At 36.5% G+C, this 72,089-nt stretch overlaps 2 protein-coding genes across 2 annotated transcripts in view; one reads left to right on the top strand and one right to left on the bottom strand.

Moving 5' to 3' along the window:
* Nucleotides 1-36,469: 36,469 nt before the first annotated feature.
* LOC128203106 (protein phosphatase 1 regulatory subunit 7-like) lies at nucleotides 36,470-58,561 on the top strand. Its single transcript, XM_052904378.1, has 9 exons — nucleotides 36,470-36,552; nucleotides 41,461-41,605; nucleotides 42,037-42,102; nucleotides 42,821-42,951; nucleotides 48,406-48,568; nucleotides 50,408-50,524; nucleotides 50,769-50,873; nucleotides 51,169-51,255; nucleotides 55,352-58,561. The coding sequence occupies exons 2-9, from the start codon at nucleotides 41,474-41,476 to the stop codon at nucleotides 55,547-55,549; spliced, it is 999 nt and encodes a 332-aa protein (XP_052760338.1). The 5' UTR covers nucleotides 36,470-36,552; nucleotides 41,461-41,473; the 3' UTR covers nucleotides 55,550-58,561.
* Nucleotides 58,562-69,987: 11,426 nt separating this feature from the next.
* LOC128246446 (glycine-rich protein 3-like) overlaps nucleotides 69,988-72,089 on the bottom strand; it is a 3,375-nt gene continuing 1,273 nt past the window's right edge. The window contains exons 2-4 of the mRNA XM_052964659.1: nucleotides 71,933-72,089; nucleotides 71,260-71,303; nucleotides 69,988-70,091 (exon numbers count right to left, since the gene is read on the bottom strand). The exon at nucleotides 71,933-72,089 is cut by the window's right edge and continues 92 nt beyond it. Coding sequence (XP_052820619.1) covers nucleotides 71,296-71,303; nucleotides 71,933-72,089 — 165 coding nt within the window. The 3' untranslated portion in view covers nucleotides 69,988-70,091; nucleotides 71,260-71,295. The remainder of the gene's footprint in view (nucleotides 70,092-71,259; nucleotides 71,304-71,932) is intronic.

The raw sequence follows: 72,089 nt of genomic DNA, 5'->3' as shown, positions 1-72,089 counted from the left end.
CTATTTGACATCAAAAACCCAGCTCAAACATACGAGGGTAACCTTACCCAAAACGAGCTATCCGACGTCAAAGACCAAACTGTTGATTCCGAAAGGAACGCTGTTTATATAGAGAACCAAATATGCCCACGTGATCAAATCTGACCAATGGCGGCCGGACCGGTCAAACATCCAACCAATCACCGGAGGACCGGAGGAACGCTGACCAATCACCAAAGGACCGGAGGACCGCCCTGACAGAACAGAAGGACCGGTAGGGCGGTACTCACAGTGCCCACCGGGCGGTCCGGCAGCCATGACAGTTTGTTTACAATATTAAAAATACAAATTCAAGACATAAAATCAAGCAGTAGCGAAGTGGCTCAAAATATAAATGATTATTATAGGACAACTACTAATAAATAATGTTTATCTAATTACGAAGATGATGAAACAGTTATACTTATCAGTTCAAATTCATTCAACACGTATATGTAAGGTGGGTGGAGAACCCCCCTTGTATGTACATAGCAACAGGAATTATATGATTGGATGGAATTTAAACAGACATTACCTAAGGTAAGTGCAACTTTATAAAACATATCATAGTCTTTAAATATCTCTCAGTATTGTATATTAGTTCCACAGAAAGATGGCAAGTACATGTCCAGGTGAGTAACCTGCATAATGACAGGGTCATTACAATATACAACCTGTAATTACTCAGAGCTATCAGAAAACTTGATTATTTGTGGTTTAGATTTTTTCAATGCATCTGTTTCTGAAATTGCGGTTCTCGAAAGCTTAAAACAAAACCTAAACTTACAGTTAGAGCAATTCCATTCGTCGTCTCCCATCGGGCACTGTGATACCCCATCACATAAATTCTCTTTTGGCAGAAAACATGGCTTCAGTTTTTCCTGGCCTTGTCCAGTGCACCTGTAATGGCCGTCTATGCAACATTGCTCTGCAAAACAACAAGGTGCAATTAACTAAGACAATGCGCATACTGTTAAGAAATTTGTTAAAGTAATCCACGTGATTGACGACATTAATGTCAGCTTTTAAACATGAAATATTTGATAATCTTTTTTGAATTACAATAGATCACAAGTGTATTTATTAAATATCAGCAGTAAGGCATTGAAAGCTATTTACAATGTCGTTTAAAACGTAGCTAACTTTTTTCCCCAATATTCTCACATAATCTATAAAGATAGTAATAACTTATGTAAAAACAATAAATACTTACTAAAGAAATTATAACTTCTAGCACTGCTAATTTCCGAAGCATAATTCCTGTTATGTGCGAGTACGTGGACAAGCGAGAGGGCAACATGAGCAGGATAATTCCCGTCATAGCTTTCTAATAACCGTCTGCTCACTGTTGATCGATGTCGCGTATTGCTATTATATTTGCCGTGAACAGATATTTTAAACGAGGAACTTCCTTTCAAAAACATTAAGTGTGGTTTCGTGAAGACGTAAATTGCCATTGGTAATTAGATTGATATGTGAACATAAATAAAGTTAAATTAAGAAACATTCATTTTATTGTCATTTGATGAAAATTTGGAAATATCTATTCAGAAAACTTGTTTTTGTAGATATGTTCGAGATTAAAATATCTACTTCCGAAATACCCACAACAGTTTGTAGCCGTTCGTAGCGAGCTTCGGAATTGAATTGTGCATGCATTAAGATGGCGTCACAAGACAACCCCACACCATATTTGCAACAACCGCATTTCGAATTGTATAAATTACACTGCTTTTACTTTGTGGTTCATAGTTCCATATTCATGATACTTCCCTATTTCTCTGGTACCTAGTTTCATGTGAAATATACTTCCCTATCTACGTGGTCATTTGGTCCATATCATTGGTATTTATTTTTTACCCTGGTAATAAGTTCCACGGAATTATATTGCACTATCTACGTGGACCCTAGTTCCCCATTTATGGCACTTCCATATTCTCCTGGTACCTAGTCCCGTGTGAATTATACTGCTTTACATACATGGTCAACAGTTTAACAATTATGATACTAGCCTATCCTCCTGGTATCTAATTCCATGTGAATTATACCGCTCTTCCTACGTGGTTCCTAGTTCCACATTAATGATTCCTCCCTTTCTCAAAGGTTTCTAGTTTCATGTCAATTATACTGCTCTACATACGAGGTCACTAGTTTAACAATAATGGTACTTCCCTATCCTCCTGGTATCTTATGCCATGTGAATTATACCGCTCTACCTACGTGGTTCCTAGTTCCACATTAATGATTCTTCCCTTTCTAAAAGGTTCCTAGTTTCATGTCAATTATACCGCTCTACCTACGTGGTTCTTAGTTCCACAATAATGATACTTATATATTTCCCTGGTACCTAGTTCCATGTGAATTATACTGCTCTATTAAAGTGATCCCTAGTACAATACCAATGACACTTCCCTATCCCCCTTGTACCTAATTCCCTGTGAATTATACCGCTCTAACTTCGTGGTCTCTTCTTTCACATTAATATTAATTCCCTGTCTCTCTGGTTCCTAGTTTCATTATAGTAGAATTATATCGATTTACTTTCGTGGTCCCTATAGTTCGACATTAATAAATCTTAACTATTGCACTGGTACCTAGTTCCATGTGAATTTTACCGCTCTACCTACATGGTCCCGTTTTCCACGTAAATAATACTTCACTATCTACCTCGTACCGTGTTATAAAAAAGAGTGAGGTTTGTGTACTGGTTTAAACCCCCAGTAAATTTACATTTTACTGACCGTTCCAAGGCGGTACCTAACAATCCTTGATAAACATACCTAGTTTTTTTATATAAATTATGTATGCACTGTGCTGTTTGTGGAGTTTTGTGCTGTTCTTCCATGTTTCTTGTCTGTGATTTTTTGTTTATATGTTCTATGTCTTTGGCGTTTATCCAGTGCCATTAAACCGGGTTTATGTTTAAACGTTTTGCTACTGAGCTTGTTTCTGTAGTTTTTCGCATAAAAATTCATGTCAATTATAGTGCCCTTTGTATGTGGTTCTTAGTACAAATCAATGATACTTCCCTATCCCCCTGGTACATATGTCAATGTGTGTTTTATCTCTCTAACAACTAACAACGTTGTCACTAGTTCCATATTAATGATACTTAACTATTCAACTGAAACCATGTTCCATGTGAATTCTACCTAAGTACCCGTGTTCCCAATTATTGATACTTCCCTATCTACCTGGTACCTATTTCAATTTAAATTATACTGCTTTATCTACGTGGGCCCAGGAACAATACTACTGAAACTTCCCTATACCCCTGGTACTTAGTTCCATGTGAATTATACCGCTCTATCTCCCAGGTATCTAGTTCCATGTGCATTAATCTGACATATTAATACACTATATACGTGATCCATAGTTCCACATCAATGATACCTCCCTGTTTCCCTGGTACCCAGTTCCATGTGTATTATACTACTCTATCTACGTGGTCCCTTGTTCTACATAAATGATACTTCAAATTTCCTCTGGCAACTAGTTACATGTGAATTATACAGACATATCAATGTTCCACATTAAGAATCCTTCTCTATTTCCCTGGTGCCCAGTTCCATGCGAATAATACTGCCCTATTTTCGTGGTGCCTAGTTTCAAATTATTGATACATCCCTTTCTCCCGGGTACCCAGTTCCATGTGAATTATATTGCTCTATCTGCGTTGTCCATAGTTCCACATTAATGATACTTCCAAATCTCCCTGGCACATAGTTCCATGTAAATTATGATGTTCTATCTAGGTGGTCACTTGTTCCACATTACTGATACTTAACTATTTTCCTGATACCTAGTTCGATGTGAATTATTCTGTTCTACTAGGTCGCTTGTTCCACATTTATGCTTCTTTCCTTTCTCCCTGGTATCTATTTCCATGTGCATTAATCTGACATAATAATAATAAAATGTCTAGATCCCTAGTTCCACATTAAGAATACTTCCCTATTTCCCTGGCTCCTAGTTCCATGTGAATTGTACTGCTCTATCTACGTCGTCCATAGTTTCACATTAATGGTACTTCCCTGTCACCATGACACTTTGTTTCACGTGAAATATACTGTTCTATCTAAGTGGTAACTTAGTTCCATATTATTGATAATGGTACCTAGTTTAACGTGATCAAATACTGTCATGTCTATGTCCCTAGTTCCAAATTAATTATACTTCCCTATCTCTCTGGTACTTATTGCCATGTGAATAACACTGCTCCATCTACGAGATTCCTAAATCCACATTCACTATACTGTCCCATCTCCCTGGTATCTAATTGCATGTGCCTTATAGTGCCCTATCTTCGCGGTCCCTAGTTCAATGTCGATTATAATTCCCTATCTGCTTGGTACCAAGATTCATGTTAATTAAACTGCCATATCTATGTGGCGCAACAGTGATCAGTGCAACATTAAAGAACCTTCCCTTTCTCCATGGCACCTAGTTTCACGTGAATTATAATGTTCTATCTGTGTGGTCTCTTGTTTCACAATAATGATACTTCCCTATCTCCCTGGTACCTTGTTTCATGTGAACTATAGCGTCCTTTCTACGTTGTCCTTAATACAATATCAATGATACTTCACTGTCCCCCTGGTACATAGGTCCTCTCTAACCCACATACCTCTCTAACAACGTGGTTCCATAATAATGATACTTCCCTATCTACCTGGTACCTAGTTCAATGTGAATAATACAGCTCTATATACCCGATATCTAGTTCCATTTGCATTAATCTGACTTAATGATAAACTATCCACTTGGTCCATAGATCCATAGATCCATATTAATGATACTTCCCTGATTCCCTCGTACCCAGTTCCATGGGAATTATTCTGCTCTATCTAAGTGGTCCCTTGTTCTACATAAATGATACAATTTTCACTGGAACATATATATATAGTAACATGTGAATTATATTGAAATATATGTGGTCCCTAGTTCAACATAAAGTAAACTTCCCTATCTTCCTGGTACCAAAATTCATGTGAATTAAACTACTTTATATACGTTGTCCATAGGTCCACATTAATGATTCTATCCTATCTCCCTAGTTCATAGTTTAATGTGAATTATACTGTTCTATCTAGGTGGTCACTAGTTCCATATTAATGATTATTTTCCCTGATACCTAGTAACATGTGAATTATACTGTTCTACTAGGTCCCTAGTTCCATATTTATGATACATCCCTTTCTCCATGGTACCTGGTTCCATGTGAATTATACTACGTAGTCTCTTGTTCCCCATTAATGATACTTGCCTATCTCCATGGTTCCTTGTTTCATTTGAATTATAGTGGCTTTTCTACGTGGTCCTTAGTACAATATCAATGATACTTCCCTATCCCCCTAGTACATATGTCCATGTGAATTATACCTCTGTGACAACGTGGTCACTAGTTCCACATTAAAAATACTTCCCAATTTCTCTTGTGCCCACATCCAGGTGATTATACTGCTATATCTACGTGGTCACTATTTCAACATTAATGATACTTTACTATTTCCTTTGTACTTAGTTCCATGTGAATTGAACGTGGTCCCTAGTTCCATATTAATGATACTTTCTATCTGCCATGTACCTAGTTTAATCTTAATTATACCGCTTTACCTATGTGGTCCCTAGTTCCATATCAATGATACATCCAATTCTGCCTGGTTTCTACTTTAATGTTAATTATAATGCACTATCTACGTGGTCCCTAGTTCCATATTAAGTATACATTCATATCACACTGGTACCTAGTTTAATGTGAATTATGGTGCCATATCTATGTGGTTACTAGTTTCACATAAATGATACTTTCCTTTCTCCCTGGTACCTAATTCCATGTGAATTATACTGCGATATCTACGTGGTCCCTAGTTCCAAATTAATGATACTTCTTTATATACCTAGTGAATAGTTTCATGTTAATTAATCTGACATAATAATATATAATCTATATCTCCCTAGTACGTAGTTCCATGTGAATTTTACTACTCCATCTTCGAGATCCATTTTTCCTCAATAATAAAACATTCCTATCTACCTGGTACCAAGTTCCATGTTAAATAGTGCCCTATGTATGTTGTCCATTTTCTCACATTAATTACACATTCCTATCTCCCTGGTTCCTAATTTCGTGTACATTATGCTGCTCTTTCTATTTGGTCACTATTTCAGAATTAATGGTACTTCTCTATCTCCCTGGTACCTAGTTGCATCTGATATATACTGCTCTATCTATGCGGTCACTATTTCATCATTAATGGTACCTAATTTCATGTGAATTATACTACGTGGTCCATAGCGCAACGTTAATTAGTTATACTTCCTTTTCTCCCTGGTACGAGGTTCCATGTCATATCTATGTCTTCCTTAGTTCAACATCAATTTTACTGCCCTACATTGGTTGACTGCGGGCCACCACAAGAGTGAGTGAGACATTTACTAATTGTAACTGAACAGATGGATTGGTTGACTGCGAGCAACCACAAGAGTGAGTGAGACATTTACTCATTGCAACTGAAACAGATGGACTGGTTGACTGCGGGCCACCACAAGAGTAAAAGTGAAACATTTACTCATTGTAACTGAACAGATGGACTGGTTGACTGTGGGCCACCACAAGAGTGAGTGAGACATTTACTCATTGTAACTAAACAGATGGATTGGTTGACTGCGGGCAACCACAACAGTGATAGTGAGACATTTATTCATTGTAACTGAACAGATGGAATGGTTGACTGCGGGCCACCACTAGAGTGATAGTGATACATTTACTCATTGCGACTGAACAGATGGACTGGTTCACTGCGGGCCACCATTAGAGTGATAGTGATACATTTACTCATTGCGACTGAACAGATGGACTGGTTCACTGCGGGCCACCATAAAAGTAAGTGAGACATTTACTCATTGTGACTGAAAAGATGGACTGGTTGACTGCGGGTCACCACAAGAGTGATTGAAATATTTACTCATTATAACTGAACAGATGGACTTGTTGAATGCGGGCCACCACAAGAGTGATATTGAGACATTTATTCATTGTAACTGAACAGATGGACTTGTTGAGTGCGGGCCACCACAAGAGTGATATTGAGACATTTATTCATTGTGACTGAACAGATGGACTGGTTGACTGCGGGCCACCACAAGAGTTGTTGAGACATTTGCTCATTGTAAATGTAAAGATGGACGGGTTCATTGCGGGCCAACACAAAAGTGAAAGTGAGACATTTACTCATTGTAACTGAACAGATAGACTGGTTGACTGCGGGCCACTACAAAAGTGACAGTGAGACATTTACTTATTGTAACTGAACTGATGGATTGGTTGACCGTGGGCCCCCACAAGAGTGAGTGAGACATTTACTCATTGTAACTGAACAGATGGACTGGTTGACTGCGGGCAACCACAATACTGAAAGATAAACATTTACTCATTGTAACTGAACAGATGGACTGGTTGACTGCGGGCCATCACAAGAGTGGTTAAGACAATTACTCATTGTGACTGAATAGATGATCTGGTTGACTGCGGGTCACCACAAGAGTAAAAGTGAGACATTTACTTATTGTAACTTAACAGATGGATTGGTTGACTGTGGGCCACCACAAGAGTGATTGAGACATTTACTCATTGTAACTGAAACAGATGGACTTGATGACTGCGGGCCACCACAAGAGTGAAAGTTAAAGATTTACTCATTGTAACTGAACAGTTGGAATGGTTGACTGCGGACCATCACAAGAGTGGTTGGGACATTTACTCATTGTAACTGAACAGATGGACTGGTTGACTGTGGCCACCATAAGAGTGAGTGAGACATTTACTCATTGTAACAGAACAGATGGACTGGTTGACTGCGAGCCACCACAAGAATGAGTGAGACATTAACTCATTAAAACTGAACAGATGGACTGGTTGACTGCGGACCACCACAAGAGTGAAAGTGAGACATTCACTCATTGTAACTGAACAGATGGACTGGTTGACTGCGGGCCACCACAAGAGTGAGTGAGACATTTACTCATTGTAACTAAACAGATGGATTGGTTGACTGCGGGCAACCACAACAGTGATAGTGAGACATTTATTCATTGTAACTGAACAGATGGACTTGTTGACTGCGGGCCACCACAAGAATGATAATGAGACATTTACTCATTGTAACTCAACAGATTGACTGGTTGATTGCCAGCCACCACAAGAGTGATTGTAAGATATTTACTCATTGTGACTGAACAGATGTACTTGTGGACTGCGGGCCACCACAAGATTAAAAGTGAGACATTTACTCATTGTAACTGAACAGATGGACTGGTTGACTGCGGGCCATCACAAGAGAGGTTAAGACATTTACTCATTGTGACTGAATAGATGGTCTGGTTGACTGCGTGTCACCACAGGAGTGATAGCGAGACATTTACTTATTGTAACTTAACAGATGGATTGGTTGACTGCGGGCAACCACAACAGTGATAGTGAGACATTTATTCATTGTAACTGAACAGATGGAATGGTTGACTGCGGGCCACCACTAGAGTGATAGTGATACATTTACTCATTGCGACTGAACAGATGGACTGGTTCACTGCGGGCCACCATTAGAGTGATAGTGATACATTTACTCATTGCGACTGAACAGATGGACTGGTTCACTGCGGGCCACCATAAAAGTAAGTGAGACATTTACTCATTGTGACTGAAAAGATGGACTGGTTGACTGCTGGCCACCACAAGAGTGATTGAAACATTTACTCATTGTAACTGAACAGATGGACTGGTTGACTGCGGGCCATCACAAGAGTGAAAGTGAGATATTTACTCATTGTAACTGAACAGATGGACTTGTTGAGTGCGGGCAACCACAAGAGTGATATTGAGACATTTATTCATTGTAACTGAACAGATGGACTTGTTGAGTGCGGGCCATCACAAGAGTGAAAGTGAGATATTTACTCATTGTAACTGAACAGATGGACTTGTTGAGTGCGGGCCACCACAAGAGTGATATTGAGACATTTATTCATTGTAACTGAACAGATAGACTTGTTGAGTGCGGGCCACCACAAGAGTGATATTGAGACATTTATTTATTGTGACTGAACAGATGGACTGGTTGACTGCGGGCCACCACAAGAGTTGTTGAGACATTTACTCATTGTAAATGTAAAGATGGACGGGTTGACTGCGGGCCAACACAAAAGTGATAGTGAGACATTTACTCATTGTAACTGAACAGATAGTCTGGTTGACTGCGGGCCACTACAAGAGTGACAGTGAGACATTTACTTATTGTAACTGAACTGATGGATTGGTTGACCGTGGGCCCCCACAAGAGTGAGTGAGACATTTACTCATTGTAACTGAACAGATGGACTGGTTGACTGCGGGCCACCACAAGACTGAAAGTTAAACATTTACTCATTGTAACTGAACAGATGGACTGGTTGACTGCGGGCCATCACAAGAGTGGTTAAGACAATTACTCATTGTGACTGAATAGATGATCTTGTTGACTGCGGGTCACCACAAGAGTAAAAGTGAGACATTTACTTATTGTAACTTAACAGATGGATTGGTTGACTGTGGGCCACCACAAGAGTGATTGAGACATTTACTCATTGTAACTGAAACAGATGGACTTGATGACTGCGGGCCACCACAAGAGTGAAAGTTAAAGATTTACTCATTGTAACTGAACTGATGGGCTGGTTGACTGCGGACCATCACAAGAGTGGTTGGGACATTTACTCATTGTAACTGAACAGATGGACTGGTTGACTGTGGGCCACCACAAGAGTGAGTGAGACATTTACTCATTGTAACAGAACAGATGGACTGGTTGACTGCGGGCCACCACAAGAATGAGTGAGACATTAACTCATTAAAACTGAACAGATGGACTGGTTGACTGCGGACCACCACAAGAGTGAAAGTGAGACATTCACTCATTGTAACTGAACAGATGGACTGGTTGACTGCGGGCCACCACAAGAATGAGTGAGACATTTACTCATTGTAACTGAACAGATGGACTGGTTGACTGCGGGCAACCACAATACTGAAAGATAAACATTTACTCATTGTAACTGAACAGATGGACTGGTTGACTGCGGGCCATCACAAGAGTGGTTAAGACAATTACTCATTGTGACTGAATAGATGATCTGGTTGACTGCGGGTCACCACAAGAGTAAAAGTGAGACATTTACTTATTGTAATTTAACAGATGGATTGGTTGACTGTGGGCCACCACAAGAGTGATTGAGACATTTACTCATTGTAACTGAAACAGATGGACTTGATGACTGCGGGCCACCACAAGAGTGAAAGTTAAAGATTTACTCATTGTAACTGAACAGTTGGAATGGTTGACTGCGGACCATCACAAGAGTGGTTGGGACATTTACTCATTGTAACTGAACAGATGGACTGGTTGACTGTGGCCACCATAAGAGTGAGTGAGACATTTACTCATTGTAACAGAACAGATGGACTGGTTGACTGCGAGCCACCACAAGAATGAGTGAGACATTAACTCATTAAAACTGAACAGATGGACTGGTTGACTGCGGACCACCACAAGAGTGAAAGTGAGACATTCACTCATTGTAACTGAACAGATGGACTGGTTGACTGCGGGCCACCACAAGAATGAGTGAGACATTTACTCATTGTAACTGAACAGATGGACTGGTTGACTGCGGGCCACCACAAGAGTGATAGTGAGACATTTATTCATTGTAACTGAACAGATGGACTTGTTGACTGCGGGCCACCACAAGAATGATAATGAGACATTTACTCATTGTAACTCAACAGATTGACTGGTTGATTGCCAGCCACCACAAGAGTGATTGTAAGATATTTACTCATTGTGACTGAACAGATGTACTTGTGGACTGCGGGCCACCACAAGATTAAAAGTGAGACATTTACTCATTGTAACTGAACAGATGGACTGGTTGACTGCGGGCCATCACAAGAGAGGTTAAGACATTTACTCATTGTGACTGAATAGATGGTCTGGTTGACTGCGTGTCACCACAGGAGTGATAGCGAGACATTTACTTATTGTAACTTAACAGATGGATTGGTTGACTGCGGGCAACCACAACAGTGATAGTGAGACATTTATTCATTGTAACTGAACAGATGGAATGGTTGACTGCGGGCCACCACTAGAGTGATAGTGATACATTTACTCATTGCGACTGAACAGATGGACTGGTTCACTGCGGGCCACCATTAGAGTGATAGTGATACATTTACTCATTGCGACTGAACAGATGGACTGGTTCACTGCGGGCCACCATAAAAGTAAGTGAGACATTTACTCATTGTGACTGAAAAGATGGACTGGTTGACTGCTGGCCACCACAAGAGTGATTGAAACATTTACTCATTGTAACTGAACAGATGGACTGGTTGACTGCGGGCCATCACAAGAGTGAAAGTGAGATATTTACTCATTGTAACTGAACAGATGGACTTGTTGAGTGCGGGCAACCACAAGAGTGATATTGAGACATTTATTCATTGTAACTGAACAGATGGACTTGTTGAGTGCGGGCCATCACAAGAGTGAAAGTGAGATATTTACTCATTGTAACTGAACAGATGGACTTGTTGAGTGCGGGCCACCACAAGAGTGATATTGAGACATTTATTCATTGTTCAGCCACCACAAGAGTGATTGTAAGATATTTACTCATTGTGACTGAACAGATGTACTTGTGGACTGCGGGCCACCACAAGATTAAAAGTGAGACATTTACTCATTGTAACTGAACAGATGGACTGGTTGACTGCGGGCCATCACAATAGTGGTTAAGACATTTACTCATTGTGACTGAATAGATGGTCTGGTTGACTGCGTGTCACCACAGGAGTGATAGCGAGACATTTACTTATTGTAACTTAACAGATGGATTGGTTGACTGTGGGCCACCACAAGAGTGATTGAGATATTTACTCATTGTAACTGAAACAGATGGACTTGATGACTGCGGGCCACCACGAGAGTGAAAGTTAAACATTTACTCATTGCAACTGAACAGATGGGCTGGTTGACTGCGGGCCATCACAAGAGTGGTTGGGACATTTACTCATTGTTACTGAACAGGTGGACTGGTTGACTGCGGGCCACCACAAGAGTGAGTGAGACATTTACTCATTGTAACAGAACAGATGGACTGGTTGACTGCGGGCCACCACAACAATGATTGAGACATTTACTCATTGTAACTGAACAGATGGACTGGTTGACTGCGTGCTACCACAAGAGTGGTTGAGACATTTACTCATTGTAACTGAACAGATGGACTTGTTGACTGTGGGCCACCACAAGAATGATAGTGAGACATTTACTCATTGTAACTCAACAGATTGACTAGTTGCTTGCCAGCCACCACAAGAGTGATTGTGAGATATTTACTCATTGTGACTGAACAGATGGACTTGTTGACTGCGGGCCACCAGGAGAGTAAAAGTGAGACATTTACTCATTGAAACTGACCAGATGGACTGGTTGACTGAGGGCCACCACAAGAGTGAGTGATACATTTACTCATTGTGACTGAACAGATGGACTGGTTGACTGCGGGCCACCACAACAGTGATAGTAAGATATTTACTCATTGTAACTGAACAGATGGATTGGTTGACTGCAGGCAATCACAAGAGTAAAAGCGAGACATTTACTCATTGTAACTGAACAAATGGACTGATTGACTGCGGGCCACCACAAGAGTGATAGTGAGACATTTACTCATTGTAACTGAACAGATGGATTCGTTGACTGTGGGTCACCGCAATAATGAAAGTGAGACATTTACTCATTGCAACTGAACAGATGGACTGGTTGATTGCGTCCACCACAAGAGTGATAGTGAGACATTTACTCATTGTAACTGAACAGATGGATTGGTTGACTGCGGGCCACCACAAGAGTGAGTGAGACATTTACTCATTGTAACTGAACAGATGGATTGGTTGACTGCGGGCCACCACAAGAGTGACAGTGAGGCATTTACTCATTGTAACTGAAAAATGGACTGGTTGACTCCGGGCCACCACAAAAGTGATAGTGAGACATTTACTCATTGTGACAGAACAGGTTGACTGGCTGACAGCGGGCCACCACAAGAGTGATAGTGAAACATTTTCTCATTGTGACAGAACAGATGGCCTGGTTCACTGCGGGCCACCATAAGAGTAAGTCAGACATTTACTCATTAAGACTGAAAAGATGGACTGGTTGACTGCTGGCCACCACAATAGTGATAGTGAGACATTTACTCATTGTGACTGAACAGATGGACTGGTTGAGTGCGGGCCTCCACAAGAATGAGTGAGACATTTACTCATTGTAACTGAACTGATGGACTGGTTGACTGTGGGCCACCACAAGAGTGAGTGAGACATTTACTCATAATAACTGAACAGATGGATTGGGTGACTGCGGGCCATCACAAGAGTGACAGTGAGACATTTACTCATTGTAGCTGAACAGATGGACTGGTTGATTGCGGGCCACCACAAGAGTAAGTGAGACATTTACTCATTGTAACTGAACAGATGGCTGGTTGACTGCTGGCCACCACAAGAGTGATAGTGAGACATTTACTCATTGTGACAGAACAGATGGATTGGTTGACTGTGGGCCACCACAAGAGTGATAATGTGACATTTACACATTATGACTGAACAGATGGACTGGTTGACTGCGGGCCACCACAAGATTGCTTCAGACATTTACTCATTGCGACTTAACAGATGGACTGGTTGACTGCGGGCCACCACTAGAGTGATAGTGAGACATTTACTCATTGCGACTGAACAGATCGACTGGTTGACTGCGGGTCACCACAAGCGTGGTTGAGACATTTACTCATTGTAACTGAACAGATGGACTGGTTGACTGCGGGCCACCACAAGACTGATAGTTAAACATTTACTCATTGCGACTGAATAGATGGATTGGTTGACTGCGGGCCACCACAAGAGTGATAGTGATACATTTACTCATTGCGACTGAACAGATCGACTGGTTGACTGCGGGCCACCACAAGCGTGGTTGAGACATTTACTCATTGTAACTGAACAGATGGACTTGTTGACTGCGGGCCACCACAAGAATGATAGTGAGACATTTACTCATTGTAACTCAACAGATGGACTGGTTGACTGCGGGCCATCACAAGAGTTAGTGAGACATTTACTTATTTTACTTATTGTGACTGAACAGATGGACTGGTTGACTGCGGGCCACCACAAGAATAAGTGAGACATTTACTCATTGTAACTGAACAGATGGACTGGTTGACTGCGGGCCACCACAAGAGTGATTGAGACATTTACTCATTGTAGCTGAACAGATGGACTGGTTGACTGCGGGCCACCACAAGAGTGAATGAGACATTTACTCATTGTAACAGAACAGATGGACTGGTTGACTGATTGACACCACAAGAGTGATAGTGATACATTTACTCATTGTGGCTGACCAGATGGACTGGTTGACTGCGGGTCACCGCAATAATGATAGCGAGACATTTACTCATTGTAACTGAACAGATGGACTGGTTGATTGGCGGCCACCACAAGAGTGATTGTGAGAAATTTACTTATCGTGACTGAACAGATGGACTGGTTGACTGCGGGTCACCGCAATAATGATAGTGAGACATTTACTCATTGTGACTGAACAGATGGATTGGTTGACTGAGGGTCACCACAAGATTGATAGTGAAGCATTCACTCATTGTCACTGAACAGATGGACTGGTTGACTGCGGGCCACCACAAGAGTGAGTGAGAGATTATGATTTAAAAAGTCTAATAACCGTTTCAAACACCTGATAACCACAACTCGAGAATGCACAATGAGTGAGGCCATCACTTAAGATGGTGATGATGATGAACAATCAGCTTGGCTAATTGATGGATTGAAACTTAAAGTATGTACATGAATGGTCCATATGGATGGCGGGGTTCACTTCCTGCACAGAAACACGGTGTCTTGTATGAGAAATCAGTGTTACTTAAATGATGATCGGTTTAGTGTAAGTGTGGGTAAGGACTGGTCCCCGGATACTTAGTTGGTAATGGCAACGTACGTGCTGGTGATCTGGCGGTAACGGGTTCGAGTCCCATACTGGGCTCACTTGTCCTCCCCGGTTAGCTTAAAATGGGGGCGTGTGTCCCCTCTTGTCATAAAAATTCCGTGTTTTTTGTGTGACACAATGTAACTACAAAGTTTGATGGGGATTATGCTGGGGGGGGGGGGGGTCCCCTCAAGCCAAGTAACACTGTGTCTTGTATGAGAGATTGTTACTAAAATGATGGACGGTGTAGTGAAAGTGCAGATAAGAACTGACCCAAGGTGCTTAGTAAATTGATCCTAACGTCAAAACCGCTTAAAGCTAAATTACTTTGATGGTTTGATTGCTGATCATTTCAAAATACACATGCAACACTCTTATCTTAGTCCATATTGCTTGTTATGCTATACTACACATGTATATATATGTTTAAAAAGAAAATGTCGATTTTATATGATGAAAGTATTTGCTCAGCAACGTCAACACCGCTTAAGGCAACACTACATGTGCGGAAATCGTTTGGTAGCTTGATTGACATTTTGCTTTGAACATATCAAATACAAAAAATTAAATAAAAATGGCGTCGTAGTGTCGCCTATTTTTACATTTCTTATGTATCCCTGTCACGAGTCTGCCATATTAAACAAATCGTGAAAAGACTCGTTGACGGCCATTAAGGTGGACTACCCACTTTTGATACTAAACAATTTGTACGTGAAGGATTTGCCATATCAAAAATCTAAAAAAATCCGTCAACGTACAATTATTTGGACTAGTGACCCGTATGAGGCAAGCTTTGCATGGGCTAAGAATGTTGACATTTTTCCGTCGGTGACTTAACCAGATATCGTTAATTACCCTTTGTTCACTCCAAGTGCGTACAGTGCAGATGATTTAAAATCATACAAGTAAGAGGAGATTTCCTGTGGAAAAAACGAATGTCAACAATCAGTTTGGAACTGGGATATTCGTATCAAAGGGCATGTAAGTATCCTTGAGTAGTTGTGTACGTTTATGTGTTTAAAAATGTTTGTTTTTAATTTATATTTGGAATTCTTAAATCATTTTTATTTGTTAATGTTAAGACAGCGTGTTAATATTTTTACATGTGCAAATATACATGTTACATACTTTACATTAGCTTAAGGACTTCAGCGAACACGTTATATATTACCTTTTTGGATGTGTTAATGTGTTGTAAACATAAAAAAAAAATCAACATTAAAGTTATGAAAGCGAGAAATAACTTTACATCTACTTATATAATACACCAGTCAATTGAAACCACATTTGTGCCTACCAACCCTTACTCTTGGCTAAAACGGATATTAGTGCAAATTGTATAATTAATACATGTGCATTTGTATTTTATGGTTATTGTTTCTGTTGTTTGATAATCAGGAGTCTAATTTCTTTCAGGCAGGAAAATGACTGAATATTACTAAGTCAACAAATCGGGGTTATATGAAGAATTCCAGCCTGCATTAAATACTTTGTTGGATCATTGAGACAGATTTGACATCCATGTCAACCACAAGGCAGTCACATCTGATAGAGATGATGTGAGTATATATTTCATATAAAACATATTTAAGTTGGTGTTTGTTGTTTTATAAACTCACTGTATTCAATAATCCAGTGGTGATGGTGGTGGTGGTGGTGGTGGTGGTGATGGTGATGATGATGAATTTTATTGATAAATTTAGTAATTTTCTTAATATTATATACATGTATGTATCATTTTTTTTGTTTGTTTTTTTAAATAATGTCGAGAAATATTAAACTGTTTATATTTTATTATGATAGTATTATTATCTATACTAATTAGTTATAAAGTACTTTTTTTTCTTTTACAGCACTAAACATTCTAGATGGGTAAAGAACCTGAAGGGGCATGAAAACCAAATCAGCATTGACTCAGCATTGAGTAATTATCATCTGTGCACACACTACAAGTACAAATGCATGGGAACAAACCAAACTTCAAATGTTGAAGAGTGAAGAATAATTGTGAAAAATTCTAAATGTAAGAATACCATTGACTAAATAAAACAAATAGACATCGATTACCCACAGAGACTGTTTACATGTTATAATATCAAAAAGACATTAGTTGAGAACTTTCACTCTGACATTTTTGGAGGGGCATTACCGCCTACTTAGTGTTCTTGTTTCTTTACATATTTTAATTTAAAAGTACATTCATTGTTTTTAAATCTGAATTCTGAGTTAGTATCATAAGTAAAATTCATTTAGTTGAATGATTACATTTTATGAATAAGTCCAATTAAGCTTTATCAATTTTTACAAGAAAAAGGTTGATTTTTAAGCATTATATCAGCTATAAAAATGTATACTTACATGACATAATGTATATTTTCTTCAAAACTGAATGGTAAACTATCATAAATTGCCTTTTAAATTGTTCATTAGACATCATAGAAAATATTTAAAATGATTTCAGCAGGTTGTCTTATTATTAACTATTTTTTATGAATTGATAAAGCTGCTATATATTTTCAAACATTGAAATACTGCTCTGTTCTGAAGACTCACAAGATCAATCAAAACGATTTTTTTCCATGTGTATCAATAATATGTTCGGTTGAACTTAAGTTTTCTTTTTTTAACTGAAGTTTATTTTACCAGAAACTGTTGTGTTTATTTCATAATCTCTGATAATGTGAAAAAAAATCAAATATAGACAAACTATTTTTAATTCACAGTAAAAAATCTTCAAAATTTGGATAAAAGTCCCATAGTGTACCATGATAATAACTATGTTGTCGGTAAAAGCTTTATAAAAGTGTTTATTACTTATAAATACCTTAATTCAGTTTAAATAATTATGGCCTTTAAGGATTTTTGTTTTCATATAGATTTCCTGTTATATTGAGCTTTGTCAATTTTTTGTTGTTGTTTTGTATTATGTACAATTACTACTTCTATTTCCTATTTTTTGTCTCATTCGTCAAATTGAATTGTTACATATTTAAATGGAAAAAAACCCACACACACTATTTTTAAAGATGCACTCTTACTCCCAAATAAGACTTATCACAATTAATATTATTGTTTTGATTGTTTTTAAATGGGTTGATAGATGTCAACAACAATGTTTCTAATGAATTAATGTTCTTGAGTTCAATTTGCTAATAAGAATGAACATAAAACATGGTATTTCTGCCTCACTATAGTAGACCACAGTAAATCTTTAAGCAATCACCAATCATTTAATATTTGTCATGCTTTCTGCTAATATAAACAGGGTCACAAGCTTGTTATCAGTAAACGATATTTCAGTAAATGCATTATTTTGTAAGTAGTTGTTGTTTTATCAGTCAATTTGATGTGTGTTATAAATACAATTATATGTATTGATTCCAAATAAGAGTTTCACTTTAAAGATGCTCATTTAAAGATAATGAACAGACACATAAAAACTAGACACATTTGATACTTATTATATGAATGATTATTGTTTAGGTGACCTCTGATTTGTTTTGGAGATATTCATAAATGGGTGTTATTCTTTGCTGTCTTCAGTTGTTGTTTTTTATACATTTAAGGATTTTTATAATTGCTTTTTTGGTATGTATTACAATGTAATTTAATGCAAATGAAAACACACTTTAAACTAGATACATTTGATACTAATGATATAAATGATTATTGTTATTCCCCCCTTCGAAGAAGAGGGGTATATTGCTTTGCACAGGCATGTCGGTCGGTTGGTCCGTCGGTAGACCAAAGCCTGTCCGAGTGATAACTCAACAATTCCTGGACATATGGTCATCAAACTTTACATGAAGGTTGGGTCTGACAAGTAGATGACCCCTATGGTTTTAAGGGCTCATCGGGTCAAAGGTCAAGGTCACAGTGACCTTTAATGGTAAACTAATTTTAAAGTTTGTCAGAGTGATAACTCAACAATGCCTAGATCTATGGTCATCAAACTTAATATGGAAGTTGGGACTGACCACTAGATGACCCCTATTGTTTTATGGGGTGATCGGGCCGAAGGTCAAGGTCACAGTGACCTTGAATGGGAAAAGGTTGTCCGAGTGATAACTCGACAATGCCTGCACCCACGGCCCTCAAACTTGACTTGGAGGTTGGACCTGACCAGTAGCTGACCCCTATTGTTTTTGGGGCTCATCGGGTCAAAAGTCAAGGTCACAGTGACCTTGAATGGTAAAAGGTTGTCCGAGTGATAACTCAACAATGCCTGCACCCATGGCCCTCATTATTTAATTGGAGGTTGGACCTGACCAGTAGATGACCCCTATTGTATTTGGGGGTCATTGGGCCAAAGGTCAAGGTCACAATGACCTTGAATGGTAAAAGGTTGTCCATGTGATAACTCGACAATGCCTGCACCCATGGCCCTCAAACTTGACTTGGAGGTTGGGATTGACCAGTAGCTGACCCCTATTGTTTTTGGGGCACATGGGATCAAAGATCAAGATCACAGTGACCTTGAATGGTAAAAGGTTGTCCTGAGTGATAACTCGCCAATGCCTGCGCCCATGGCCCTCACAATTGAATTGGAGGTTGGACCTGACCAGAAGATGACTTCTGTTGTATTTGGGGGTCATCACACCAAAGGTCAAGGTCACAGTGACCTTGAATGGTAAAAAAGTTGTCCATGTAATAACTCGACAATGCCTGCACCCATGGCCCTCAAACTAGACTTGGAGGTTTGGCTTGACCAATAGATGACCCCTATTGATTTAAGGGGTCAAGGTCACAGTGAGCTTGAAAGCAAACTTGACAATTCCTGGACCTATTGTCATCAAACTTGACATGAAGGTTGGGCCTGACCAGTAGATGAACTCTCTTGACTTTTGGGGTCATCGGGCCATGGTCAAGGTCACAGTAACCTTTAACACAAAAAAGTTAACAAATCTTCTCCCAGTGATATCTCAACAATGCCTGAACCTATGATTATCAAACTTGACACGGAAGTTGGGCCTGACAAGGAGATGACACTTATTGATTTTATGAGTCATTGGGTCAAAGGTCAAGTTCACAGTGACTTTGAATGCGAAAATGTTTCAAGTGATAATTCAACAATGCCTGCACCCATGGCCCTCAAACTTGACTTGGTGTTGTGTCTGACCTGTAGATGACCCCTTACGATTTTAGGGGTCAAAGGTCAAGGTTACAGTGACCTTGAACGAAAAAAGCTTGTCTGTGTGATAACTTGTCAATGCCTGCACCCATGGCCCTCAAACTTGACATTTAGATTTTTGGTGACCAGCTAATGACTCCTGATTTTGAGGTCATAGAGTCAAAGTTCATGGTCATAACACACTCTATCCTCAAACTTTGAATGGTCATAATCTTAAAACTGCTTCAACGGCATCCAATGTCAGTGACAAATCAGCTGTCATTTCGGTCCATGCATCTTTCATTCAATTGTCCATATAATCCTGACAACATGGCGCTCAGAGGGGGGGGGGGGCATAATGTTTGACAAACATCTCTTGTTTACATGTACTCTGATTTGTTATGAATATCTTCATAAACGGGTGTTATTCATGTTATTATACATTTTGGACTTGATTTAGTATTGCTTTTCTGGTATATATTCATTTAATGCACAAAGAAATTATTTTAAGTGTTCAGTATCACTTTCACACATTGTTTACTATTATTTGTTTTTTTGCATATTTGAAAAAATTGCCATTGTCCAATAAGACACATGCTGTTTTTGTGTTAATATCATTATCAACTAAAACATCCATTTTAAACTCTTCTTTACCATGTAAATGAAGAAGTTAACAACTCCATTGACCAGATTTTTATGCAATTTTACATTAAATTTTAGTATTATTAAACAGCTTAAAACAAGGCATGTTATGTTATAAATGCATTTCATCTAGTAAACAATGTTCACTTTTTATATAACAGTTCAACAATTATGCTCCATTTATGTTTGCAACATTCAGACGAAATGATAATGTTTATTAAAGTACTACAAAAATTGTTAAATTGTTTTTTATATCACTTCTGTATGATGAATGAGGAAACTTATTCTTCCTTACAAGTTGTCATTCCAGCATGGTGACGTTGCGCCCTCCCCCTATATGAGCAGTGTACATGAACAATAACTCTATTTCAGTGTATTGCAAGAGTTATTCCCTTTGTACCATTTCCTGTCCGGAGCATAACTAGAAAACTACTTTTTTGGAATTTCATTAAACATCATTCAATGGTATTTAGCACAACGAGAGGAAGTGCAGTGCACAATGACTATAGCTGTATTTCAGCTAATTACATAATTATTGCCCTTTGCCTTGAGCATTACTTTAAAACTACTTATGATATTGAAATAAAACTTGGTATATGAATGATAGGTGGCAATGACAAAAAGTACTGTGCACAAGTACCCTAATTCTGTCGTGTTCATTAATGTACCACACCCCTAATAAAATGTTCAACTTAAAACTCTTCAATTTCAATGCTTTTGCCTATGTTGTCAAGCAGAATACTACAAATATTTTGAATTTCATGGATGCTGTTCGTTGCACCATAATATGCTTGTTGGCCTTGACATTCCTTGTTTTTCAACATATAACAAATGCATAAACTATTAAACGGCGCCCTTTGATGCTTTGCATCAATGGTCTTTCTTGTTTTGTATTTAAAATGATAAAATTATTGCCGATGTAAATTTGGAAGGCAGACGAATCTGATGTCAGCATGGGAAGTGCGTCAGGCAACGTCATTCGACTAATTAGAGTAAAAGCTCCATTACAAGTGCCTCATCTGCCCGATGGCTACAGTAAACAACGCCTTACTAACATGTGTTTGGAATCTGCTGAATAATGATGCCTCTTTATTGTATGTTTCAAGAACCTAAAGTCAGAGGATATAAGCCATTGACGGGTGCGTTATACTGATCTGACATACCTTGTGAGCAGGAAGTATCCATACCAGTATTCGAAGTAGCTTTTAAAATGGGACATCGAACTTTACCACTCCGTGCCGAATGCTACGCATCTAATGCAGCCAGCTGCCTAACGATTAAGGCGTGTTTGGGCTTTGAAACAATGGTGACACCAGGTTGTGAGGTAACATACTAGAATCACCCCTGGTGTACCAATCGGCAAAGAGGTATTTCTTCAGTGTAACAGGTCGGTGCACAGTCAGAAATGCCTTTCAGTGATCCGCAATATATCCAGTTGATAGTACTGTGATCACAAAAGAGCATCTTAAACCAGCTATCACATTCAGTAGTGCAGAGTTGAAATCACCAGATGAATCAACAACAAAATCGAGTATCCAAATACCAACAGCAACTTCAACAGCCATGTGGATCATCGCTGGCTCTTCAAGCATTGGAAATTCAGCTTACAACAACAACAAAAGCCAAGAACACTAAACATCTACAAGATGGAAACGATGTTGAAGGACAATGTTTTGTTGTCTACAAGCAACTTCTGTCTCAAAACTGTCACAAACAAAACATATCATATCTGTTATATGAGTATGTGAACCATCTGAAAATGCACAAAGCAAGCCGGCAGCTGAAGAAAGTGAAGCAAATGTTAAATATGAGCATGTGTGTTGCCTTAATGTGGAAGGAACAGTTACATCTACATGTAGCTCAGAAAACACCCAAGCGCAATCTTCAATCATTATCAGCCGCGCAGAAGAAATAGAAGCGAAAGACAAAAAATGCTGACTGACCTCACATCACCTGATTCATCACGAACCATGTCTCTGAAAAGCTAAAGTAAAATCAGAGCATTTAGAGAATGGGAATAAAATCAGAGCATTTAGAGAATGGGAATAAAATCAGAGCATTTTGAAAATGAAAATAATCCGAATTTAAAAAAGAAAAGAAGAACATGTCACAGACACTGAAAAAAAAATGAAAATCGAAATTAAAAAGTGTAAAATCTAGCAGAAAATATGTAGGCAACAATTCTAGGTGACGTTGTAAGTTTTAATAGTTGCTCCTTGATACGTTTTATAAACCGGTTTATGGTATTATAAGTGTAATTATTTGTTAATTCCAATCATTTATAATTGTGATCTGAATCGATGTTTACAAGAAAACTAAACTATTGTGTTAGTTTGTTTATTAATGCTAGCATTCATGTTTAAAATATAATCTTGTTCAATCAGCATTCTCTTAGATGTCCCCTTTATTAAATAAGCCTATGCCGATTAGCTCATTTTTTATATATGATTATTGAATTATCCCCAATTAATCCTATTTAAGCTAAGAATTATATCAATTCCTTTACTAAAGTGACACTTATTCAAAATCAATACATACACATGTATGACAAACATAATTTTTGAGTGATAATCCTTAAACTACTAACTAAATGATGCATCTACGGAAAATATCAGTTACTGGTATTAATATTGTAACCGTGTATTTAATAGCTGAAAACGCAAAAATATTAAATTATTGGTGAGTGCTAAAATATTTACTGTGATCTACTATCGTCTTATAACACGGCCTCTAAACGAAAGCTCCACTACTTTACGGTGGTGCAAACGAAAAGAGCTGTCGACACTTCCGTGGTGGAGCTGTGCCCTATGTTTACATGAACAAACGTGAGTATGATTTATATTTTATTTGATTTTTTCATTTAACGGAGATATTTCGAAAATCGGAGAATGTGGTACCGTGTAAGAACACTTCTACTGTAGGCTGTACTATTTCGTTTCAATATTGTGCAAACTGTGGTGCCAGGAGCTTTTCTCCCGAATCGGACTTGTGCATATTTTGAGATCTGATTGTATAGCAAGTACATTTCGGTGCTTACACACCCCGCAAGAACATTCTCATGCATGCAAACATATGCCCACTTATCTGAGGTGGGAGAAAAGCACTTCGCCTACCTCATTTAAGTAGATCCAATAATCTAACCATGCTAGATATTCTTATCTTGCCCACGGGCGAAGATAAAATGCCCGTATGGAACTCCTTTTTAATAGTCACCACATTGTAATTACCTCCCTTGTTGAAGTCTGTCGCCTGTAGCATCATGGAAATCTTGTCTTGTGGCAATATTTAGAACGCTAATTAATTATTTCTCGCTTCAAATGTTACCATAGAACAGTTTTCACGCACCTTTCAAGACACAATGCTTCACTCTCCTTAGAGCTATTTAAAGACCGATTTGACCACAAACATAAGCTGAATCACTGCGCGCATATCCATGACAACCACGAATTATCGCATATCCATACGCAATTATTTTCACTAATCACAAAAGAGTTCCAGCAAAACAATACATTTTTACTTAATTTTGTTTAACTGAGGTGGGAGAAAAAGCATCTACTCGGTAAACCTCGTTTCCGAAAAAAAACCTACGCTCGGATCGGAATGAACCTATCTTACACTCTCGGCTATAGAAGATACATATATTCTTAAAAGGGAAAAATGCACATATTTATAAAGGTGGTGGCGCTGTTGCCCTAGTGGTGTCGCTGTCGAGTAGTGTTGGCGCTATCGAGTATGCTTTGCGCTTGAAGTAATTTAAAAAGATAACGCTTTTGGAATGAATACAAAAGTTGCTATGTTTATCATTCATTGAACATTTTGCTGGTTATGCATACTACTTGCGGAAACAAAACTCTTCGCGAACTACCTTAACCTTACTGAAAACTATTTCGAAAACAAACGGCTGGGTGCTGTTAAGTTTACCATATAACTATAAGTATCTATCATGCGTGTCCGGTTATGAGAGAGGTATTCTTGCATACCGGACGTGTGTTTCTGGTCATTTGACCAGAGCTGGAAAAACGCATCTTACACCACCATGTAAGATGAGGTACGCGCAACAACGCGCTACTTCTTATTTCTTTTATTGTATGGTTTATGAAAAGTACATTGTTTCATTTCAATAAAGCGCAATCAAATATATAAGTATGCAATTAATTAAAATAAGATAGTTTTCTACGTCGACTCTTCCACAAATTAATAATTTTAGATATGCAAGAAAAAATATCAATCATGTTTTTCCGGTCCAGATCGAAAAATCCGTCCTTCGGTCAAGCTGCGTGGCCGGTAACTCGGCAAGCCTCGTTACCGGCTTACGCGCGTGCACTCGGGTCGGATTTTTCTATCCGTACCGGACACACATGATAGATACTTATAGTTCTCTGGTAAAATAAACAGCGCCTAGATAAGAGTCTTGTAAGAGTCCATAGCTCAACTTAAAAAAATAAGTTAGAATTAAGTTATTTTCATGTATAACGAATCAATAGTTGAACAAACTTGTTGTGGCATTATGGCAATTTGTTGATGTAAACCTATTGATAAGGTTGTGACACCTTAATGAATGGGGACTTTATGCAAAAAACAAACAAACCGATTTACTTCTTTTTTCCTAAAATATATAAACCAATCAAAGCGTTTAATGTTCTGTGTGATTCAACACCGCGTTCACCTTTCAATGTTTCATTGACTGAAAATATAGGTTAGAATTTATGTTATACGTCTACACTGAAAAACGCTTCATTTTAAAATGTTTTGTCAATCTTAACCTGAATGATAATTTACCTGTTTTGGTGGTAAACATAATATTCTGTCCAATGATATTTCTCAAGTTTTCCAATACATTGATTTCAGTACAGGGGCAGGTTGCGTAGTTTTGACACACCTCTTTGACCACGCCCCCCATATTTAAAAAAAATAATTCCAGACATAATAATAATGATTGGGGAATTGTTATTAATGATAACTTCCAAAGATTTTGTACAAAGATTATAAATAAAATTTCAAAAAATAATATTTTTTGTAAGTTATCATAAGTAACAATTCCCCCATCATTATTAATAAGTCTGGGATTGAAAAAAAAATGGGGGGGGGGGGGGCGTGGTCAAAGTGGTGTGTCAAAACAACGCACCCTGCCCCTGTGGATTTCAGTAGATCAGCATTAAGCTGATTTTGATTTTAATCAGATGCAGCGGTAGATATACACAGTGGCTGACCCAGTTAGTTGGTAGTTTAAACAATGTAATGTTGACAACTACAAAACTTAAATATTGTTTGTATGTACTAGCATTACATAAATGGCCATGCGATTGTCGTATCAATCCATTTAGTTTTTGTTTTGCACCAATCAATAGTAACCACGCCCCCCCCCCAGGTCCGGGGAATAGCGGGGACTTTATCTTTCGGTCAAGCCAACCCCGGGTAAAATCCCCGCCCTGACGGGGACGAACTGATGGTAAAATCCCCGCCAAATTACCCCGCACCCCAGGGACCCTAGGTAAGGCGCATTCCCCGCTATATTTTGCGCGAAGACAAAACCACCCCATTCATCCGGCACTGCGGGGCCACCTGAAAGGTAAAAGCACGTCCAATTTCCCCGGCTATCCCCGGTACACCCCTGGACCTGGGGGAGCGGTGGTTACAATTGACTGGTGCATTAATATAACATATTAAAAACCTTTAACCATTACATAACATCACAATCATAAAATCTTGATAAGAATTGTGGATAACATAAGTAGCAGTTGACGCTTACTTACAGTTGTTATTAAATCTAATTTAAACAGTTGATTAATTAGATTTAATGACAACTGTAGGCGTATATACTCAACATCAAATATGTGGTAGTTTCTGAGTTTCACAGTGTATTGACACATCGGCATACTACTTTTAGCCAATAACTGTTTAAACAAGTTAAAGTGACACTCTTTTTCAAAATCAAAACATACACATGTATAACAAACATAAATTTTGACTGATAAAACTTAACTAACTAATACATTTATGGAAATTATAAATTACTAATAACAAGTTTGTAACCGTGTATTTAATAGCTGAAAACGCAAAAAAAATTTTAAACGATTGGTGAATGCTAAAAGATATACTGTGATCTACCATAGTCTCATCAGGTAGAAATACTGTGTATTATGCACTTTTCTTTCAAATTAAACTCGGTATCCTTCATAAGAACCATTGTTTTCGACATTTATTCATCCTTTTGGGGATATTAAAACAATAGTATTACTTGTAGTAAATCGTATTTGGGAGTAAGAGTGCATCTTTAAATTGACGGTAGACATTAATTCTCTTTATCAAAATTAATCGATGTCGAGTAGCTAAACATACATATATTCGTCTCCTTCTCTAAACATGAATATATTCGACTCCTTTATATGATTTAATTTCAGTAAACTATTGAGTGCGTTCACGTTATGCCAGATCTTAGTGTACCTATAGGTTTATATCGTCAATGAGATCACCAGACAGTTTCACATTTAATTCATTAACATCGATTCAGGTCATCTAACTGTCTTATACTACCTCATTGGTTGATTCATTGCCAACGCAAAATCTGACGCAGGGCGTGTGTATTGGATGAGAAGCAGTAGGCGGACCATTAAACACCAGCAATTATTAATGTTTAAGCCTGCTTATGGCCATTCAACCTAGTTTATTTAGTTTACCCCTGCCCCCACCCCATGAATAGAATAGTGTTCGAGTGTTTCACAAACCATTCCAAAGCGGTAATCTCATCATACCTTGATGCGTGTGTTGTCTGTGTGTGTGGTTTATAGTATTGTATGTGCTGTGTATACGTTTGTGTCTCTACTTCATCTAAATGTGGGTTTTTTTAATGTTCGTCTACTGGGCGTGTCCCTGTAGTTTGCATTGTGTTATTGTAAACCTTCACAGGATATGTCATATAAGTAATAATACATATTGATAAACGATCATCTTTATAGTACGAAAGGTTCTGATCTTGTGGTTTCTATTCCAAATAAGGCCTAAAAAATGTCTGTTTCGGGTAACCCGACCCTACCTATAAAAATGCGCCGACCCTAAATATTTTTTTCCGTTTCTGAGCAAAAAAAATATTCATTAGCGAATAGAGAGTTACGAAGGGCGGATAAATGCAGATTTTAATCAGAATTATTGTGTATATGATAAAACAAAGTCAGGCAATGACAGTAATGTAGGAAAGACTGCCATGTGCAAGAAAACACTCTGAACTTACGCCAGATTTTGAAAAAAAAAACAACAAAAAAAACAAACAAAAAACATCCTTACCTACCCTACCTAGAAATTTTGGGAAGGTTACCCTAAACAAACAATTTTTTTTGGCCTAACCGATTAACGATGTAAGGGCAACTACTGCTTTAAAATTACAATTATATTAACAGTTCTCTCTCCCATTGCATAAAAAGCAAACCAAACAAGGACCAATGTAGCAGACATGTAATTATTATTATTATTATTATTATTATTATTATTATTATTATTATTATTAGTTTAATAATATTTTTTATTATTATTATTATTATTATTATTATTATTATTATTATTATCATCATTATTATTATTATTATTATTATTATTATTATTAGTAGTAGTATTATTATTATTATTATTATTATTATTATTATTTGTTCTACAAAATATTTTATACACATTTGGTTTTACAATAATAAGGAATAAGTCCATTCACTCATGGATGACTCAAAATCTGACTGACAATTCAGTGTTTAACAAAATAAACAAAACTGTGCCGATTGTTTAAATTTAACAATGTAATTAACACGATCGTTGTTAACTTTTAAACGTTATTCTTTTAATGACAGCTCATATATATATAAATTTCAAAGATTCAGCTGAAACTGTTTTCTCAAATCTTGTTAGAAATGCAGCAGATCACAGGTACATCCATTAAAGCTCCAGAGCAGTAAAATTTCGAAGTTGTCATGGGTGACGTAAGCAACATAGTAAACTTTAAAAGTAAAAAAGTCTGTTATGAGATACCTGGGAGTAAGATTACAAGTCCCTGTATTATTGTATTATTGGTCCCAGGAGATACATAGAAATAAAAATAAAATGATGAATGTAGAAAGCATACACGGCCCATGTTGAAACTTTTTTTTTTATTTTTATTTTTTTTATTCTAGTGTTCAGTTTACCGTACAATATTCATTGATATAAACGGACATATTAAAAAAGTACATCAAGTTTTAAATACTTTATACTTTAAAAGTGTGAAATTTCAGTGGAGATAAAGATGAGGTAAGAGGGAGATTCTTCATTATATTTTTATCCAATGATTGTTGTTTGTTTTTCAGTTTATTTCTTTCTGTCTTTATTCATTTTACATGGAAAATGCTTGTTAGCCTGTTTTATTAACAACAAAATCGAGTATCCAAATACCAACAGAAACTTCAACAGCCATGTGGATCATCGCTGGCTCTTCAAGCATTGGAAATTCCGCTTACAACAACAACAAAAGCCAAGAACACTAAACATCTACAAGATGGAAACGATGTTGAAGGACAATGTTTTGTTGTCTACAAGCAACTTCTGTCTCAAAACTGTCACAAACAAAACATATCATATCTGTTATATGAGTATGTGAACCATCTGAAAATGCACAAAGCAAGCCGGCAGCTGAAGAAAGTGAAGCAAATGTTAAATATGAGCATGTGTGTTGCCTTAATGTGGAAGGAACAGTTACATCTACATGTAGCTCAGGAAACACCCAAGCGCAATCTTCAATCATTATCAGCCGCGCAGAAGAAATAGAAGCGAAAGACAAAAAATGCTGACTGACCTCACATCACCTGATTCATCACGAACCATGTCTCTAAAAAGCTTAAGTAAAATCAGAGCATTTAGAGAATGGGAATAAAATCAGAGCATTTAGGGAATGGGAATAAAATCAGAGCATTTTGAAAATGAGAATAATCCGAATTTAAAAAAGAAAAGAAGAACATGTCACAAACACTGAAAAAAAATGAAAATCGAAATTAAAAAGTGTAAAATCAAGCAGAAAATATGTAGGCAACAATTCTAGGTGACGTTATAAGTTTTAATAGTTGCTCCTTGATACGTTTTATAAACCGGTTTATGGTATTATAAGTGTAATTATTTGTTAATTCCAATCATTTATAATTGTGATCTGAATCGATGTTTACAAGAAAACTAAACTATTGTGTAAGTTTGTTTATTAATGCTAGCATGTATGTTTAAAATATAATCTTGTTCAATCAGCATTCTCTTAGATGTCCCCTTTATTAAATAAGCCTATGCCGATTAGCTCATTTTATATATATGATTATTGAATCAATTATCCCCAATTAATCCTATTTAAGCTGAGAATTATATCAATTCCTTTACTAAAGTGACACTTATTCAAAATCAATACATACACATGTATGACAAACATAATTTTTGAGTGATAATCCTTAAACTACTAACTAAATGATGCATCTACGGAAAATATCAGTTACTGGTATTAATATTGTAACCGTATTAAATTATTGGTGAGTGCTAAAATATTTACTGTGATCTACTATCGTCTTATAACACGGCCTCTAAACGAAAGCTCCACTACTTTACGGTGGTGCAAAGGAAAAGAGCTGTCGACACTTCCGTGGTGGAGCTGTGCCCTATGTTTACATGAACAAATGTGAGTATGATTTATATTTTATTTGATTATTTCATTTAACGGACATATTTCGAAAATCGGAGAATGTGGTACCGTGTAAGAACACTTCTACTGTAGGCTGTACTATTTCGTTTCAATATTGTGCAAACTGTGGTGCCAGGAGCTTTTCTCCCGAATCGGACTTGTGCATATTTTGAGATCTGATTGTATAGCAAGTACATTTCGGTGCTTACACCCCCCGCAAGAACATTCTCATGCATGCAAACATATGCCCACTTATCTGAGGTGTGAGAAAAGCACTTCTCCTACCTCATTTAAGTAGATCCAATAATCTAACCATGCTAGATATTCTTATCTTGCCCACGGGCGAAAATAAAATGCCGTATGGAACTCCTTTTTAATAGTCACCACATTGTAATTACCTCCCTTGTTGAAGTCTGTCGCCTGTAGCATCATGGAAATCTTGTCTTGTGGCAATATTTAGAACGCTAATTAATTATTTCTCGCTTCAAATGTTACCATAGAACAGTTTTCACGCACCTTTCAAGACACAATGCTTCACTCTCCTTAGAGCTATTTAAAGACCGATTTGACCACAAACATAAGCTGAATCACTGCGCGCATATCCATGACAACCACGAATTATCGCATATCCATACGCAATTATTTTCACTAATCACAAAAGAGTTCCAGCAAAAAAATACATTTTTACTTAATTTTGTTTAACTGAGGTGGGAGAAAAAGCATCTACTCGGTAAACCTCGTTTCCGAAAAAAAACCTACGCTCGGATCGGAATGAACCTATCTTACACTCTCGGCTATAGAAGATACATATATTCTTAAAAGGGAAAAATGCACATATTTATAAAGGTGGTGGCGCTGTTGCCCTAGTGGTGTCGCTGTCGAGTAGTGTTGGCGCTATCGAGTATGCTTTGCGCTTGAAGTAATTTAAAAAGATAACGCTTTTGGAATTAATACAAAAGTTGCTATGTTTATCATTCATTGAACATTTTGCTGGTTATGCATACTACTTGCGGAAACAAAACTCTTCGCGAACTACCTTAACCTTACTGAAAACTATTTCGAAAACAAACGGCTGGGTGCTGTTAAGTTTACCATATAACTATAAGTATCTATCATGCGTGTCCGGTTATGAGAGAGGTATTCTTGCATACCGGACGTGTGTTTCTGGTCATTTGACCAGAGCTGGAAAAACGCATCTTACACCACCATGTAAGATGAGGTACGCGCAACAACGCGCTACTTCTTATTTCTTTTATTGTATGGTTTATGAAAAGTACATTGTTTCATTTCAATAAAGCGCAATCAAATATATAAGTATGCAATTAATTAAAATAAAATAGTTTTCTACGTCGATTCTTCCACAAATTAATAATTTTAGATATGCAAGAAAAAATATCAATCATGTTTTTCCGGTCCAGATCGAAAAATCCGTCCTTCGGTCAAGCTGCGTGGCCGGTAACTCGGCAAGCCTCGTTACCGGCTTACGCGCGTGCACTCGGGTCGGATTTTTCTATCCGTACCGGACACACATGATCGATACTTATAGTTCTCTGGTAAAATAAACAGCGCCTAGATAAGAGTCTTGTAAGAGTCCATAGCTCAACTTAAAAAAATAAGTTAGAATTAAATTATTTTCATGTATAACGAATCAATAGTTGAACAAACTTGTTGGGGCATTATGGCAATTTGTTGATGTAAACCTATTGATAAGGTTGTGACACCTTAATGAATGGGGACTCTATGCAAAAAACAAACAAACCGATTTACTTCCTTTTTCCTAAAATATACAAACCAATCAAAGCGTTTAATGTTCTGTGTGATTCAACACCGCGTTCACCTTTCAATGTTTCATTGACTGAAAATATAGGTTAGAATCTATGTTATACGTCTACACTGAAAAACGCTTCATTTTAAAATGTTTTGTCAATCTTAACCTGAATGATAATTTACCTGTTTTGGTGGTAAACATAATATTCTGTCCAATGATATTTCTCAAGTTTTCCAATACATTGATTTCAGTACAGGGGCAGGTTGCGTAGTTTTGACACACCTCTTTGACCACGCCCCCCATATTTAAAAAAAATAATCCCAGACATAATAATAATGATTGGGGAATTGTTATTAATGATAACTTCCAAAGATTTTGTACAAAGATTATATATAAAATTTCAAAAAATAATATTTTTTGTAAGTTATCATAAGTAACAATTCCCCCATCATTATTAATAAGTCTTGGATTGAAAAAAAATGGGGGGGGGGCGTGGTCAAAGTGGTGTGTCAAAACAACGCACCCTGCCCCTGTGGATTTCAGTAGATCAGCATTAAGCTGTTTTTGATTTTAATCAGATGCAGCGGTAGATATACACAGTGGCTGACCCAGTTAGTTGGTAGTTTAAACAATGTAATGTTGACAACTACAAAACTTAAATATTGTTTGTATGTACTAGCATTACATAAATGGCCATGCGATTGTCGTATCAATCCATTTAGTTTTTGTTATGCACCAATCAATAGTAACCACGGCCCCCCCCCCCAGGTCCGGGGAATAGCGGGGACTTTGACTTTCGGTCAAGCCAACCCCGGGTAAAATCCCCGCCCTGACGGGGACGAACTGATGGTAAAATCCCCGCCAAATTACCCCGCACCCCAGGGACCCTAGGTTAGGCGCATTCCCCGCTATATTTTGCGCGAAGACAAAACCAACCCATTCATCCGGCACTGCGGGGCCACCTGAAAGGTAAAAGCACGTCCAATTTCCCCGGCTATCCCCGGTACACCCCTGGACCTGGGGGAGCGGTGGTTACAATTGACTGGTGCATTAATATAACATATTAAAAACCTTTAACCATTACATAACATCACAATCATAAAATCTTGATAAGAATTGTGGATAACATAAGTAGCAGTTGACGCTTACAGTTGTTATTAAATCTAATTTAAACAGTTGATTAATTAGATTTAATGACAACTGTAGGCGTATATACTCAACATCAAATATGTGGTAGTTTCTGAGTTTCACAGTGTATTGACACATCGGCATACTACTTTTAGCCAATAACTGTTTAAACAAGTTAAAGTGACACTCTTTTTCAAAATTAAAACATACACATGTATAACAAACATAAATTTTGACTGATAAAACTTAACTAACTAATACATTTATGGAAATTATAAATTACTAATAACAAGTTTGTAACCGTGTATTTAATAGCTGAAAACGCAAAAAAAATATTAAACGATTGGTGAATGCTAAAAGATTTACTGTGATCTACCATAGTCTCATCAGGTAGAAATACTGTGTATTATGCACTTTTCTTTCAAATTAAACTCGGTATCTTTCATAAGAACCATTGTTTTCGACATTTATTCATCCTTTTGGGGATATTAAAACAATAGTATTACTTGTAGTAAATCGTATTTGGGAGTAAGAGTGCATCTTTAAATTGACGGTCTAGACATTAATTGTCTTTATCAAAATTAATCGATGTCGAGTAGCTAAACATGAATATATTCGTCTCCTTCTCTAAACATGAATATATTCGTCTCCTTTATATGATTTAATTTCAGTAAACTATTGAGTGCGTTCACGTTATGCCAGATCTTAGTGTACCTATAGGCTTATATCGTCAATGAGATCACCAGACAGTTCCACATTTAATTCATTAACATCGATTCAGGTCATCTAACTGTCTTATACTACCTCATTGGTTGATTCATTGTCAACGCAAAATCTGACGCAGGGCGTGTGTATTGGATGAGAAGCAGTAGGCGGACAATTAAACACCAGCAAAAGTTGCAATTATTAATGTTTAAGCCTGATTATGGCCATTCAACCTAGTTTATCTAGTTTACCCCTGCCCCCACCCCATGAATAGAATAGTGTTCGAGTGTTTCACAAACCATTCCAAAGCGGTAATCTCATCATACCTTGATGCGTGTGTTGTCTGTGTGTGTGGTTTATAGTATTGTATGTGCTGTGTATACGTTTGTGTCTCTACTTCATCTAAATGTGTGGGTTTTTTTAATGTTCGTCTACTGGGCGTGTCCCTGTAGTTTGCATTGTGTTATTGTAAACCTTCACAGGATATGTCATATAAGTAATAATACATATTGATAAACGATCATCTTTATAGTACGAAAGGTTCTGATCTTGTGGTTTCTATTCCAAATAAGGCCTAAAAAAATGTCTGTTTCGGGTAACCCGACCCTACCTATAAAAATGCGCCGGCCCTAACTATTTTTTTTTTCCGTTTCTGAGCAAAAAAAATAAATTCGTTAGCGAGTAGAGAGTTACGAAGGGCGGATAAATGCAGATTTTAATCAGAATTATTGTGTATATGATAAAACAAAGTCAGGCAATGACAGTAATGTAGGAAAGACTGCCATGTGCAAGAAAACACTCTGAACTTACGCCAGATTTTGAAAAAAACCCAAAAAACCCATCCCTACCTACCCTACCTAGAAATTTTGGGAAGGTTACCCTAAACAAACAATTTATTTTTGGCCTAACCGATTAACGATGTAAGGGCAACTACTGCTTTAAAATTACAATTATATTAACAGTTCTCTCTCCCATTGCATAAAAAACAAACCGAACAAGGACCAATGTAGCAGACATGTTATTATTATTATTATTATTATTATTATTATTATTATTATTATTATTTTTAGTTTAATAATATTTATTATTATTATTATTATTATTATTATTATTATTATTATCATTATCATTATCATTATTATTATTATTATTATTATTATTATTTGTTCTACAAAATATTTTATACAAATTTGGTTTTACAATAATAAGGAATAAGTCCATTCACTCATGGATGACTCGAAATCTGACTGACAATTCAGTGTTTAACAAAATAAACAAAACTGTGCCGATTGTTTAAAGTTAACAATGTAATTAACACGATCGTTGTCAACTTTTAAATGTTATTCTTTTAATGACAGCTCATATATATATAAATTTCAAAGATTCAGCTGAAACTGTTTTCTCAAATCTTGTTAGAAATGCAGAAGATCACAGGTACATCCATTAAAGCTCCAGAGCAGTAAAATTTCAAAGTTGGGTGACGTAAGCAACATAGTAAACTTTAAAAGTAAAAAAGTCTGGTATGAGATACCTGGGGGTAAGATTACAAGTCCCTGTATTATTGTATTATTGGTCCCAGGAGATACATAGAAATACAAATAAAATGATGAATGTAGAAAGCATACACGGCCCATGTTGAAACTTTTTTTTTTATTTTTATTTTTTTTATTCTAGTGTTCAGTTTACCGTACAATATTCATTGATATAAACGGACATATTAAAAAAGTACATCAAGTTTTAAATACTTTATACTTTAAAAGTGTGAAATTTCAGTGGAGATAAAGACGAGGTAAGAGGGAGATTCTTCATTATATTTTTATCCAATGATTGTTGTTTGTTTTTCAGTTTATTTCTTTATGTCTTTATTCATTTTACATGGAAAATGCTTGTTAGTCTGTTTTATTATCATTTCAATATCGCGAATATATATATATGCTTTCAATATAAAGTATTTAGAGTAAATAATAAATTTAAGTTAATTGAAATCTTTAAGTCTCATCAATATAATAACTTATCAAGTAACTACCAGATGTATTGTCGTCTGCAATAAAACAGATTCTCATATGATCAATATGATTTCCTACAGGATATAATATATAATAATTATAGTTATCAAGTCCTACATATACCGTACTGATATATGTGCATCCTAGAAGGCAAGTTTTATACGAGCTTTATTGAAGATGCCCAAGACTTCGTTGTAGGGACCTGGGACCTATAGGCTATACAGCGTTGACAGTGAAGAACGGCAATTCCGACAGTTCTGGTAGAACGCAACCTCTGGTATGAATTACGCTGTTTTCATAAGGCAATCTTTTTGGGGACCAAAGCGTTGGGCAAATGTTTACATTGGCACCGCTTTAAGATTCTTATTTTGTAAATATATTCAAAAGACAACAATCGAGTGAGTATTTATCTTTATAAATTGAGTATTTGAGAAATGTATCGACTAAACATTCAACCTGCAGCTATTGATATTGTCAGATTAATTGAAGTTAAAAGTAATCGGTCCTCTTGTTGACCACAACCGGTAAACAACATATTTTGTCACGTAACCGGCGTGGTGAGTTCGTTCACAGTCCTTGACATAAGATTCACCTTCCCAAGCGTCAGAAACAAGGTTCAAATGCATTGCTCCAATTTGCAATACAGAGTTTGATAGCCCTTGGTGTGGGTTGGATTTGGTTCAATAGCCTGTTTTATTCACTTTGGAGTTTTTGGCCTTCACTTCGAGGGGTGAATGCGTTAAGGTTCTAAGTGACATTAGATAAAGAAGAAGATACTTTTACCCCTCAACTTTTTAACCGGTGTCTCTACATTATATGTATGAACTTCATAATGTTCTATACTGATTAAAATAGTGATGTTTCAATGATCAATTATAATTGAAAATTGATTGGTTGAGCCTGAAATCAGTGCTAATTAATTTCATTTGATCTTCACAATAACTAGTTATTTTTCTTCTTTGTGTTCGGTTAATTTCTGCCAATTTTCTCCTTTGAATTAATTTATACATTCTGAAATGTTCAGTTGTTGCCGTTAACAATAAAGCCGAAAGCAACAACAACATTAATAACTTCAAACATACACATAACATAAACATAGTTGAGGATTATGTGTTATTGTATATGAATAAAACTACAAGTACACTACCAACCATACGTTTTTTACAGATTTTGCTATGTGTCTCAATTTTTTCCTTATCATGGTCGTTATCTGTTTTATCTATTTTTCGCGATGACCCTGTGATATAAGCATTTCACACACTATGTTCATCACTATAATTTGGCGGCATGGCCCGTGTGCTAATTAAGGTACATGTAGCATTTAATCGGTTATGATGACTACAGTTAATTGCTGTCACTGTTTTCAGATACACTTCATGGAATATATTTGATAACTGTAAAACAATTTTTGCATGATGTAAGCTTACTAAAAATAATGCAGTTGTATAAATTTGCTTAAGATTATCAGATTGTGACTTTTGCTGTTGTTGACAATGTTTGATTATACTGGTTGAGAAGCAGTTTCCGACGGAAAGCAGTTTCCGACAAATCGCTTTTTCGCGTACCTTCCATAGATCTTCATAAAGAAGGTACTGCAATTCAACTATATGGTAACTAGGCAATCAAAAGTTGAAATTCTTACCGAGACACGTAAGAAACGTTTATTATTATTTAATGTTTAATGTTTATTTTTCATTTTGTACACAAACTTGCACGTGGGGGATCTGCACGCGCAGCGTATTGCGCATGCGTGTGAACCTAATTTGCATATCTATTAATAGCTACAAGGTTTTCCTTAATTGACTTATACAAACGATGATCATTGTGTACATATTTGTGAACACTGGTGTCATGCTTGTTTCGCATCCATAGTCACTTCAATGTATACAAACACAAGTTTCCATCAGAAATGAATAAAAAAAATCATTGATATTCAGTCTCTGCCTGATTTCGAGTATGAATTGAATGTCGTAAATTTTAAGGTTTAAATTTTTCGTAAATGCTGGAAAATTAAATAAAATTTCTCTTATTACAGTCTTATATTTAGTTTATTAAATAAACGGAAAATAAAAACACACAACAGGCACCTTAAATATGCCCCGCATTCAAATTGTCGGAAACTGCTTCTCATCACAAGCTAATCAGAACAATGTAAGTACCCTCTTTGCGCCCCTATTAGATACACTATATGTGACGTCACACATGTAAGAAATATATCGACAATAGCAGCTTGAGCTGTAGTTATATAAAATGTGAACAATTTTAGTATATATTTAAACACGTATAAATAATTCAATAAAAACGTTTAAAAACTGTCGGAAACTGCTTCTCAACCAGTACAGTAAAACTGCGATCGCTCAAGGATGTCAGGGTCCAAGCTGAAACCTCGAGGGAGCCAATGTTACGAACGGCCAAAGTTCAATTTCCAAGTCTGTTATGAAATATCTTTCAGTGTATTTTTAATAAGTTTGAAGTCGTCAAACCGACTGTTTACTACGACACCGATTATGTGTTGCGTTGTGGAAATCACTCATATGTTCATATGCAGCACTAAAGGATATTCTGTTGTATACTAAATTTTAAAATAAAACACAATTATAAATGAATAAAAAGTTATGTTTATTAACTTTTTATTTTTACAAAAAGCACATTTACTAAACAAGAAACATTTGAATATGACAGTTAATATTATGCCATAAGTCAGATTTGAAATTCTCTAGAACAAGGTGCATCTTGTCTGTCTCGCGAAACTGTTCAAACACAATCTTCTCAAATGCCCTTATTAACTAATAGCCGTTGTGCGTAAACAGTGATAAACTGTTTTTCACACCTTATAGATTTCCTTTCAACTGTCATTGCAATTTTAACAACTTGTGAAAACACCTAACAATTGTTTGTTTATTTTGAAACACGTGTTCTGGAAAAAGTGTGAAATTATGACCTCGATGGAGCCATAAGGTTTTGTGCATGATTTGCGTATTTGGGACCGGCTATTGTGCTCGACTCCTCGACTTATTTTGGTTTCAATGCAGCGTCAGTATATTTTATATGAAAATAGAAGGAAAAATGTTCGGGACCAAGCTCCGACCTCGAGGGACTGCTGGTTCTCGAACGACCGCCTGTTCGAACGACTGCAGTTTTACTGTATCATGACTCAATAATGGCATTTCATTTTGATGATAAAGACATTACAAGTGCGACAACCTTTTACTATTTAAAGATTTTCGGAAAATCACTATTGAAAGTGACTGGGCTTAAACACACGTTCAAAGTTTACAAGTCAGCACATGGTTGAACGCCCTCATGGCCATGGATTGCTTTCTATGGAAAAATCCCCCAATTGTCACTAGCTATTTTTAACATCAATAATATAAAATATAGTTATACCCTACATGGTATTGATCAGGCGCATGACGCATGGTTCACAATTGTGTAAAATGTTGGCTGTTTTACGATGAGATTCAAACAGAGCAGTATACCAATGATTCAATATGTTTATTATTAACAAGTCAGGACAATATTTATTTGGTGTTTACACACACATAAACAAATAAACACCAAATAGAATGTTCCCTTTCAATATTCTTTACCCTACAATTGGGTGAAAGCCATTCTTCGAGCACGGTGCTATTTAAAATATTCTTTTTGTACCAGCGGCATCTGTTTAAATATCTGCATGTCATGGTAAGATGCATCACAGTGATATGCTGCATGCAAAAATTTTAAGCAGATGTTTGTGGTGGTATGTGTACCATTGTGTTTGCTGCCACAGAACATATCCCAGCGATTTACTGCTATGACACAATCTCTGGCTCAACCACAACACATGTTTCGCATGGTTGGTAGTGGAAGGTATTGACAAAAAACAATTGATAGTACAATAATTGGTTACCTAAGTGGATTCTATAATTGATACACTGGAACCTTTTCCCAACACTTATACTGATACATGCTGCTCTAGGAACTTGAGTCCTTCTCAAATTTAATAGTTGTTTAAGCATTTTCAAGATAAAAAAAAATGCTTAAAACTCAAAGCAGGAGACCTTTTCAATTTGTTGAATACTCGTTCAATGAATATATTTAAATTAAATAGAACAGCTTGTCCGATAACTCGACAATTCCTTGAAGGATGGTCACCAAACTTGACCTGAAAATAGGGTATGACCAGTAGATGACCCCTATTGATTATAGGGGTCATCGGGTCAAAGGTCAAGGTCACAGTGACCTTAAATGGTAAAAGGATTTTAAAGCTTGTCCAAGTGATTATTCAATGGATAGACCTATGGTCATCAAACTTGTCATTGAGGCTGGGCCTGACCAGAAGATAACCCCTGTTGATTTTAAGGGTCAAAGGTCACGGTCACAGTGACCTTGAATGATAAAAGGTTGTCTGTTGGTAATTTGACAATGCCTGCACCCATGGCCCCCAATCTTGACTTTGAGGCTAGGTCTGACAAGTAGATGACCCATATTGATTTTGGGGTTCATCGGGCCAAAGGTCAAGGTCACATTGACCTTGAATGATAAAAAGTTGTCTGAGTGATTACTCGAAAATGCCTTTACCCATGGCCCTCAAACTTGACTTGGAGGTTCGGCCTGACAAGTAGATGACCCCTATTGATTTTAGGGGATCGGGCCAAAGGTCAAGGTCACATTGACATTGAATGAGAAAAGGTTGTCCGAGTGATAACTCAACAATTCCTGCACCCATTGCCCTTAAACTTGACTTGTAGGTTGGGTCTGACCAGTAGATGACCCCTATTGATTTTGGGGTCATCAGGTCAAAGTCACAGTGAAATTGAAGGCAAACTTGACATTTCCTGGACCTATGGTCATCATACTTGACAGGAAGGTAGGGCCTGACCAGTAGATGACCCCTGTTGATGTTGGGTTTCATCAGGTCAAAGGTCACAGTGACTTTCAACACAAAAAAGATACTGGGGTAACAAAGCTTTTCCCAGTGATATCTCAACAAAGCCTAGACCTATGATCATCAAACATGACTAAGGGTTGGGTCTGACCTGTAGATGACCCCTTTTAATTTAAGGGTTCATAGGGTCAAGGTCACAGTGACCTTGAATGCAAAAAGCTTGTCTGTGTGATAACTTGACCCTGCCTGCACCCATGGCCCTGAAACTTAACTTGGAGGTCCATGCATATTTCATTCAATTGTCCAAATAATCCTGACAACATGGCGCTCGGGGGGGGGGGGGGGGGGGGGCAAATGTCAAAAACATCACTTGTTTAATTTTGCTTTGCAAAGGTATATCCTTTATAAATACCTTCCCTGCTTCCTGTTGTTCAAGGTCCAGTTCAGGGATGGAAGTTGATGGTCAAGCTGAAGCTGTGCGTCAGGATGGGTTTGTGTCCAGTGGCGATGAACTAGAACATGAGGAGCCACACGACATCAGTGATGCGGTGGAGCTTGTTGTGGTGGATGTTGACGCTTTGGTATGTAACTGACAAGAGAGGTCCTATGGACAAAATGTTAATCCATTATGAAAATTTTACCATACATGGAGAAGTGATCCCATAAACAAAAAAGTAACATGTAAAGACTTATTATATGTTACACTGCACAAGATTAATAAAATTAAGAATAACATCTTTGGCTCAGTTTTATTTTTATCATTTAGTTCAAGCAGTGTACGATTGCTCCAAATATGGAATGACATGTTAATAGGAATATGTGTTGGCACGGATTCTTGAGTACCATCTCAACTGACTTCATTAAAGTGAATGAAGGCTGTCTACCCAAAATACACTGACAGTAATTGTACACAAACTGATATATAATTCTGCATGAAATAAACCTGTCAAGAAATAATTCTGCATGAAATAAACCTGTCAAGAAACTGTTTCCATATTATTACTTTTTTCAGGATGTCGACTTTAATCATGGAAGAATTGCAAAGATAGAAAATCTTGAGAGCCTAACACAAGTAGAGGTGAGTGTTAGCTTGCAGAGCTCCAGTTAATTGTTGTGGGTAAAGGCCACTGTATCCCCTGAAAATTTAGTCTAAGGGGTATTGTACCCCCCCCCCCCCCCCCCCTGAGTTTGAGTCTGAGTCAAAATGGTTTGTTCCCCCTAATTTTGATCAAAGGGTATTGTATCCCCTGATTTTGATCAAAGGGTAGTGTACTCCCTGATTTTGATCAAAGGTTATTGTATCCCCTGATTTAGGTCAAAGTGGTTTGTTTCCCCTGATTTTATTGAAAGGGTATTGTATCCCTGATTTTGTTTAATGGGTATTGCATACCCTGATTTTGGTCAAAGGGTATTGTACCCCCTGATAACGGTCTAAGGGTATTGTACTCCCTGGTATGCAGCACTAAAGGATTTTCTGAAATTTTAAGGGGTACTTTCCCTGTGATTGAAACATACATGTACAATTGTATTTAAACTATTTATGTTTTCCTTTCATATGTTTTTTTGAGCTTTAAATTTTAACTTAGCATATATATATATTAATTCAGAACTGTAAAAACCAGTGATTTGATTTCTATTGATTTCCTTAGTTTTGAACACTGCCTGTGACTGTAATATATGCCACTTCTTGTGTCTGATTAGTAACTCCTGGTGTGGACTCAGCTGTAAGTTCTTTAAAGGAACTTGTTACTTTTTTCACCAACAGTTAATACTAAAGTAATTATTAAAATTTGTAGAACCTGTGTCTGCGGCAAAACCTGATCACCAAGATTGATGGATTATCTACCCTGACAACCCTTGTGGAACTTGATCTCTATGACAACCAGCTCACCAAGATTGAAAACCTTGAAGCGCTTGTTAATTTACAGTAAGTATTTTAATTCACACACATGCCCAATCTGCTAAGCAGTTATCTCCTTAGACAAAGCAGAGATAAGTGCATGTTTTACTCCTGGTTTTAAGTCATGTTTCATTTTAGTATCGAAGACCATGTTTTTTTACATATATTAAGAGGTTAAGGCCATGTTTTTATTCCAGGATTTCAATCCAGGCTTTAAGGGCATGTTATAATACAAGGGCTTAAGACCCCGTTATATTCTAGCATTTAAGTCCAATTCCATGTTTTATTCTAGGATTTAAGTCCAAGTCCATGTTTTATTCTAGGGTTGAAGTCCATGTTTTATTCAAGTGATTAAATTCATGTTTTATTCAAGGGTTTAAGTCCACGTTTTATTTAAGTGTTAAAATCCATGTTTTATTCAAGGGTTTAAGTCCATGTTTTATCCTAGGGTTTAAGTCCATGTTTTATTCAAAGGATTAAGTCCATGTTTTATTCAAGGGTTTAAGTCCATGTTTTATTCAAGGGTTTAAGTCCATGTTTTATTCAAGGGTGCAGTCAATGTTTATTCAAGGGTTTAAGTCCATGTTTTATTCAAGGGTGTAAGTCCATGTTTATTTAAGGGTTTAAGTCCATGTTTTATTCAAGGGTGCAAGTCCATGTTTTATTCAAGGGTGTAAGTCCATGTTTATTTAAGGGTTTAAGTCCATGTTTTATTTAAGGGTGTAAGTCCATGTTTTGTTTTATTCAAGGGTTTAAGTCCATGTTTTATTCAAGGGTGCAAGTCAATGTTTATTCAAGTGTTTAAGTCCATGTTTTATTCAAGGGTGTAAGTCCATGTTTATTTAAGGGTTTAAGTCCATGTTTTATTCAAGGGTGCAAGTCCATGTTTATTTAAGGGTTTAAGTCCATGTTTTATACAAGGGTGTAAGTCCATGTTTATTTAAGGGTGTAAGTCCATGTTTTATTCAAGGGTGTAAGTCCATGTTTTATTTAAGGGTTTAAGTTCATGTTTTATTCAAGGGTGTAAGTCCATGTTTTATTCAAGGGTGTAAGTCCATGTTTATTTAAGGGTGTAAGTCCATGTTTTATTCAAGGGTGTAAGTCCATGTTTTATTCAAGGGTGTAAGTCCATGTTTATTTAAGGGTGTAAGTCCATGTTTTATTTAAGGGTTTAAGTCCATGTTTTATTTAAGGGTGTAAGTCCATGTTTATTCAAGGGTGTAAGTCCATGTTTTATTTAAGGGTTTAAGTCCATGTTTATTCAAGGGTGTAAGTCCATGTTTTATTTAAGGGTTTAAGTCCATGTTTTATTTAAGGGTTTAAGTCCATGTTTTATTTAAGAGTGTAAGTCCATGTTTATTCAAGGGTGTAAGTCCATGTTTTATTCAAGGGTGTAAGTCCATGTTTTATTCAAGGGTGTAAGTCCATGTTTTATTCAAGGGTGTAAGTCCATGTTTTATTCAAGGGTGTAAGTCCATGTTTATTCAAGGGTTTAAGTCCATGTTTTATTCAAGGGTGTAAGTCCATGTTTTATTTAAGGGTTTAAGTCCATGTTTATTCAAGGGTGTAAGTCCATGTTTTATTTAAGGGTTTAAGTCCATGTTTATTCAAGGGTGTAAGTCCATGTTTATTCAAGGGTGTAAGTCCATGTTTATTTAAGGGTTTAAGTCCATGTTTATTCAAGGGTGTAAGTCCATGTTTATTCAAGGGTGTAAGTCCATGTTTTATTTAAGGGTGTAAGTCCATGTTTTATTTAAGGGTTTAAGTCCATGTTTATTTAAGGGTTTAAGTCCATGTTTATTTAAGGGTGTAAGTCCATGTTTATTTAAGGGTTTAAGTCCATGTTTATTTAAGGGTTTAAGTCCATGTTTATTTAAGGGTGTAAGTCCATGTTTATTTAAGGGTGTAAGTCCATGTTTATTTAAGGGTTTAAGTCCATGTTTATTTAAGGGTGTAAGTCCATGTTTATTTAAGGGTGTAAGTCCATGTTTTATTTAAGGGTTTAAGTCCATGTTTATTTAAGGGTTTAAGTCCATGTTTATTCAAGGGTGTAAGTCCATGTTTTATTCAAGGGTGTAAGTCCATGTTTTATTTAAGGGTTTAAGTCCATGTTTATTCAAGGGTGTAAGTCCATGTTTATTCAAGGGTGTAAGTCCATGTTTATTTAAGGGTTTAAGTCCATGTTTATTCAAGGGTTTAAGTCCATGTTTATTCAAGGGTGTAAGTCCATGTTTTATTTAAGGGTGTAAGTCCATGTTTTATTTAAGGGTTTAAGTCCATGTTTTATTCAAGGGTGTAAGTCCATGTTTTATTTAAGGGTGTAAGTCCATGTTTTATTTAAGGGTTTAAGTCCATGTTTTATTCAAGGGTGTAAGTCCATGTTTTATTTAAGGGTGTAAGTCCATGTTTATTTAAGGGTTTAAGTCCATGCTTTATTCAAGGGTGTAAGTCCATGTTTTATTTAAGGGTGTAAGTCCATGTTTATTTAAGGGTTTAAGTCCATGTTTTATATAAGGGTGTAAGTACATGTTTTATTCAAGGGTTTAAGTCCATGTTTTATTTAAGGGTTTAAGTCCATGTTTTATTGAAGGGTGTAAGTCCATGTTTATTTAAGAGTGTAAGTCCATGTTTATTTAAGGGTTTAAGTCCATGTTTTATTCAAGGGTGTAAGTCCATGTTTATTTAAGGGTGTAAGTCCATGTTTTATTTAAGGGTTTAAGTCCATGTTTTATTTAAGGGTGTAAGTCCATGTTTATTCAAGGGTGTAAGTCCATGTTTTATTTAAGGGTTTAAGTCCATGTTTATTCAAGGGTGTAAGTCCATGTTTTATTTAAGGGTTTAAGTCCATGTTTTATTTAAGGGTTTAAGTCCATGTTTTATTTAAGAGTGTAAGTCCATGTTTATTCAAGGGTGTAAGTCCATGTTTATTCAAGGGTGTAAGTCCATGTTTATTCAAGGGTTTAAGTCCATGTTTTATTCAAGGGTGTAAGTCCATGTTTATTCAAGGGTGTAAGTCCATGTTTATTCAAGGGTGTAAGTCCATGTTTTATTTAAGGGTTTAAGTCCATGTTTATTCAAGGGTGTAAGTCCATGTTTATTCAAGGGTTTAAGTCCATGTTTTATTTAAGGGTTTAAGTCCATGTTTATTCAAGGGTGTAAGTCCATGTTTTATTTAAGGGTTTAAGTCCATGTTTTATTTAAGGGTTTAAGTCCATGTTTATTCAAGGGTGTAAGTCCATGTTTATTCAAGGGTGTAAGTCCATGTTTATTTAAGGGTTTAAGTCCATGTTTATTCAAGGGTGTAAGTCCATGTTTATTCAAGGGTGTAAGTCCATGTTTTATTTAAGGGTGTAAGTCCATGTTTTATTTAAGGGTTTAAGTCCATGTTTATTTAAGGGTTTAAGTCCATGTTTATTCAAGGGTGTAAGTCCATGTTTTATTCAAGGGTGTAAGTCCATGTTTTATTTAAGGGTTTAAGTCCATGTTTATTCAAGGGTGTAAGTCCATGTTTATTCAAGGGTGTAAGTCCATGTTTATTTAAGGGTTTAAGTCCATGTTTATTCAAGGGTTTAAGTCCATGTTTATTCAAGGGTGTAAGTCCATGTTTTATTTAAGGGTGTAAGTCCATGTTTTATTTAAGGGTTTAAGTCCATGTTTATTCAAGGGTGTAAGTCCATGGTTATTCAAGGGTGTAAGTCCATGTTTATTCAAGGGTGTAAGTCCATGTTTTATTTAAGGGTGTAAGTCCATGTTTTATTCAAGGGTGTAAGTCCATGTTTTATTCAAGGGTGTAAGTCCATGTTTATTCAAGGGTGTAAGTCCATGTTTATTCAAGGGTGTAAGTCCATGTTTATTCAAGGGTGTAAGTCCATGTTTTATTTAAGGGTTTAAGTCCATGTTTTATTCAAGGGTGTAAGTCCATGTTTATTCAAGGGTGAAAGTCCATGTTTATTCAAGGGTGTAAGTCCATGTTTATTTAAGGGTTTAAGTCCATGTTTTATTTAAGGGTTTAAGTCCATGCTTTATTCAAGGGTGTAAGTCCATGTTTATTCAAGGGTGTAAGTCCATGTTTATTCAAGGGTGTAAGTCCATGTTTTATTTAAGGGTTTAAGTCCATGTTTATTCAAGGGTGTAAGTCCATGTTTATTCAAGGGTGTAAGTCCATGTTTTATTCAAGGGTTTAAGTCCATGTTTTATTCAAGGGTGTAAGTCCATGTTTATTCAAGGGTGTAAGTCCATGTTTATTCAAGGGTTTAAGTCCATGTTTATTCAAGGGTGTAAGTCCATGTTTTATTTAAGGGTTTAAGTCCATGTTTTATTCAAGGGTGTAAGTCCATGTTTTATTCAAGGGTGTAAGTCCATGTTTATTCAAGGGTGTAAGTCCATGTTTATTCAAGGGTGTAAGTCCATGTTTTATTCAAGGGTTTAAGTCCATGTTTATTCAAGGGTGTAAGTCCATGTTTATTAAGTCCATGTTTATTCAAGGGTGTAAGTCCATGTTTATTCAAGGGTTTAAGTCCATGTTTATTCAAGGGTGTAAGTCCATGTTTTATTCAAGGGTGTAAGTCCATGTTTTATTTAAGGGTTTAAGTCCATGTTTTATTTAAGGCTGTAAGTCCATGTTTATTTAAGGGTGTAAGTCCATGTTTATTCAAGGGTGTAAGTCCATGTTTTATTTAAGGGTTTAAGTCCATGTTTTATTTAAGGGTTTAAGTCCATGTTTTATTTAAGAGTGTAAGTCCATGTTTATTTAAGGGTTTAAGTCCATGTTTTATTCAAGGGTGTAAGTCCATGTTTTATTCTAGGGTTTAAGTCCATGTTTTATTCAAGGGTGTTTTTTATTCAAGGGTGTAAGTCCATGTTTATTTAAGGGTGTAAGTACATGTTTTATTCATGGGTGTAAGTCCATGTTTTATTTAAGGGTTTAAGTCCATGTGTTATTTAAGGGTTTAATTCCATGTTTTATTCAAGGGTGTAAGTCCATGTTTATTTAAGAGTGTAAGTACATGTTTTATTCATGGGTGTAAGTCCATGTTTTATACAAGGGTGTAAGTCCATGTTTTATATAACGGTGTAAGTCCATGTTTATTTAAGGGTGTAAGAACATGTTTTATTCAAGGGTGTAAGTACATGTTTTATATAAGGGTGTAAGTACATGTTTTATTCATGAGTGTAAGTACATGTTTTATTCAAGGGTGTAAGTACATGTTTTATTCTAGGGTTTAAGCCCATGTTTTATTCTAGGGTTTAAGTCAATGTTATATTCTGGGGTGTAAGTCCATGTTTTATTCAAGGGTGTAAGTCCATGTTTTATTCAAGGGTGTAAGTCCATGTTATATTCTAAGGTCAATGAAGGTTTTAAGTCCACATTTCGTTTCAGGAGTAAAGGCCATGTTAAATTCAAGGTTTTAATCCAGGTTTAATTCCAGGTTTTAGTAGAGGTTTTTTTTTACAGGTTTTACACTAGATTTTTATTTCCAGGAGTTTGGACCTATCTTTCAACCGTCTGTCCAAAATTGAGAATCTCGACACCTTGACAAACTTAAAGAAGCTGTTCCTAATCCACAACAAGATCACAAAGATAGAGAATGTTGACCACCTGGTTAACCTGGAGATGTTAGAACTTGGATCCAACAGAATTCGGGTAGGTATTTGAAGGACACTAAATTTGCTTGTTGCTAAAATATGTTGTATGTCTACCGTGATGTTAAAGGGGAATCAAGAGATATTTGTAAAGGAACTGAATGTGGATTGAAATGATATCTTGGACAAGTTATCACCCTTTGATTATACAAATTACCTAAAATTGGTCATGATTACTTTAGGAGCCTTTTTCCATTCATCAACAAATTTGGTCAGAATGAGTAAGGGCAGAATATCTTGGGTCAGGTTAGATAACCAGTGGTGTTGCCTCTGGCACTCAAGAGTTTTGACCCTTGAATTTGCAAAAAACATCTTAACAGTGTCTGGTTTCTAACTTGGCCACAAACTATTTGTCCTAAAATTAGGACAGGCATATTTTGTGACCATTGGCACTCTTGTCATTCTTATTCTATAAATCATCTGGACTATCCTACATTTGTGATGTTGTTTGTTTCTGAAATACTTAATAGTAATATGCTCCTTGAAATTAACTTAAATGGTTTTGAAAACAATTTCTACAGCGACCTAAACCCCTGAACCCTGCTTGCTTTCTAAATCTCTCATTTTCAAACTATATTTTAAGGATTTGAATATTCGGTTAATCATCAGCCCTGTATAGACTTATGATATTGATATCATTCCTGTCTAGACTTTTAATCTTGGGACCATTCCTTTCTAGACTTATAACATTGATATCATTCTTGTCTAGACTAACAATCTGGGTACCATCCCTGTCTAGACTTATAACATTGATATCATCCCTGTCTAGACTTACAGCATTGATATCATCCCTGTCTAGACTTATAACATTATTACCATCTCCTACTAGACTTATTACATTGATATCATCCCTGTCTAGACTTATAACATTGAAATAATCACTGTCTAGACTAACAACATTTAAATCATCCCTGTCTACACTTATAACATTGATATCATTCCTGTATAGACTTACAATATTGTTATCATCCCTGTCTAGACTTAGAACATTGGTATCATCACTGCCTAAACTTATAACATTGGTACCATTCCTGTCTAGACTTGTAACATTGAAAGCATCCCTGCCTAGACATACAACATTGAAATCATCACTGTCTAGACTTATAACATTGTTATCACTCCTGGCTAGACTTACAACATTGTTATCATCCCTGTCCAGACTTATAACATTGGTACCACCCCTTTCTAGACCTATAACATTGGTATCATATCTTTCCAGGCTTATAATATTGGTACCATCCCTGTCTAGACTTGCAACATTGTTATCATCCCTGTGTAGACTTATAACATTTGTACCATCCCTTTCTAGACTTATAACATTGGTATCACCCCTTTCCAAGCTTATAACATTGATACCATCCCTGTCTAGACTTACAACATTGATACCATCCCTGTGTAGACTTATAACATTGGTATCACCCCTTTCCAGGCTTATAACATTGATACAATCCCTGTCTAGACTTACAACATCGATACCATCCCTGTCTAGACTTACAACATTGTTATCATCCCTGTCTCTACTTAAATCATTGGTACCATCCCTGTTGGGAATCACAACATTGATATCATCCCTGTCTTGACTTACAACATTGATATCATCCCTGTCTAGACTTACAACAGTGATTCCACACATGTCTAGAATTACAACATTGATACTTTCTGTGTATAGACTTAGAACTTTGGCATAATCCCTGTCAAGACTTAAAGAACTGTTATCACCCCTGCTTAGAATTACAACATTGATACTTTATGTGTGTTTACTAATAACATTAGGAGTCTCATTAACATAAATGTTTACATTCTTACTTATATAATAACTCCCTCTGACATCATGCTACAGGTGATAGAGAACATTTCCTCGCTGACCAACCTGACCAGCCTGTTTATAGGAAATAACAAGATAACCAAGCTGCAGTGTCTCGACACTTTCGTCAATCTCAGGACTTTAAGCATGCAGGTAGGATAGATGTGTAAAACTGGTTGTTGTTTTTTTTCAAAAGAAAAATATCAAAATTTTCTTTAAGAAATGCCGTTGTTGTCTTAAGTTGGAGTGTTAAAACGTTGGCCATTACATGAACTGCGTACATATGTAACCATTGACAATACACACATGAGTAGCTGGACCGATATTTCTTTCTGTAATAATGCGCGTGCCCATTCAGAGAACATACACTTTTTATCTTTTGCTATATTATTTACAGAGCAACAGAATCACAAAGTTAGGAGGTTTGGAGAAACTTGTAAACCTGGACGACCTTTACCTCAGCGACAATGGTATTGAAAAGCTGGAAGGGCTAGAGGCTTGTGTAAGTTTATGTGTATATGTACATTTTAACATATTTTTCTGTGAAACTATCATTAAAAGTAAGATTTTTTTTACAAAACCTGAATACTTAATGATCATATTATTGCAAGATTAAAAATAACAAGATCAAATATATTACAATCATTTTAAGTTTATTGCTTCAAAGAACCAATTGGAGTTATTTGTTTTGTGCGCTCTACTTATATTACAGGCCTAAATGATTGAGTCAGTACATTTATTTAGGCAGTTTGGCTTCCGATTCAAGTTGTTATGCTTATATTTTACTTTTTTTGCAGACGAAGCTTACAACACTGGATCTTGCAAAGAATCGATTGACTAAAATTGAAAACATCAGCCACTTAGTTGAACTACAAGAATTCTGGGTAAGCCCTTTGGGGTGACAAAACATAACTCGGTTAACTTTTATCTGTTAATTTTTATACTTATTTTTGTCCCAAGCTTTACGTTAAAAGCCTTTATGGTATTGACTTGAAACTTCATATAGAGATAAAACTCAATAAGGAGAACTGCAGTTTACCGGAACCATAACTCTGGCTGCCTTATGTTTTTGTTTATTGCCTTTTGTTCATTTTCATTTTAGTAAGACAAAGTTTCTAATTTAGCGGGGGTATGGCAAACTGTGACTGCTCTTGTACCAATAACAATACACTGTCATGAGCATTGTCACCTCTGCTGGTCTGTGATTGATAAGTCTTTTTGTATAAGTCAGACCCTTAAAGTTCCCCTGTCTTTGATTAAAAAGTCTTTGTGTTTAAGTCAGACCCTTAAAAATCCCCTGTTTGTGATTGAAAAGTTTTTTATGTTTAAGTCAGACCCTTGTAGTCCCCCTGTCTGTGATTGAAAAGTCTTTATGGTTAAGTCAGACCCTTGTGGTGCCCCTGTCAGTGATTGAAAAGTCTTTATGTTTAAGTCAGACCCTTGTCATGCCCCTGTCTGTGATTGATAAGTCTTTATGTTTAAGTCAGACCCTTGGTGTGCCCCTGTCAGTGATTGAAAAGTCTTTATGTTTAAGTCAGACCCTTGGTGTGCCCCTGTCTGTGATTGAAAAGTCTTTATGTTTAAGTCAGACCCTTGTAGTGCCCCTGTCAGTGATTGAAAAGTCTTTATGTTTAAGTCAGACCCTTGTCATGCCCCTGTCTGTGATTGATAAGTCTTTATGTTTAAGTCAGACCCTTGTAGTGCCCCTGTCAGTGATTGAAAAGTCTTTATGTTTAAGTCAGACCCTTGTCATGCCCCTGTCTGTGATTGATAAGTCTTTATGTTTAAGTCAGACCCTTGTTGTCCCCCTGTCTGTGATTAAAAAGTCTTTATGTTTAAGTCAGACCCTTGTCATGCCCCTGTCTGTGATTGATAAGTCTTTATGTTTAAGTCAGACCCTTGTTGTCCCCCTGTCTGTGATTAAAAAGTCTTTATGTTTAAGTCAGACCCGTGTCATGCCCCTGTCTGTGATTGAAAAGTCTTTATGTTTAAGTCAGACCCGTGTCATGCCCCTGTCTGTGATTGATAAGTCTTTATGTTTAAGTCAGACCCTTGTCATGCCCCTGTCTGTGATTGATAAGTCTTTATGTTTAAGTCAGACCCTTGTAGTGCCCCTGTCAGTGATTGAAAAGTCTTTATGTTTAAGTCAGACCCTTGTCATGCCCCTGTCTGTGATTGATAAGTCTTTATGTTTAAGTCAGACCCTTGTTGTCCCCCTGTCAGTGATTGAAAAGTCTTTATGTTTAAGTCAGACCCTTGTCATGCCCCTGTCTGTGATTGATAAGTCTTTATGTTTAAGTCAGACCCTTGTCATGCCCCTGTCTGTGATTGATAAGTCTTTATGTTTAAGTCAGACCCTTGTCATGCCCCTGTCAGTGATTGAAAAGTCTTTATGTTTAAGTCAGACCCTTGTCATGCCCCTGTCTGTGATTGATAAGTCTTTATGTTTAAGTCAGACCCTTGTCATGCCCCTGTCAGTGATTAAAAAGTCTTTATGTTTAAGTCAGACCCTTGGTGTGCCCCTGTCGGTGATTGAAAAGTCTTTATGTTTAAGTCAGACCCTTGTAGTGCCCCTGTCAGTGATTGAAAAGTCTTTATGGTTAAGTCAGACCCGTGTAGTCCCCCTGTCAGTGATTAAAAAGTCTTTATAATTAAGTCAGACCCTTGTAGTGCCCCTGTCTGTGATTTAAAAGTCTTTATGTTTAAGTCAGACCCTTGTAGTGCCCCTGTCAGTGATTAAAAAGTCTTTGTGTTTAAGTCAGACCCTTGGTGTGCCCCTGTCAGTGATTAAAAAGTCTTTATGTTTAAGTCAGACCCGTGTCATGCCCCTATCAGTGATTAAAAAGTCTTTATGTTTAAGTCAGACCCTTGTCATGCCCCTGTCAGTGATTGAAAAGTCTTTATGTTTAAGTCAGACCCTTGTAGTGCCCCTGTCAGTGATTGAAAAGTCTTTATGTTTAAGTCAGACCCTTGTAGTCCCCCTGTCTGTGATTGAAAAGTCTTTATATTTAAGTCAGACCCTTGTCATGCCCCTGTCAGTGATTGAAAAGTCTTTATGGTTAAGTCAGACCCTTGTCATGCCCCTGTCAGTGATTGAAAAGTCTTTATGTTTAAGTCAGACCCTTGGTGTGCCCCTGTCAGTGATTGAAAAGTCTTTATGTTTAAGTCAGACCCTTGTAGTCCCCCTGTCTGTGATTGAAAAGTCTTTATGTTTAAGTCAGACCCTTGTAGTTCCCCTGTCTGTGATTGAAAAGTCTTTATGTTTAAGTCAGACCCTTGGTGTGCCCCTGTCTGTGATTGAAAAGTCTTTATGTTTAAGTCAGACCCTTGTAGTCCCCCTGTCTGTGATTGAAAAGTCTTTATGTTTAAGTCAGACCCTTGGTGTGCCCCTGTCTGTGATTGATAAGTCTTTATGTTTAAGTCAGACCCTTGTCATGCCCCTGTCAGTGATTAAAAAGTCTTTATGTTTAAGTCAGACCCTTGTAGTCCCCCTGTCTGTGATTGAAAAGTATTTATGTTTAAGTCAGACCCTTGTTGTGCCCCTGTCAGTGATTGAAAAGTCTTTATGGTTAAGTCAGACCCTTGTCATGCCCCTGTCAGTGATTAAAAAGTCTTTATGTTTAAGTCAGACCCTTGTCATGCCCCTGTCAGTGATTAAAAAGTCTTTATGTTTAAGTCAGACCCTTGTCATGCCCCTGTCAGTGATTAAAAAGTCTTTATGGTTAAGTCAGACCCTTGGTGTGCCCCTGTCTGTGATTGAAAAGTCTTTATGTTTAAGTCAGACCCTTGTAGTCCCCCTGTCTGTGATTGAAAAGTCTTTATGGTTAAGTCAGACCCTTGTAGTGCCCCTGTCAGTGATTAAAAAGTCTTTATGTTTAAGTCAGACCCTTGTAGTGCCCCTGTCAGTGATTAAAAAGTCTTTATGGTTAAGTCAGACCCTTGGTGTGCCCCTGTCTGTGATTGAAAAGTCTTTATGTTTAAGTCAGACCCTTGTCATGCCCCTGTCAGTGATTAAAAAGTCTTTATGGTTAAGTCAGACCCTTGGTGTGCCCCTGTCTGTGATTGATAAGTCTTTATATTTAAGTCAGACCCTTGTCATGCCCCTGTCTGTGATTGAAAAGTCTTTATGTTTAAGTCAGACCCTTGTAGTGCCCCTGTCAGTGATTAAAAAGTCTTTATGTTTTAGTCAGACCCTTGTAGTGCCCCTGTCAGTGATTAAAAAGTCTTTATGTTTAAGTCAGACCCTTGTAGTGCCCCTGTCAGTGATTAAAAAGTCTTTATGGTTAAGTCAGACCCTTGGTGTCCCCCTGTCTATGATTGAAAAGTCTTTATGTTTAAGTCAGACCCTTGGTGTTCCCCTGTCAGTGATTGAAAAGTCTTTATGTTTAAGTCAGACCCTTGGTGTTCCCCTGTCAGTGATTGAAAGTCTTTATGTTTAAGTCAGACCCTTGGTGTTCCCCTGTCAGTGATTGAAAAGTCTTTATGTTTAAGTCAGACCCTTGGTGTGCCCATGTCAGTGATTGAAAAGTCTTTATGTTTAAGTCAGACCCTTGTAGTCCCCCTGTCTGTGATTGAAAAGTCTTTATGTTTAAGTCAGACCCTTGTAGTCCCCCTGTCTGTGATTGAAAAGTCTTTGTGTTTAAGTCAGACCCTTGGTGTTCCCCTGTCAGTGATTGAAAAGTCTTTGTGTTTAAGTCAGACCCTTGTCATGCCCCTGTCAGTGATTGAAAAGTCTTTATGTTTAAGTCAGACCCTTGTCATGCCCCTGTCTGTGATTGAAAAGTCTTTGTGTTTAAGTCAGACCCTTGGTGTGCCCCTGTCAGTGATTGAAAAGTCTTTATGTTTAAGTCAGACCCTTGTAGTTCCCCTGTCTGTGATTGAAAAGTCTTTATAATTAAGTCAGACCCTTGTTGTGCCCCTGTCAGTGATAAATACTACTTTTACTGTATGCATGATTTTTTTGTTTGGCTTTATTTTCAGTTCAATGACAATAAAATTGACTCTTGGAAAGAAGTTGAGTCACTGGTTCCCCTTAAGAACCTGGAGACAGTCTACATGGAGCGTAACCCTATATACTACGAAGCTGGAAAACAGTTAAAGGCAGATCCTGCATATAGGCGCAAAATCAAATTGACACTTCCTTGGATCAAACAGATTGATGCGACTTTGGCTCAATGATTTTGTTAGACATGTAGGATGAGATGATTTGATTTGATCTTGTAGTACATGTAGATACGTTCATCCATGTGTATTGTTGTAGTTCCGTGATGGCATTATACATGGGTCAACAATTTAAGGCCAATTTGGCACAAACAATAGTGTAATGTTTAGACTTGTTAAGCTTGAGTTGATTTTCTTGTAGGTCTGTAAATTTATTATGTTCTTTTTAGAAGTTCTATGCCCATTTTTCCTAGTATCTTGAGTTCAATGCCCATATTCCCTAATATCTTGAGTTCTAGGCCCATATTCACTAGTACATGTATATTGAGTTCTAGGCCCATATTCAGTAGTATCTTGAGTTCTAGGCCCATATTCACCAATATATTCAGTTCTAGGCCCATATTCACTAATATCTTGAGTTATAGGCCCATATTCAGTACTATCTTGAGTTCTAGGCCCATAATTAAGTAATATCTTGAGTTATATTCCCATATATAGTACTATATTGAGTTCTAGGCCCATATTCACTAATATCTTGAGTTATATTCCCATATATAGTACTCTCTTGAGTAATTAGGCCCATAATTAAGTAATATCTTGAGTTATATTCCCATATTCACTAATATCTTGATCTTGAGGCTCTTATTCACATTTAACTGATATCTTGAGTAAGAGTTGAGCCTCAGAAAAATGAATTTTAAAATGTTACAAAGTATCTTTGATAGAACTATTTTAGACAAAAGATATGCAAATTGTTAAAAACGGATTATGTTATTTCATACTTATGCAGCAGATTCCACCATGAACGGCCTTCAAATAGCATTTCTATTATGAAGATAAAGTTTGTAGTTGTTAGCCTTGAGTCTGAAACTTAGACTAGAAATGTAATTGAGTGAATATGGGCTCTGGGTTCAAGTTAACAATCTTAAGTATGAGAACAGAATCAAGAGCCAAAACTGAATATCTTCATTCCTTTGTAACTATTGTTCTTGAAGAATGTTTTGAAAACTGCCCCATGTATGACAACGAAAACATTTCTCAAATATTGACACTGACTATGTTAAAAAGAATAAACTGTGAATATAGTTTTTTCTTTTTAAAAAGATCATTTGTAGAGTCAGACTTGAGTCTATTAATAGTAAATATGGATCATAGACATTTATATAACCTTGAGCAAAACGCATACTGAGAGGTCTGTTTGGCCCAATTGCTTATGTTAAACAAAAATTATGTGTATCCTACCAGTTGTTGAGTCATAACATCATACATCCAAGTTGGTGCTATGATTATGTACAATAATAATAAATTATTTTTAAATTAATTATTCTGTCATTTAATGTATTGGGATCTATGTTCAGGCATTTTAATTAATTGATATTAAGCGGAAATGATATTTGCATATTACCATCAATTATGGTTGTCCATTTCTATTTGATTATCAATTATGAATCTTGTGCGATTATCCAACATAAACTTTTATACTTTAGTATTAAATTTCCATGTATGTGATTTTCTATTCATATTATTAATACATATTTCTTGAGTTATGACACTTAATACCAAATGCTTTACGTCATATTGCACATAATATTCAACTTTATTCAGTTATGATTTTATGTCAATGAATTATATCAGTAGTTATTTAACAAAAAGGTGTAATGACTGTATTTCATGGCAGTGTCATTTTAAGGATTAGATGTATTAGAATTAGGCTCAATGGTGTATGGACACATTTAGTTCACTGGCACAGTTTATGACGTCCAAACTACTTCATGACTACACCGTAAATGACTTTGATCACAATTACCGGCTTAATGACCAGATGTGTTCTTACACAAATGAAATCCAATTTTAAAATAATCAGTGTTTATAGTTTACGCTTATCTTGTTAAAAAAAATCTTAGAAAATGATAGCTGTACTACAACACCACATAAAAAGGCTCAAAAGACAGGTTAAGGTCATATATTCTACGGTTTGAACTGAGGCCGATTCAGTGACCAATTATTTTATTGTCGTTTGCATGTTTTTTTGTAGTAGAGAAACTGTGAAGATGTGTTCATCAACATATGAATGTAATTGAATGGATATAATTTATTACATTTATCTTACGAGTTGTAGCTCTTCTGTTAAAGTGTTATAACTTCGGGATATGAAAGAGATTATTTAACTTGAGTCTGTGCCATTTTATGTATAGTCCTTCAGTTATTTTATTTTGTCTTCCAAATATAAGATTTATTTAGTTTAGAACTTGAGTAATGATAAACAGTTGCACAAGTCATTCGACACTTCTTATTTTTTTGCTGTAACTGTTGGATGATGTATACCAGGGTATTATGAAACATACTTGAACAAATCAGTTTCTCTTAGCCACTTATCATCCCCATAAATGTATGATACCTTCAAGATATAAGTACCGGTTTGTAAGCTTCTTATACTGATTTCTTAGAACTTTAATACTTCTGTGGATTTGTGTTTATATTGTAATTACAACCTACATATTATTTTGGTATCCGTTTTAAAGGGGGTTTACTAGTAGAGAACGAATTTGTTAAAAGTACCACACATATGAAGAGCAAGCTTGAAAGATTGCATAAGTTGTCATTTCTTGTCAAAGTTCAGTTGAAACAAAGAACAAAACTACCAGTTGTGGGGTGGGAGAAAGTTATCAGAAATAAATGACTGATTAATTTCCAATTCAAAATTAATATTTTTCGCTATTCTATCAACCGAATTATTTCTAAAAGTTTTATGTATATGTTACACCAAACAATAATATTAATATGTGCCCATATGAAATTTTGTTGTCAAAATGTAGGTCACAAGGACACATGCTTATTAGTAGGTTACAAAACAAATATTTAAGACACATTTTAAGCTATGGAACTCAGTAGTGTAATCAAACTTATAAAGCCTTAATTTTAAAGCTCACTAATTAATTTCTAATTATTTAAAAACAAAATGTTTGAAATGTTACATAAGTGCTAATTGTTTATTATATTTCTTTTATAGAATTAAATAAGGAAAATTCATGATTGAGTTCTGGATCTATGCCTCCTAAGGAAATCTTATACAAGTCGCATTGTTCGAGAGTCCTATCCGTCCGTTGACATTACGTTTTTGCGTTTTGACGTAGTTAATGAAATCCTATTGTACGTATGTTGACCTGATCAGGGTTCTTCAGAATCGACAGTGTTATTGTCAACCACCTTTTTAGCTTGCTACGACAGAGAGGTTTGTGAGCTATGCGTTTATCTGGTAACATATAACTATGTTTCCAAACGGTCAAAGAACTTCTGATTAATAAAGAAATATTTTTAAAAAAACCTCCGGACTATCGATCTTTTATGTATGACTAGTACTTTAAGACAAATGATTTGTCGAACACTTTTAAAAATGATTATTGGGAATCACAATTACCTGAACCGTCATAAAAGAACTGGCACTTCATCTTGGTAACAAGATCCAATTTCGACACTTTATCTGTAATGGTGCTTTTACTACGTGACTTGTTTCTCCGAACTGGTACTTCCGACCCTTACAAAGTGGGGATTAAACTCCATGTATTTTAATGCTTTGCGTTCGTACACGAAGCCTCTCGAGTTTGTATTTTTATCAACACTGCTCCTGATGTCGTATGTAAGGTCAAGGCTACATGTATATTCGTCCGAGAAGTTCCAAGGACGTAAACAGTCCGACATTCGACACCAGGGCGGTGACAATCTGATGACGGGTGGTGGTTTCGAGTTTATTTATACTTGCATTCGGGCAAGGCCCATTCGCCGCGTGTCCCGATGAGATTGTAAGTCATAAAGGATTTTTGAGCACAATGCACTGACAGTACGTATCCATTATTAGCGTAATACTTACATGTTTATTAAAACTATGTACGTAAAACGAATATTTCATTACAATGTTTGCCGTTCCAAAAAAAAAAAAAACAACAACTCCATTATACAAAATTAATAATGCACACATGACATAGTGATGTGAAGGTCAATAGCAATTTAAATCTTAAACAACAGAGTCAGACGGCGATCTTTTTTCGTGCAAAGCTATCCACGACTTGCTCGGCGTTGATTTCACGCTTGTGGTAAATGTTAAGTAAGCCCAGACTTGACATTCGCCCAGTAGACATGGTAGAGGTATCTTAACTCGGCGCATAATGGAAAATGAGCGCTCCAACGTTGCCGGAGCTATTGGTGTGCACAACAGTACCATCATGTTAATACTAATGCAAGGATACGATGCATCGATAGCTACTTCTTATGTATCTAAAGTTGTGTATTAAGAAGATGACGACATTGTCCACTTCACAGTCCATCGTTGACACTGTCATTTACTATGTCTAGATGAAATTCGACGCGTGGATGATTGCCAAGTTAAGGCTATGTGTCTTACAGTGTGTACAGACTGCACCTTGGATACGGGCACTAATTCTAGCTTGTACTCCATCTTTGGATAACAGACATGTTGGTCGCTCTGTCATACCCTTGGCCGAGTATTCAGGTATTTGATACTTGAAATAGATTATAAATGGTTATACTCATATTTGACCATGAACTTCCAAAAGTATTTTACACAAATTAAGAGCATAAAATCAACTAAACAATTGGTTTCATCTCTTATTTAATCAGTAAATAAATGAAGCAGACAACAGTTTTGCATATGTGAACTGCAAGCAAAACTATTGTCTGTTTCATGTACATACGTATGTTTTAATTGAAAGGCATGGAGAACACCATAAACTCATAATTGTTTGTTGGATATTTACTATTAGTGCAAGGATCTAATATGAACTAACATTTACTGGTAATAAAGCTTGTTTTTTGAGCTTTTATAAACATAATATGCTTTAACCGAGAATCCCAGTTGGAACAACTGGCCAAAAATGGCGTCAACACAATTTATACTTGAAGGATCTGTCATGTAAAAAGACGTAAAGAAGTCAGTCTTGTATAATTATTTAACATTATTAACAAGATGCATTTTGGCAATATGAAACGTTAGCAGTATTGTCTCATGGAAGTCGTGCAGCTTTGGCTATTCTTATCATTTTCAAGGTAAGTTTGTTTTGTCCAATTGGTTGGCGTTGAAACCATTGGTCAATGGGTTTTATATTTAATTGAAATTTGATTGAATTGCAAAATAAAGTAGGTCAGATGGCTAGCAATAGTCAGCTGGTCTCCTATTAGCGTATTCCTTGTACATTTTTTCTGGCCCTTTGCTACATGCCCGCATCTTGGGCTTATTTGATCGTACAGTCCTGGGATTCGCCCTTCGCCTGGTTTTAGTTTGTATTTCTTCAAACTCTAAATATTCCTGCCCAGCATTATCTACACACAACTTAAATTCCACCAGCACATACACAATATTGTGCTCATCACTTCCCCGTAACCCAGATTGATGAAACCAAAGTGAGTTGATAACGCTATCAGGTGATTCTTTTCTCAGTAGCTTTGTTTGCCAAGCTGATTGATTTCCTCATCAGCGATGGGGTTAGCCCTCTAAGGTTTACTTCGCAGGCCTTTACCTGTTGAGAGTTGTTTCTGTTTGTCCTGAGGCACCTCTTTGAGGTAAACATATTCACGCCCATGATTCAAAGAATTCCCGTAGCTTTGATCACGTAAGTTTCGTTCAAAGCTACCAAGGAATCCGCGAAGAATGTTGGGCTCGTAGTTGTAGTCATGCAACAGTTTTTTAACTCTCACAAAGAATTTGCCAAAGAGAATGCAGAGCTCAATTTGGGGAATCTCGCTGAATTCGTGCGTTTCATTTACTGTGTAAAGGTAGGAAGAAGTAATTTTAAGTCATAGAAACAGTTCTTTTGTTGTTTTTTTCTGTTTGAATATGTATGTGAACAACTTCAGAAACAAGCTCAGTAGCAAAAGTTTAAACATCCTACAGATTGTCGCCAGCGACGCTGTGAAATTGCGCAGTTTTAACAGCGTTCGTGCAATTGACCAAATTCAGCATATTTACGGGAATATCAAATTCAGTATCGCAGCTTTCAAATAACCAATTATATATTTCGTCGCTTAAAATGGTTTTCGGCATGGTCATTATGCATTTAAACCACGACCATCAATGTTGACAGACACGCCTACCGTTAAACTAGTAGAGGCGATTTTGTTTAAAAAAACAATCCGGAGGGAAATCTAGGTCGCGTGTGATTAGTCTAGCCAATATAAATGTATGATAGGTTGTCTTACACATATGTAAGATAAAACATTCGTAATGCGTATACTTCACGAAAAACAAGTGATGAGCAGCTGATACATATTTATTATTAAGAATATAACATAAGGAGTAATTTGAGCAAAGATTCTTAGTCAGGTAGGACGTTCCAGTAAAAGGTCCGATGTTCCAGTCTGAAAAAGATGGAGAAGACTGACTACATGCAGGAAGAATCACAGTATAGCGGATAACTTTCCTCCAAAATAATGAAAAATAAGATAACTCAGTCAGGACTTTTAAAAGATGTGTTCATGAAAAGATCATCACATTACACGATATTGTACATTGGATACTATATGAATCATTTTCGTTTGTGTTCATTGCTCATTACGAATATAATGTAACTTTTTGTATAACAGGACATTTTACTTCTGATTGTTACATAACCATAACATCGTTCGTTACGGCTTGTCATACCGCCATACTGCTTGTCATGAATTAATAATTTTCATGATCTTTGCATTTTGCGGGAAATTACAGTATATTTATGAGGATTAAGTTAGGTTGTTCGGTAAGCGCAGTGGTTAGAGTACTCGCTTCCCACCCAGTCGACCCGGTCGGGTTCGATTCCCGGCCTTGGTGCATGTGAGTTTAGATTTACGGTCACCAAGCCTGTCATTGGGTTTCCCCGAGTACCCCAATTTCCCCGACAACACCACATCACTCTCTAGCGTAACATCGATCCAACGAGAGCGATTAATTTAATGTAATAATTTGTTTCACAAGTGTTGTAAAATACATACGTTTAAACTATGCAATGGTGATCCAACATAACTAAGATGCTGACCATAGCCCTGTCACATTTATAGGATAAAACGCGCCATAAGATGCTGACCAAAGCCCTGTCACATTTATAGGATAAAACGCGCCATAAGATGCTGACCATAGCCCTGTCACATTTATAGGATAAAACGCGCCATAAGATGCTGACCATAGCCCTGTCACATTTATAGGATAAAACGCGCCATAAGATGCTGACCATAGCCCTGTCACATTTATAGGATAAAACGCGCCATAAGATGCTGACCATAGCCCTGTCACATTTATAGGATAAAACGCGCCATAAGATGCTGACCATAGCCCTGTCACATTTATAGGATAAAACGCGCCATAAGATGTTGACCATAGCCCTGTCACATTTATAGGATAAAACGCGCCATAAGATGTTGACCATAGCCCTGTCACATTTATAGGATAAAACGCGCCATAAGATGTTGACCATAGCCCTGTCACATTTATAGGATAAAACGCGCCATAAGATGTTGACCATAGCCCTGTCACATTTATAGGATAAAACGCGCCATAAGATGCTGACCATAGCCCTGTCACATTTATAGGATAAAACGCGCCATAAGATGCTGACCATAGCCCTGTCACATTTATAGGATAAAAACGCGCCATAAGATGCTGACCATAGCCCTGTCACATTTATAGGATAAAACGCGCCATAAAAATGGCCACCGCAATCTCATTAAAATCAGATCCCCAATACACGCTTCACGACGTTACGCTATGTACGTACATAACGTAATGAAATGAAGTGGACGTCACGATATGATTTTAATGAGATTGTGGCCACCGTAACCTTACTTTCAAAACCGACATCCGTAATGTTTCCATAACATCTAGAGTGTTTTAGGAAAGCTGTCTTACAGCAGTCGATGTAATACTTTGGTTTAGGTAGAGAAGGCTCACACGTTCTTACCCCATCCCCATATTAACCAAAGACTGTGAAACCAATTCCACCAAAACCTCTACAGCAATGATAACATCGTTTTGCCATACTTATACTTACTTAGGCTAAGATGGTTCAATGCCTCGTAACCCATCAATAGTAACCACCACCAAAACCTGCAACAGGAAAGGGAATATTTAAATCCATATCCATTTGGTCTTCTACTAGAAGGTTATATCATTACATTGAAATACTATCGGTTGCAGCAAAGTACAAACATAAGAACAAGTAAGCAACGAGGAAGTATCATTCATTATATTGCTTATCAGGTATACCTGTCACCATACTGGATGATAGGCCGATTTTTCTGATTTTTGTTAACATCCTCGTTGTTGAAATACAATTTGCTACTGCTCTGGAAGTTGAATGGATACCCATATACTCTGTTGTGTTCATAAACAGTTTCAGCTGAACTTGTTATTATTGAAGTGTATGAGCACACTATGAAATACTTTACGTTTAAAATGTATTATTGCTACCGTAAATCACTGAACAATCGGCCTTATAATTTGTTTACCCTACTCATTACATAGCGCGTTACGGTGAATAGTGAAACCTCATCTTTTGCAATCCGACCAGTAACCAAATATGTGGTTATACCAAGTTTTCATTTTGAAGTATTTCTTTCAAAGTGGGGTATCTATAATACATTATAGAATCGGTCTAAACCGACACAAACTAGTGTTTTACATATTTCGATCAAACTTCATTAAATTTGATTGATGTTTAACGGCATGTGTCTTACCGTATCCGCGTCCGTATCCTCCCCATCCTCCACCCCATCCACCTCCGTATCCTCTGAATCCCCAATAGTTTCCACCACCCCATCCGCCCCATCAGCGCATACAGCACTTCACATAATGCCACCCACATCGGTGCACGGGGTACTGGTGTTTCTTGTTGCACCATTTTTTACTCAGGACATTGATGGTAAGAGACATTTACGTTTTTCTTGTTACAACATGATTTTCGTATTTATTTTCTTCGATTTGTTCATATATAGGGCAGTACAGCTATTCTTAACATTTAATTAACTTGTTATTATAATCTTCTTAAATTTTGCCTGACAGACGCAGGTCTAAAATTTAAATTTAAATCAGCAAACATTAGTACTTAAAGGCACAATTTCCTATCATTCCTACATTTGATTGTTGTATATATCAGAAATTAACATTTACCTATACTTGGCGAATGAAAATTGGTAAATATTTATTGTGACGTTTGCTCAGAAAAACCTAAATGTAGATCATAATCCGTTTTGGTAAGAATGTACTATAGCTAAACATTTATTTTTTGGAAACATTCTGTATCTGCATTTTGTATAAGATACCGTTTATGAACATCATTTTTTTAAACAACTATTACTAGAAAAATCATTAAAATCTTGTCAATCTGTTATTCCTTATTATGGACTTAAACTGCAGTTTTTTTCCTTCAAACATCTGAATTTAACATTTTCTCATCAACAAATAACAAAGACATCTGACTTTAAAATATAACGACAATTGTCAAACTAACAAAAGTGAAAAGAACGATTGAAACAAGTTTAACAAAATCAATTTGTTATTGTTTACCATATTGAATTCGCAGTTGTTATTGGGCAATAATTAAACGGACTCAGTCAACGATTTTATGCTGGCATCGGTTTTACTTTGTTTGTTGAAATTTAATTACTTTACTTTCTTTAATGAGCAGAAACCTAATGGAAGGCTTTCATTTGAACTGAAATTTGTGAATCGAAGACTAAAATAAATCAGTTTTCAATAACGTTGCTGATGCTTTCGACGAAATATAGCAGTTTAATAGTTTAATAAAAATATTTTAATGCAAAAATATTATTTGAAAAACGTTTGCTTCCATTGTTTTTTTAGTTTGTTGTGATTTCTATTTAAAAGAAAAGACCATGCCATGTTCGACTTGACTACATATACAAAACGTTTGATCATTGCTTTTTGGTGATTGAGTTGTTTGACAATTAATTATTATGAATTCAAAATTTCAAACTAACACATCAGTAATTGCAACTAGCTATTAGCTTGTTGTTTTACTGTTTATTCATTTGATAATGTAATTTTAAATCATATACCAGCAATAATGCATTTGCGCATGCATTTCAAGAAACACGAGCATTATTTTTATAAAACAAAACACTTCTAACATAGTGAATGTATTAATTAAAGGGCCTAAATAAACACATCAATTAAAAGCTTTTGAATGAAGCAAAACAAAACAATTTACAAAACGACGATTAGTCAACTTGATTCTAAAGGGAAGAAACTATAACAGACTGAAAACGTAGATATGTTTTTATTGCTTATTGTTAATGTCTCTGAAGAAAATGAGTGTGATGCGTTCAAATAAGCATTTTTCTGTTTAATGAGTGTTTTTTATAACCCATTAAACCCACGCTTTTATCCCATCAATCTTTGTTCTTAATGTTAGAAATCTTGTGGTTGTACTTTTGTTTGAACTGACTGTCGTAAAACACAGGGTGTTACCGCAAGTTTAACGTACAGTTAAGCTAGAAAAGTCTAATAAAATAGCGCAATGCATACATGAGCAACTTCAGGAATAGTGCAATGCATACATGAGCAACTTCAGGAATAGCGCAATGCATACTTGAGCAACTTCAGGAATAGCGCAATGCATACTTGAGCAACTTCAGGAATAGCGCAATGCATACATGAGCAACTTCAGGAATAGCGCAATGCATACTTGAGCAACTTCAGGAATAGCGCAATGCATACATGAGCAACTTCAGGAATAGCGCAATGCATACATGAGCAACTTTAGGAATAGCGCAATGCAGAAGAAACGAACTTGATAATCTTGCCACCTATATAGCAGATGCTTATAGAATTAGAAATAACATATTAAACAGCACTGTATGATCTTTTTGTTCTTTGCATAATATATTCATGATGCGATGAAATATTATAATTTGTTCCCTTGTTTTCATCTTGTGAGCTCATGCACTGCTTAATATTTAAGTATCACTTTGTTAATATGTAGCAACTCATACTCTTGTATTGCTTATTGTTTAACATTTGTATTTGTTTATATTGTATATCTTTATGATGAGAAACCGTAATGGTTTAAATCGAATAAATTCTGTTTTGTTCTGTTCTGTTCTATTTCTGAACTCACTGATTTTTTTTCATTTATGATTGTCGTCCGTATAGATGTCATAAAATTTGACTGCCAAACCGCTGAAGAGATTTTGATGAAATTTCACTAAACTGATTAGCACCAAGCCCAATTGGGCGCCTCTTTTGGTATCACTTATACACAGCTTCGATACGATTCTCTGTTCACCGTTGGCGATATGGCTTGTTAAGGAAAATCTCATAATCATGGACGATTCATGAGGTAGTTTCATGTGATTCGCGTGGAACCAATGCGGAAATATGTACAAACTCTTGAAGAAATCATCTGACAGAAGCTGAAATTGAACTTGATCTGCCAGTTCACTGCAAATTTTAAAGCACTTACGTAGACCACCAGGCTAATGAAACACAACAACGTTATTGGAGAGAATTGAATTGTAACATGCGATTTCAGTGGAAGAAGAGTTGTCTCCCCTGCCTGATGCATATAGTAATGCCCCTTTGATTGATGTCGTGCTGGCCATCTGTCCAGATGGATTTTACAAAAAAAATGTCTACGCGAAATCTCCAAAACTGTTATAGAGATTAAGAAAAACTTCACAAGAATACTAAGATAGACAGGGACAAGCTACAATAAATCAAAACAGACAAATAGAAAAAATACGAGCCATGTTGTGCATAAACATCCTACATAATAATGGTTCTTTGACTAATGATGTGCTTGCCGACTGTCTGTCTTAATTGGTGCTACAAAATTTGTCCGGATACCGATGGAGGGATTATAGTGGAGCTTATTGAAATTATAAGTATTCTTCATGAGCAGGTGTAATACGTGACTTGAAACATTTCCGATCGGCTTCAAGAAGGCCGACCAGTGCCGTATTGTTATATGCTGTTATTTTTTTATACCTATATTATTCACCTGCTATTTCAAGGAACATTTTACATTCGCATTAGTTTGACCATTTTTCCCCATTTGATTTCTTAGAAAAACCATCTCTAGTTTTGCTATATCTTATGAAAAGAGTGTGTGAATAGTTTTCAAGATCCATGATAATAAATGTGACATACGGTCACAGTGATATATCTGTATTGCTAAACTTATTTTAAAATCAATCAATGCAAAATAAATGAACTTGACAAAAAGCTGATAGGGTCCCAAAGAAGAAACTCAGTTGCTGTTGCCACTGACAGGATTTTGAAAATCTTTGCCGATATAAACTAACGTCTTGTGTTAACGATTGGGACACAATTTTTTAATCTGGAAACAGGATTGGTCCAAAATGTTATAAATTAGTTTTCAATTTACTTTCGTTGGAATATACCATTAATATTGGTATATTGGTATATTTCTGGTTTGTTTTGCAATTATAACTGTCGCGTATGATACGTTCATCAGTGGAGGAAGCTTGAAAATATCTAGAACATTTTTAAACACTAGTATAAAGTTGAAGGTCAAATAAACCACGATGTTTAGTTTACCCTCCATGTGCGCCGTGCGCGATAAACAGTCCATCACTGGCGACCAAGATTAATACGCGTACTATCATAGTAAATGACGATGCTAAAAGTATAATGCAATCTGCACTAGGTAGCGGATCCGTAGTCTAGTTTGCTAGTGGTAAGACAAATAGCTGTCATGGGGTCGCAGGTTCAATTCCCGCCTCAACACCTACATTAAAACCGTCTTCCTTGGATGGACGTTAAATAAGCTGACAAGGGTGAACTGACGTATGTCGGATGATAATAAATGGTAGTTAAAAACAGTACATATTGTAAACTATTTGAACAAAATGTTCACGAGGATCCTAGCGAAAGTTTTAAGTATGTATAGACCGGCGTTACATGTGGAACCAGAAGTGCTCACGACCTTCGTCGTGACACTAGTTAATGGAAGTTACACCACGCCTTCTCTAATTCAACCAATCGGCATTAGCTATCTCGATGCTCCATTTCTCTCATACACGTTGTCTTTTATTATTAGAATGAATAATCAATAAACTCCTGAAAAGTGAAGAAACGGATTAATTTTGATGAACGACTAAATATGAATGTATCTTAATAGGCCAAAAGCAAAACGATCGATTGTTTCTCAGGCTTTTTAAAGAAAGGATTTGCTCACTATTATTTCAATACTGATATGTTTAAATATATCCTATACATAAACGCCTTCAAAAAGAGCTATTTAAACCATGAAAGTATTGTTTGTTCTGTATTTTAAAGGAACTTTGTTATTCCATAATGATCATGATTTGGTAGTGAGCGTGAGTAAGACCCAGTCATCAGGTTAGCTCAGTCAGTAGAGCGCCGTGCTAGTGTTCAGGTGGTCGTTTTTTCCGAGCCTCACACCTCGCCTTCTTTCACACCAAGGTTTACTGAACTATTGACAGGAGTTAAAGGCAAAAGAGCCATTTTCGGCCTAAATGGGGTATTGGGGAGGAGTGCAGTTTGTGTGGGTAAGAAACAGCCGCCTTGTAGGCCCACATGCCAGTGTTCCGATGGTCGTGGGTTTGAGTCAAACGTTAGGGGCATTTTTCCTCCAAGTTTAATTTGGTATAAAATTCGTTTGCTGCGCACAATGTAGCCACATATCTCTGGCATATTGACTATTGTTTATATACTATCATATTCATGGATGATGTACTGTATGTTTAAATCCAAATAATCTGTTCTGCGCTCTGTTCGGTTCTGTTTATGATTTAACATTGTGATTGTCTTATCCACTGTTGATTTATTCCGCATCATCGTTGATAAATCGTTGTCCTTATTGCCTACTTAGAATTGTATTATACTAAACAAATTTTGCCGCTTGCGTGCGTCTTTTCAAAATCATGCAGAACTCAAGCGTTAGAATTGTTTTAGTGAAAGCTGTACTCATAACGTTTGGTTAACGATATTGCTTTGAGCATATATTATTTTAGAGATGATTCAATATAAAAGTGTTCACACTTTTTGATATAAGAATGGGACTGGGAGAAAACAAACAACTTATGAGAGCCAAAATGATCTTAAAGATAAAGTTTTAACGATAAATCGAAATATGAAATTATTACAATGCATTTCATTTCCATGAACAGTATACACTTGATTCAAATGATTTATACAATTCATTAAGTTAGTAAGAACTGTGTGTGAAATAAGTGTCAGGAACAAGGACAAACATGGTTTTCAGTTATGCAGGAAGTCGATGCGAGTATGGCAAATCCCAAGTGATCGCTATTCGATCGTTTAATGGGAAGTCAGAACATCCCCGGATTGTTCAAAAGTCTCCAAGTGGCTGACAGGCATCTCTATATCCTAATTCAATTACCACAGTATCTTAATATAAAACATTCTACTGACCAATGCCCCCTTTAAATTAATGTCAAAACAATATATATGCGAGTTCAGATATTTTATTTTTAAATATATTACAAAAGAAGTAATTTGAGCAAAGCGTCGTTGTCCGGTAAGACGTTCCAGTCAAAGGTCCGATGCTCCAGCCTGAAAGAGAAGGAATATGTTTCAGATAATAAGACTACACAGAAGAGATGATAACTTAAATTGTATTGTCATGTACTAACGTAACATTAAAATATGACCTCAGCACGACCATTGATACAGCGCGTCTACATATACGTAAGTATTCGATATAAAGAAGAAGTAAAATTGAGATAACTCAGTCAGGATTTCCAAAAGCTGTTTGCATGAAGAGATCATCACATTGAGGCCAATTAAGCGATTTGGCACATTTAATATTACATGAATCATTCTGGTCTGTGTTCATTGCTACTTACGAATAGTATATTATAATGACTGTTTGTAAATATTCCATTCCTACTTACGAATATTATATAACTGTATCTATATTTTCCATTGCTACTTACGAATACGATATAACAGTATGTATGTATTATTGTGCTCCTTCTAATTGGTATATAACCACACTCTAGCATTGTTCGTTACGATTTGTCATACAGCTATACTCCTTATCATGAATGAATAATTTCCATAATCTTTGCATTCACTTCAGGTGAAGTGTTTAAGTATAGGTTAACACTTGGATCATTTTGATATAAAGTGTTACATTGTAGAATCATGCAATGATAAAGATAATTATTAAAGGCAAATGTCGTTGTTAAACACAAGTGATTTTATACGTGAATGTATTAATATGTGTAATATTACACTAAAGAACGATTTCCCTGTTATCATTGTTAGTAGTGTAAATTGGATAATTATTCATGTGGCATGATTATAATATAAAACAGTTTCCAATCCAATACAAAAATAGTGAAGCTAAGCTAAGAATAATAATGAATGGTTACTATGGTTTCAATTGTGATCCAATGGCTTCTCAGATGCTTATCTTATCTCTGTCATATTAATGGTCATAAAATCGCCAAAAACCTAGCCACCGTATTTTTTCTTTCACAACTGACATACTCTATGTTTCAATAACATCTAGAGTATTTTAAGAAAGCTGTTTTAAAGCAGTCGATGTCATACTTACTTTTCCTGAGGTAGAGGAGGTTCACATGTTCTTACCCCATAATCAAAGCCTGTGAAACCAACTCCCAGAAAACCTCCATCCAAAGCTTACACTCCGTTACCATCAACTCAATGTTTGAGGACATCACATATAACACCGTTTTGCCATATTTATACTTACTTAGGCCGAGATGGCTCAATGTTTCCTGCCCCATCTTTAGTAACCTAGAATAAAAAGGGCATATTTCAATTCATAAACATTCGGACTTCTACTAGAAGGTAAGATCATTATATTGAAATTGCAGCAAAAGTACATCCGTACAAAACAGTTAGCAACGAGGAGGTATCATGCGTTATATGGCTTATCAGGTAAACCTGCAACCAAATATAATGATGGGCAGATTGTTCAGTTTTTTCTTTAAAACATCGTTGTTGACTTGCAAATCTCAATATATTAATACCAAGATTAAAAACAACTGTTTCAGCTGAACTTGTTTATATTGAAGTGTGTGAGCACATCATCAAATACTTCACGTTTAAAGGTTAACACCGATGTCGTCAATTACGTTGTTAGCTTTAACAAAGCTCTGAACAATCGGCCTAATGAGCGGTTAACCTTTCTAGGTCGTTACATTGAATAGCAAATTCTCACATTGTGCAATCCCATAGGTAAACAAGTATGTGCTTATACGAAAGTTTCATTTTTTAAGTTTATTATTTTAAGTGGTGCATCTATGAAACATTCGGTAAATGGCTTGAATTGACACATACATTAAAGGAAATATTTAGTTATACACATATTTCGATCAAAACGCATTGTATTTTGATTTGTTGTTTAAAGGCATGTGTCTTACCGTATCCACCACCCATTCCATATCCCATTCCGTATCCGCCACCATATCCGCCACCGTATCCACCACCGTATCCACCACCGAATCCGCCACCATATCCGCCACCGAATCCGCCACCATATCCGCCACCGTATCCGCCACCGTATCCACCCCACCAACG

Source organism: Mya arenaria, chromosome 9 (genome assembly GCF_026914265.1).
Source record: "Mya arenaria isolate MELC-2E11 chromosome 9, ASM2691426v1".
Lineage (NCBI taxonomy): Eukaryota > Metazoa > Mollusca > Bivalvia > Myida > Myidae > Mya > Mya arenaria.
This window is presented reverse-complemented; position numbering and strand designations above follow the sequence as displayed.

What these genes read in the sequence shown, in the direction of transcription:
- LOC128203106 (XM_052904378.1), top strand. Translation starts at nt 41,474, where the DNA reads ATGGAAGTTGATGGTCAAGCTGAAGCTGTGCGTCAGGATGGGTTTGTG. An exon ending in TGGTGGATGTTGACGCTTTG is followed by an intron (nt 41,606 to 42,036) that starts GTATGTAACTGA and finishes TACTTTTTTCAG; the next exon opens with GATGTCGACTTTAATCATGG. An exon ending in TGGAAGGGCTAGAGGCTTGT is followed by an intron (nt 50,874 to 51,168) that starts GTAAGTTTATGT and finishes CTTTTTTTGCAG; the next exon opens with ACGAAGCTTACAACACTGGA.